At 36.4% G+C, this 72089-nt stretch overlaps 4 protein-coding genes and 1 long non-coding RNA gene across 7 annotated transcripts; 2 read left to right on the top strand and 3 right to left on the bottom strand.

The window, feature by feature from the left end:
• Positions 1-30147: 30147 nt before the first annotated feature.
• Positions 30148-33508, top strand: LOC113306774 (F-box/LRR-repeat protein At2g40920-like). Its single transcript, XM_026555691.1, has 2 exons — positions 30148-30280; positions 30498-33508. Exon 2 carries the CDS (start codon positions 30512-30514, stop codon positions 32090-32092), a length of 1581 nt encoding a protein of 526 aa, XP_026411476.1. The 5' UTR covers positions 30148-30280; positions 30498-30511; the 3' UTR covers positions 32093-33508.
• Positions 33509-34086: 578 nt separating this feature from the next.
• On the bottom strand, positions 34087-37160 carry LOC113301558. Its single transcript, XM_026550330.1, has 6 exons — positions 36858-37160; positions 35842-35968; positions 35513-35754; positions 35054-35137; positions 34860-34963; positions 34087-34650 (listed from the first exon to the last, which is right to left on the bottom strand). The coding sequence occupies exons 1-4, from the start codon at positions 36924-36926 to the stop codon at positions 35063-35065; spliced, it is 513 nt and encodes a 170-aa protein (XP_026406115.1). The 5' UTR covers positions 36927-37160; the 3' UTR covers positions 34087-34650; positions 34860-34963; positions 35054-35062.
• Positions 37161-39303: 2143 nt separating this feature from the next.
• On the top strand, positions 39304-43659 carry LOC113301424. Of its 3 annotated transcripts, XR_003336280.1 has the most exons (7): positions 39304-39618; positions 39881-40036; positions 40123-40308; positions 40810-41014; positions 41116-41227; positions 41890-42339; positions 43267-43659. It is a non-coding gene; the product is annotated as an uncharacterized LOC113301424 (long non-coding RNA). The 3 variants fall into 3 exon arrangements; XR_003336278.1 differs by having other exon boundaries at positions 39304-40036; XR_003336279.1 differs by having other exon boundaries at positions 39304-40036; positions 40123-40328.
• Positions 43660-49338: 5679 nt separating this feature from the next.
• Positions 49339-58246, bottom strand: LOC113306837 (probable sucrose-phosphatase 2). The gene is made up of 6 exons (XM_026555751.1): positions 58187-58246; positions 57804-58100; positions 57608-57712; positions 57303-57507; positions 56931-57217; positions 49339-49476 (listed from the first exon to the last, which is right to left on the bottom strand). The coding sequence occupies exons 1-6, from the start codon at positions 58244-58246 to the stop codon at positions 49339-49341; spliced, it is 1092 nt and encodes a 363-aa protein (XP_026411536.1).
• A 4673-nt stretch (positions 58247-62919) lies between these two features.
• On the bottom strand, positions 62920-66779 carry LOC113306772 (dihydrolipoyllysine-residue acetyltransferase component 5 of pyruvate dehydrogenase complex, chloroplastic-like). Its single transcript, XM_026555690.1, has 6 exons — positions 65657-66779; positions 65343-65534; positions 65142-65229; positions 63558-63628; positions 63341-63424; positions 62920-63217 (listed from the first exon to the last, which is right to left on the bottom strand). The coding sequence occupies exons 1-6, from the start codon at positions 66569-66571 to the stop codon at positions 63113-63115; spliced, it is 1455 nt and encodes a 484-aa protein (XP_026411475.1). The 5' UTR covers positions 66572-66779; the 3' UTR covers positions 62920-63112.
• Positions 66780-72089: the final 5310 nt, after the last annotated feature.

Here is a 72089-nt window from a genome sequence, read left to right as displayed (position 1 = left end):
TCACAGACTAAGGGGGAGTAACATATCATATTAAGTGGTATAATAAAGACGTGCGGATTGAATATCTACCTATCATGGGGAGTATTAGCTTTGTTATTATAATTTCAACAATGACATTTTTGAGGATTGAATGTATGCAGTTTACTGTGCTGTTGAATTCGGGAATCAAGCGTATGTGTAATGGATTCTTGTAAATTTTTTTATCTATATGATGTAAGAGTTTTGTCACTAAAATTGACAAAGGGGGAGATTGTTAGAGCATAGCTCGGTTGAACTCACCAAGCGTTGGTATGTCAAGTTTGGTTGTCATATTTTAGTGAATCAAAACTCATGTTAAGAGCGCTTGATTATGTAATAGAGTCAACTTCATATAGGTTAGCTTGAAAGTATTAGGATACGAGACATTACAAGTATTGCGAAAACTTGAAGATGTGAAGCAGCAAGGAGCTACAACGACAACAATCATCCTTCCACTTGAGGTTAGTGATATTTGACTTGAACTGTTTCATTCCCTCATGTATCTTTCAAGTCGTGCATATTGAAAACAAAACTTCGAAGCATGTTTGAAATCTAGATAGACATAGTATTAGGGAATACAATAGGAGGTTTATTGATTAACCATTAAACTTTGTAGATAATACATCTCCATAATCATTTGAATGCTATTGTGATTATGTATGGGTATGAGGTGAGGATTTCATCCTAGGGAACAATGTTTTCATGTGTTCTAAGGAAGTAAATTCATGAACTTTGTTTGTGATTGAAAAGGAAATCGCCAGGTTTTCTTGGTTTTGTTATTCATTGCTTATCTTATGAACAACCAATATGTGTGATTAGTAGAAACGCTCATGACTTATTTGTGTTCTTGGTAAAACTATTCACAAAGGCCTGACTTATGTATTGGTATGACTTTTATTAGTGAAACCGATCTTAAATAATCACCTAAGATGGTATGATCGGGTTTGTGATGTTATGTCTGAACAAAACTAGGAAAAGGGGAACTGATCCTAGTAAAAGGTGCAGTATATCACAAAGGGAAACCGATCCTTGTTTGAGGTACAACAGGTTTATAGCATAAAGGGTAACTCGATCCTATGGACATGTGCAACACGTTTTTAGGCAAATGGGAACCGATCCTATGGACATATGCGACACATATAAGTTAAATACCATATATATGTGGGGAACCGATCCTAGTACCTAGTCAACCGAATTTTGGAAAGCTAGTGTGACTATGCATAGTACTCACATGGAGGTAGAACCGAAACTTATTTTGGTAGAACCTTTAAACCCATGATTTGTGATTGAATGTTATTTGATCAATCGCATAGTTCTTGAAAGTCAGATAAACCAATTCTAAACTTTTTTGAAAGTGTGGAAAATCGGTTTCAAGGTTGTAAGTATGAAAGAGAACTTACAAAGTTAGGATGTCGACATACTTTGAATACGTGATGTGAATGTTTATTATTTAATTGTTCAAAGTTATTCCTTAATAGCTAAGGGAAGAGAATTCCAGGATCGAAACATAAATAAGTTAAGAATCTTTTAATAAAGGTTATTAATTTTATTTTTAGGAATAAGAATTAGTAATGTGCATTTACTAATTAAAGATTTTCTGAGAGATTTCGATCATTATTTTTGGACAGAGCATTTCCAGAAATTATGGAAACCGAAGTTGTGCTTTAATGAATATCTTGAGAATATTTTCGGTTTTGGAAATTCCTTGGTGTCCAAACTTCCTAGTCTATAAATACTTGAAGTTTGCATTTCTAGCAAACTAATCCTTCGTAACATCAAACTACCTCTTGTTCTGCTGCTATTGGTGAAGCCTCCTATTCGGAGAGGATAGTAACCTAATTTAGCGAAATATCTTACATTCGCTCAGTTTAAAGTCTTATTTGGGATTGAGAAGCTCTATTAGTAACGTTGGTGGGAAACTAGATAATTTCGGTTTATTTTTTGTTTTCATTGATTTTATTGACTAATGGTGGTTGAACTTTGATTGCACCTAGTTTGTTTATGCTTGGGGATATTCTCTTCTGACATCATATTCACTCAAACTAGTTCAGAGTTTCGACAGGGATCTCTAGACTGTTGTTAGTTCTAAACACGATCTTGTGATAATCCATTGCTAACAGACTCCGTTCTTTGCGTGATTCATCACAAGAGATTCAAGTGATTATGTGCAGGTGTTTATTGAATATCTAAGAAGATTTGAAGACGAAGAAGATATTGAAGATTTATGATTTGTGGGTTCATAATCTTTGGTGTGCACAATACTTGTTTCGGTAAAGAGGATCCAATTAATAATCAGTTTTATCCTTGTGATAGAATTGGATTGATTAATTGAGTAGATCGGAATCAACACAATTCTTTGGATTAAGAGTGTTGATTGCAAAATCTTAACGATTACTCTGGTAATTAAACATAAGATAGATCTAAGGACCCGACGAAGGAGTTTATGTTAAGATAAACATAAGAGCCTTTGTCCGACTCATATCACTTGGTTGAAGAGAGTTGATACCAAACAGATTTGTTGTTCCTTTACTGTTTCGAATACGAACCAAAGGAATTGTTCCAGGTACGTGACTTATTTTTAAGTTGGAGGCGTGGAAATACATACGGAACTAGGTGAACTATAGGTTTAGTTGCTTGGTTTCAACTATATGAAGATAGGTGTAATTTTGTGTAGCGGCTTAATCCTGAGAGTACTCAGTTCTGGAAAAGATCCAGGGGTTTTTCTGCATTTGCGCTTTTTCTCGTTAACAAAATCTTGCTGTGTCATTTACTTTTGTTTTCCGCAATTATAATTGTCTTTATTATAATTTAAAGTAAATTACACAAACGTTAATTCCTATTTACTTGGAATCTTATTGTGTTTGGTTGTGTCCGAGCCTTTTTATCAAGTAAACATACTTCATTGTTGTATTTTCTCGATCTCGTATGCAAAGACAATCACAGAAAGTGTGAACCGATTAGTTTTATTGTCTCGACTCAGTCCACAGATAATCACTTTCGGAGAAAGGACTTATAGGTAGGAAAAGTTTTAGATTTAGGTATATTTGGGTACTCTCGTCTTTTCAAAGAGAATCAACTAGATAGTCGGACTCAATCTTAAGAAAAGTATATCAAAGAGTTATATCTGTATTTTTCAATTCAATCTGCAATCAAACAAATAGGAATATTTGAGACTGATTGAATATAAAAAATAACCTGAACGGTACCACTATCCAAGTGTCAATCAATTTAATCAACAACAAAAGGTTGGATTCAAAATTGATTGAACTTACGCACAACCTGTGATATTTCAATTATATAGAAAATATAATGCGAAAAGAAATAACAGAGACACCAGAAATTTTATTAACGAGAAAACCACAAATGCATAAAAACCCCGGGACCTAGTCCATATTTGAACACCACACTGTATTAAGCCGTTACAGACACTAGCTTACTCCAAGTAAACTTCGGACTTGAATGTAGTTGAGCCCTAACCAATCTCACACTGATCAAGGTACAATCGCGTTCCTTACGTCTCTGAATCCCAGCATGACTCTACACACTTTATTCTCTTAGCTTATCTCACCCACAACTAATATTTGCTACGACCCAAAGTCGAATACTTGATGAACCAATCTGTCTCACACAGAAAAGTCTATTGAATAGATAAATCTGTCTCCCACAGATAGACCTATGAGTTTTGTTTCGTCTTTTGATAATCAAGGTGAACAGGAACCAATTGATAAACCGGTCTTATATTCCTGAAGAACATCCTAGAAATATCAATCACCTCACAATAATTATAATCGTATGGTAGCGAAACAAGATATTGTGAAATCACAAATGATAAGATGAAGAGGTTTATGACTACTTTTTTTATCTTTCCTATCGGAGATTAAATCTCGAGCCAATATTAATGAAGATAGTACTCAATCACGATAGAAAACATCAAGACCAGAACACGCAACTACAGAAAAAATAGTTGGGTCTGGCTTCACAATCCCAATGAAGTCTTCAAGTCGTTAACCTACAGGGTTTTTTGAAAAAACTTAAGGTTAAAGGAGAATCGACTCTAGTCGCCCCTAGTATCACACATGAGGTTTGGGGATTAGGTTTCCATGTTGCTAGAGTTCTCCCTTATATAGTCTTCAAATCAGGGTTTGCAATCAATGTTACCTTGGTAACAAAGCATTAAATAATCGCCGTTAGATGAAAACCTGATTAGAATCAAGCTAATATCTTTCAACCGTTAGATCGAAGTTAGCTTGTTACACACAAATGAAAAGTGACTTCATTTAGATATGAGTAACCGTACCTAAACGTGTACACCTTTGTTGGCTCAACAATAGTTAACCGAAGTTAGCCATGAAAACTTTCATATCAACCATATTCATCTTAACCATAACTACTTCAAATGACTCAAATGAAAGTACTTTTAGAGTTGTTCAATTATTTATATTCTCATAGAAGTATACGAGACACAATTAAAGCAAAATCGATTTTGATTCACTCGAATCAATTCATGAACATTATAGCCACGGCTTGCAAAAGATTGCATTCCTTGTTATATAAATGTATTAGTTCATGAACAAACCGATTTTAGAACATAACCTACTCAAGTATGCAAACGGGTACACATACCTAAGTGGCAGGACTAAGTTTGGGTTCGCCAGTACACGAACGGGTACGCATACCACCAAACTCAGTTAAGTCCCGGAACTTGAAACTCACGCCAGTACGTGGACCAGTATGCGTACTTATCTCCCGGACCTCTACTAAACCAATCAGTATGCATACGGGTATGCATACCATGGTTCCCGGACTCGGAATAACTTGCAACAGTTAGCATGCAAGTATGCATACTGTGTTATATCCAAATCATGGTTATTTGTTCTAAACTTCCAATTCAATCATTGAAACATTCTCGGAAGACGGGAATAGCTGTCTCACACAAACTATTAGCTTCGAAGCAATTTTCAAGTGATCGAATGATCAATACGAAACATTTCGAGTCTACATCAAATGACTGTCTCGCAGAAATCATGTAAGATGTTACCAGGCGATTTTCACATGATCATCTTTTGACTTTCGTCAAGAGTATAAGATGAACTTGGTTAAAGCGAAAGCTTACCAACATATATTTCTAGAAATATGTAAGCGAGTTAAACTCAGCTCGAAATATCAAATGTGTATAATCGAATTCTATATAGATATACGACTTTTGTATCAAATAGGAGATAGAGTAGATATACTTTTGAATGATAGATGAGTTCAAGTCTCCACATACCTTTTGTTGATGAAGTTCCACAATCTCCCCTTAGTAGTTCTTCGTCCTCAATCGATGAATGTCGTGAATTCTAATGCTCAACTACACTTATCATCCTAATCCGAGACTTAGCTATAAGTAGACTAGAAATCAATACTTATAGTTTTGGCAACTAAACTTGACAACAAGCTTGAGATAGCAGCTTGCGAGTTCGACCGAGCAGTGCTCTAACAATTAGTTTGGTAAAGATTGATTCAATTGTGACCCATTTTTTTCTTGAATTTTATGTCACATTGAATATCATCTTGGATTTTTTTAACATAAATAGAATTAGAAGAGTTTTTCATGTTGTCATTTACTGATGCCATCAAAAACTATCAAATGTCTTCATAGCTTCGATGATATCTTTACGTGAAGGTGGCTCTATAACTATAACTTCATCTTCGGGTTCCACATCATCACTTCATCGTCCATTCCAATGTGATGATTCAATCATTTGATTAAATTTTGCAATTCTCTAGTAACTTCATTATCTAACATTTCACTTGAATTCTCAGACATGGTGTCATCAATTGAACGAACATAATTTACCAAACTGAAATGACAAGGTTCATTGTGTCTAAAATATTAATCTTCTCGGGGTTTGGTTCCCATGTTTGATAACCTTTCAAACGACGATAATGAATCTTGCAAGCTCATATAATCCATACGCCACAAAGGTTGAATCTTTAATGTAATGTATGGTGACAAGAATTATATATTATTTTGATAAATTAATAATTATTATTTTACCGATAATTTGATATCGCGATAAATTGATAAATTTTGCCGGTGCCAACGCTGTTATTTTATAGGCGTTATATTATATCTGTTGAATGATTTTAAGAAGTTTTAAGTCAAGCTTGTCTTGTTAAAAATCTCGAAATATGATTCTAGGCAAAGATGTTCAACGATCCTTAACAATATTAGTACTAAACAATTTATTGTGTGAATTAATTTGTGGATCAATTGAAATTTGCCCACGTATTACGCCAGAATGATTCAAATACCATAAAAGAGAAAAGTTGAACTTACAAATATTTCTACTTAGGGTATGTTGTCGAACCAGTTCCCAAACCTCGCAAACCGCAAGTTTAATTGGGGACTATTCACGGACCGGTGTGAACTGAAATTTGAAAGTTGGTCTAAATTCATACTCTCTTATTCCATTCATCAACTACTAAACTTTTTTGGCATGATGATTTACTTACTGATACATACTTGATTAATAGAACTCCAATCCTATCTTATCCATGAAATCTCCTTATGAAGTTCTTTTTTCAAGTTGCTCCAGACTATTCTTCTTTGAGACTTTTTGGATCCATTTGTTTTCCTTTTCTTGGTCACTATAGATTGATAAAATACCACCCAAATATGTCAAATGTATCTTCATTGGTTATAGTCCACTGCATAAATGATATAAATACTTTGATCCTGTTTGTTATAAACGTCACATCTCAAGGCATGTCATTTTTGATAAATCAAATTTTTAATATAATGCTTCTCCTTTCCTATTGATATTTCTAATGCAGAATCTTCAAATTCCGACTTACCTCCATCAACTTCTGATACTCATACTTCTATTATTACTAGATCAATAAGAGGAATTTCAAAACTTAAACAATTTTCATATTTTATCTTGAATTATTCAGTTAAACACCCCGTTTCTACTGCTTTCACAAGTTTGTTAACTACGATCTCTAAGTCAAAATATTTAGAGAAGCATGTAAGGAAGAAAGTGGATGATTTTTATGAAAGTTCTATGAAACATGAGAATGGCGCTCTTATGTCGAATGAGACTTGGAATTGTTGACAAAGGTTAAAATCGTAAAATCATAACCTTGCATATTCCTGATCCAGTAATCAGACGAGCATGGAGACTCATGTCTCTCGTTTAAGCATGAAATCTCATGCCACGATGATATGTGACTGAGTGTATTGCCTCTCAGATCATCCATAAGAACCTCTGACTGAGTGTATTGCCTCTCAGAGCATACATGAATATGCATTCTCTCAATTGAGACCGCGACATATTTCATCAATACTGAACAATTTCAGTAATCACTTTTATGTAGAATCGAAAAACGATTGGACGGCTCTTAGACAGCTTGCCTGCTAGTATACAGCGATAACGTCTTCAGGGTGTAACAATGTTTTCCCTGATTATATAAAAGACATATGTATAGATTCTTAATGATTGGACGGCTCCTAGACAACTTGCCTTCTAATATAGAGCGATAACGTCTTCAGGATGTAACAATGTTTTCCCTAACTATACAGAATAAATATGACGCTTCAATTAGCTCATATCGCTTAATTCTTGAATAATCATAATGCTCTAGACAGATTTCCTGATAGTATAGAGCCATCATTAATTATTTCTAGTCACAAGATTCATCAATTTAGAATTCCTAGAAAGAATTCTACGTTAATCATAATATTTCGTTACTTCAATTCATGGCTTTTCCCAGCAGAATTTCATGGGTTAGTAATAAATATTCAACGTACAGGCATCTGGGCCACCACCAAGTAAGTCTCGAGAAAATGGTGCGAGTGTACTTAGCAATATGCACGAACGAGCACCCGAGCGCACGAACGAGCACTCAAAAATATGGACAAACGAGGAAACCTATGCAAAATAGGGAAAAAAATAATATAATAAAATAATAAAGAGTGCCTAAAGGGACCAGGCCCAGGGCCGGCCGGTCATGCCGCCGTGGCCGGTCCCACGACTATTCCTTTTATTTTACCTTATTTTATTATTTTTCCTAATCTCATGAAAACTCCTTCATTTGAGCAAAACTCTCAGTTTCTCCATATTTCCTTCACACGATGAAAAATAATTAAAAAATAGGGAAAGGTGTCACCGGGACGTGCTTACTAGCCGGACGACCATTCCCTAGCTGTGGCCGGTCCCACGCCTTATAATCCCGTATTTTATTATCATTATTATTTCCTTCGTCTCATAAAACTCCTTTGTTTGAGAAAAAACCCTAGTTTTTCCATATTTTCTCAAATATTTCTAAAACCATCAATTAGCCAAAAATTCAAATGGTCACATGACCGACTAGGCTACTCACGAAAAATACTAAAATATTATTATTTTAATATTCTCAAAATATTGGTCGCGCCAGCAAAGTTCTACTTGCTCATTCGAGCAAAATTGAGAGTTTCAGTCGAGATCAAACTCTTCTGGAAATCCAAAATATTGCTGAAACGCGCACCAAAAAATACCAAAATTCTCTGGACTGAGACACATACACTATGGTGACACGGGTATGTCACCTTGACCGACCAGGGTCGGCCGTTTGGCTTGCAAGGAGACGGACCCACACATCTTCATAATTTGGCCTAATTTTTTCATATTGGGTTAAAACCCTTTCCAAATAGTTTGGAATTTCATCAAACGACCGTCCATAGGGGGGGTCTTTCTTTTTACTGGTCACACGTCTATCTTCAAAAAAAAAAACACTTACCTGTCGGGATTCAGCCGAAAAATTCACCTACTGCTCGTACGAGGGAGGGTGAAAATACAAGGATTTCTTCTCTTGGGCTCGGGCCTGTAAATCCTAAACCGACCAAGAATAGACATTCCATCACCAAAATCACCAATTCATGCTCGTCAGACGATGCTCTATCATGCAACTGGGGTCTTCATTCAAGCAATATCTCCCTCGTATGTGACGTCATGGGAGAAAATCGAAAATCCGGTAACATTCTTTTAAGACTAAGTTCAATTACTTATTTCGTCTATTGCTAAAAAATCACCATCCAGTGCTGACTGAGGAAAATGATCGTCCCTCAATAAGTAACGGACTTAATGTTGACGGTGGATTTTTGACAAAGGCTAAAATCGTAAAATCATAACCTTGCATATTCCTGATCCAGTAGTCAGATGAATATGGAGACTCGTTTCTCTCGTTGAAGCATGAAATCTCATGCCATGATGATCTCTGACTGAATGTATTGCCTCTCAGATCATCTATAAGAACTTCTGACTGAGTGTATTATCTCTCATATCATACATGAATATGAAGTCTCTCAACTGAGACCGCGACATATTTCATCAATACTGAATAATTTTAGTAATCACTTTTATATAGAATTGAAAACGATTGGACGGCTCCTAGACAACTTGCATGTTAGTATAAAGCGATAACGTCTTCAGGTGTAACAATGTTTTCCCTGACTATATAAAAGACATATGTATAGAATGTTAATGATTGGACGTCTCTTAGACAGCTTTCCTACTAGTATAGAGCGACAACGTCTTCAGGATGTAGCAATGTTTTTCCTGACTATACAAAATAAATATGATGCTTCAATTAGCTCACGTCGCTCAATTCTCGAATAATCATAAAGCTCCCAGACAACTTCCTGCTAGTATAGAGACATCAATAGATCAATTAATTATTTCTAGTCACAAGATTCATCTATTGAATTCCTAAAAAGAATTATACGTTAATCATAATATTTCGTTACTTCATGGATTTTACCAGTAGAATTCCATGGGTTAGTAATAAATATTCAACGTACGGGCATCTGGACCACCAACGAGTAAGCCCCGAGAAAATGGTACAAGTGTACTTAGCAATATGCACCAACGAGCACCCGAGAGCACGAACAAGCACTCAAAAATATGGAAAACCCTATGAAACCTATGCAAAATATGGAAGAAAAATAATATAACAAAATAATAAAAAGCGCTTAAAGGGACCGGGCCCACCGGACGACTGGTTCAGCCGCCGTAGCCGGTCCCACGCCTCTTCCTTTTATTTTACCTTATTTTATTATTTTTCCTATTCTCATGAAAACTCTTTCATTTGAGTAAACTCCCTCGTTTGAGCAAAACTCTCAGTTTTTCCATATTTCCTTCACACGATGAAAAATAATTAAAAAATATGGAAAGGTGTCACGGGACCGAGACTGCTAGCCACCCAGCCATGCTCTAGACATGGACGGTCCCACGCCTTATGATCCCTTATTTTATTATCATTATTATTTCCTTCATCTCATGAAACTCCTTCGTTTGAGGAAAAACCCTGGTTTTTCCATATTTTCTCAAATATTGCTCAAACCATCAAAAAGGAAAAAATTCAAATGGTCACATGACCGACTAGGCTACTCATAGAAAATATTAAAATATTATTATTTTAATATTCTAAAAATATTGATCACGCGAGCAAAGTTCTACTTGCTCACTCGAGCAAAATTGAGAGTTTCAGTCGAGATCAAACTCTTCTGAAAATCTATTATATTGCTGAAACGCGCACAAGAAAATACCAAAATTCTCTGGACTGAGACACATACACTATGGTGACACAGGTATGTCACCTTGACCGACCAGGGTCGGCCGTTTGGCTTGCAAGGAGCCGGTCCCACACATCTTCATAATTTGACCTATTTTGTTCAAATTGGGTTCAAACTCTTGCCAAATAATTTGGAATTTCATCAAACGACCATCCATCGGTCCCACGAACACCAAGGGACGGTTCCATGCCATCTTGGTCGGTCCCTCATCTCCCCATAATTAGGTTTTATTTCCTAATGCTCAGACGAGCAATATTTCAATAAATGATTAAACCAGCATTTAATCATCCTTTCACCAACTGATCTTCAAAGGACTTTGGTGCATGCTCATTCGAGCACCTGGGCGCTACATTGTCGTATATCATTCCATGTTGTCGGTCCCTCTCTCGCTCAGTGATTGATTTTCACTAAATCATCAATTGATCAGCAATCGATCAAAATTACGGTTTTCAATCAAATGCTCTTCAAAGCATAATTCTGAACAGATTCAAACGCCAATATTTTTTATGTTGATCCATGTCAATATTCTAATTAATTTGGTCCAGCTACCAATATTTTAAATTAATATTTTATTTGGTCGCGCTACCAATAATTCATGAAACGAGCAATATTTTCTCGGGCTAGGAATATTAGTTCAACTATCAATATTTAATTATTCACGTGAGCAATACTTGCTCACAAGAGAAACATTTTCCCAAGTTAACAATATTTATTCAACTATCAATATTCAGTAATTCATCAAATGAGCAATATTCGCTTAGAATATCAATATTCATCATGTTGATTCAATCATCCACATTCATTCGATAATTATACATATGTCTCAACAGACATGCTCAATCCATGAATCATAGAGTATTCGTCAATCATGCTAGACTCGACAATATCAAGACTCATCGTTTGATCAAGTCAAAAACTAACTAACTAAATACACGTCTGCTTTGCAGACTGATGTAGTTTTTTAAGTGGTAAATAAAGTTCGTTCAACTCGGATTTGTGTAGACTCAATTTCAGACTTAATAATAGAAAACAATAAAAATAAAGAAAATATATACACAAAGTTTGTCACAAGGTCGAGAGATTACTGAGACTCCGGATTCCACCAAACCTCATACCATGTGGTTCAAAAATCAATTCTTAGACAATTATAGCTCTTGTTTATTGACTCTAATTCTTTGCCAGGGTAGATTTTAAAAAGATTAACTATAAATCACTAGCATGATGCATCAAAAGCACTTAGACCAAGCATACATCATCATACGACTTCACAACTAATTAATAAAAATAATAAAATGATTAAATTAATGCAAAAAGTCATAAAAAGAATTAAATATAATTACCACACGTATGAAATATCTTCCTCCGTCATCCCAGTGTTGGGGTTTAGCTCCTCATATTAATCATGATCTCAAAATATGTGTTTGTTGTTCAAAAGATGATTAAAATAGTGAAAAGTAATAACACAGACTGTTTGCAACAGTGTATTGGTGTTGCAAAACATCGGTTACAATGGAACTGTTACAGAAAAACTGTTGCTTTGTTGCTGATTTTAAAACCCTAGAATAAGACTGCCCTGAACAGCTTAATGTTCTTCAGCTTTTAAACAGCGACACTTTTCTGCGACTGTCTACCGAGGGTCAATGTTCTTCATCTGTTCTTCTTCTTCAACAGCAGCAGCAGCAGAAACAGAGTTTGGTAAAGCTCTGATTTCTTCTTCTCTGGCTCTCCTTAGGTTCCCAAACTCTCGACACCTCTTCTATATGACCCAAGACATCTATTTATATCAAAAATACCGATTAAATCTCTCCCAAATCTTCCAAAATCTCTTTCCTTCTCTTCACGACCAAGTTGCGACAATTTCTTGTTTTAGGATTTTTACGCGTTTCTGAGCTTTCCTTTTTATTCTAAGCTCTTCCTTAGATAGATACATATCTTTGGGAAGGTTTACAGCGTTTTAATCACTCTAAAATTCCCTAAAACAGGTCACACACGTGACTTTCCATATTTTCTTGTTATGAGAAAAATCCGTCGTTTGAGCCCATTCTAATCGATTTAAACACCCATATCAGATTCCTAGACCCATAAGGAGTCTATCCTATGAAAATCATAGGTTTAATCGACCTCAAAGTCCTTCAAATCACGATTGCCAAAACTGCTCTTTAACTGCATTTTTTTCCCCGCCAAAATCCTTTTTTTTTTAATGTTGAAGATGGTTTCCCCTTATCCAGAGAAGGGGTGCGATTAGAAGATGCCCCTTAGTAATTAGGTTACCCCTTATCCAAAGTGAGGGTCCGAATAGAAAATGTCCTCCCATGAATGCAAAAAACACTTTTCGAGCCAATTTCGCCGCAAAATCTTATTTTTCCAAAAACACCTACGAAGACATAAAAAGCCAAAATAAATACAAAATCGAGCACTAACAATATATACAATTGAGATTATATCAGACACAAAAATGTGTCTATCAAATACCCCCAAACCTATTATTTGCTAGTCTTCGAGCAAAAATAAAATATAAATAAAATCCTTACTCACTGTCGCAGGCATCGTCGATTGCATTCAGCGTATGCAATAAGCCTTTAAACCCCTAGGTGTCCCTAGTGACGGAGTGTTGTCTCCGGAGGGCTTACCAGAGGTATACCTACAAAACCTTTTTACTCCAGACCCTAGCTATCTACACAGAACCTTGGAAGGCACTAAAGAATCTCCTTGGTTGGCATACTTATTGAATACAGGAGGAAGTACCCTGATGCGAAATTCCAATTGTTGTACACGAGTTTGCACTCAAGCATACTAAAATTCATATGAAGTGACAGAGCTCTACTCAGATAGTCGCACTATGGACATCAATATCCGGAGTCAAAACTAATCACATGGATAGATCAAGAAGATGGATATAGAAAAACATAGATGGTTTTGATGTTTACTAGGTGAACGGTGTTTCTCATATCTGTCTGAAGCCCTCCGCCAAAATGAACCTATCCTAATGGACTGAGATACTAGTCTGACTAATATCAACACACTGGCATATACAAGGGTACCAGTGATTGATAATCCTAACTCTAGGTCAACACATTGGCATATACAAGGGTTCAGTGGTCGACTTTATTGAAAATATATACACAAGGTTTGTCACAATGTTGAGAGATTACTGAGACTCAGTATTCCACCAAACCTCATACCATGTGGTTCAAAAATCAATTCTTAGACAATTATAGCTCTTGTTTATTGACTCTAATTCTTTGCCAGGGTAGATTTTAAAAAGATTAACTGTAAATCACTAGCATGATTCATCAAAAGCACTTAGACCAAGCATACATCATCATACGACTTCACAACTAATTAAGAAAAATCATAAAACGATTAAATTAATGCAAAAAGTCATAAAAAGAATTAAATATAATTACCACACGTATGAAATATGGATTCCTCCGTCATCCCAGTGTTGGGATTTAGCTCCTCATATTAATCATGATCTCAAAATATGTTTTTGTTGCTCAAAAGATGATTAAAAGAGTGAAAAGTAATAACACAGACTATTTGCAACAGTGTATTGGTGTTGCAAAACAGCGGTTACAATGGAACTGTTACAAAAAAACTGTTGCTTTGTTGCTGATTTTAAAACCCTAGAATAAGACAGCCCTGAACAGCTTAATGTTCTTCAGCTGTTAAACAGCGACATTTTTCTGCGACTTTCTACCGAGGGTCAATGTTCTTCATCTGTTCTTCTTCTTCAACAGCAGCAGCAGCAGAAACAGAGTTTGGTAAAGCTATGATTTCTTCTTCTCTGGCTCTCCTTAGGTTCCCAAACTCTCGACACCTCTTCTATATGACCCAAGACATCTATTTATATCAAAAATACCGATTAAATCTCTCCCAAATCTTCCAAAATCTCTTTCCTTCTCTTCACGACCAAGTTGCGACAATTTCTTGTTTTAGGATTTCTACGTGTTTCTGAGGTTTCCTTTTTATTCTAAACTCTTCCTTAGATAGATACAAATCTTTGGGAAGGTTTACAACGTTTTAATCACTCTAAAATTCCCTAAAACAGGTCACACAAGTGACTTTCCATATTTTCTTGTTGTGAGAAAAATCCGTCGTTTGAGCCCATTCTAATCGATTTAAACACCCATATCAGATTCCTAGACCCATAAGGAGTCTATCCTATGAAAATCAGAGGTTTAATCGACCTCAAACTCCTTCAAATCACGATTGCCAAAACTGCTCTTTAACTGCATTTTTTTTCCCGCCAAAATCCTTTTTTTTTTGAATGTTGAAGATGGTTGCCCCTTATCCAGAGTAGGGGTGCGATTAGCAGATGCCTGGAAATGGGATGCCCCTTAGTAATTAGGTTACCCCTTATCCAAAGTGAGGGTCTGAATATCAAATGTCCTCCCATGAATGCAAAAAACACTTTTCGAGCCAATTTCGCCGCAAAATCTTATTTTTTCAAAAACACCTACAAAGACATAAAAAGCCAAAATAAATAAAATTTCGAGCACTAACAATGTGTGCAATTGAGATTATATCAGACACAAAAATGTGTCTATCACAGACTCCACAATAATGAGACATCAATCATGTCACATGGGGGGATATTAACTAGGGTTTTGGTCTGGAGGCCTACGGCATGTGTACTCATCCATGATGAGAGTGTGGTAAAGTTGTGCAAGCGGTTAGAGGAGTTAGAAAAGTAGTGGCTGGACAATCAACCAAGTCTTTGCACGATGAGTAACTGGTTTTAATACGATTTCCCACTTTCCCACTCTTTCACTCCAGCAACTGTCACACTTACTGGGATCAATGTGTCTACTATTCTTTCAATATAAATAAGTCTCTGGATCCATGATTGAAACAACAAGAATGCTCGTCTGAACAAATAATTCTCATCACACAAGAATTCTCATCCTTTGAGCAATCACTGTCAATAGAACAAACATTCAATCAATCAGAACTTACCTTATTTCTTCACGCAGAATACACAACACATCCACAATCTTTGATCATCATTGATCTCACACACTTCACAGCTTCCCTCTTACTGATCGACCCATCCTCTCTTGTGATAGAAATGACTCTGGAATTTGCTCGGTCGAGGAGTCTCCTTCGTACGGTCATCTATTCACTTTCCTATAAAACCAGCAAATCGTTTTCTCCCATCAACATGGATTATGTTTTGCCTGAATCTCACATGAATATTCTTGGATGTAATTGGGTGTATAAAGTAAAACTGAAATATGATGGCACAGTTGATAGACTTAAGTCTAGATTAGTAACATAAGGATATAACCAACAAGATGGAGTTGATTTTGGAGAAATATTTTGTCTAGTTGTTAAGTCAACTTCTGTAAGAGTTGTTTTAACTTTGGCATTGAATAATAACTGGTCAGTCAAGCAAACTGATGTGTCAAATGCTTTTCTGCATGGACACTTATCTGAGAATGTGTATATGAAACAACTTCCAAGGTTCACTCATCCATAATTTCCAAACCATATTTGTCATTTGAAGAAGTCTCTGTATGGATTAAAGAAAGCTCCAAGGTCTTGGTTTAACAGATTTAGTTCTTTTCTTCTTCAATATGTTTTTTTTAAGTCAAATAATGGTCATTCTATGTTCATCTATATAACTGAGTCACATATGATAATATTATTACTATATGTAGATGACATTATTTTAACATGAAGCTCTGATTCTCTTATTCACAATTTGGTATAAGATTAAGTAAGGAATTTGATATGAAAGTTTTAGGAGATTTGTATTTTTTTTCTTGGAATTGAATCTACAAGAACTTAAGATGTCATTTTCATTACTCAACAAAAATATACACTGGAACTACTTGTTAAAGCAACAAATGCTGGAATGCAATCCTTGTGATACTCTTGTTGCCAAAACTAGGAGATGTTTTATTCACGATGATGTGTTATTGTATGATCCATTAGAATATAGAACCATAGTTGGGGGACTTCAATACCCTACTCATACTAGGACTGATATATGCTTTGATATTAATTATGTTTCTCAATTCATGCATGCGCCCACTGATCATGATCTTTTTTTTGTGAAAAGAATATTAAGATATTTATAGGGTACTTTGGGTACTGATATTATTTTCAAGAAAGGTGATATTCATTCCTTAACTTCATATACTAATTCTGATTGGGATGGCTGCCCAAACACAAGAAGATCTACTTGTGGGTATGTAGTATTTATGGGATAGTGTTGTTTCTTGGCCCTCAAAGAAACAACCAATTGCTTCAAGGAGTTCAGCTGAAGCTGAATACAAATGTTTAACTGCTACTGACTTACAGTGGATTACATATGTCTTGACAGGAGTTAAATATTTCAGTTGCTTATCCTCTGCAGTTGCTAAGTAACAATCAAAGTGAAATCTGTTTAGCACATAATCCAGTCTTCCATGCCATGCCCAAACATATGGAGGCATTCTATCATACTGTCAGAAAATTGGTGGAAGATGGTTTCATTCATGTTAGTCATGTGGTGTCTGAAGAACAATTAGCTGATATGATGACTGAAGGTCTTTTTTATCCCAATTTCTACAGACTTCTGCAAAGGATAATTCGTTCTTCTTCAGATGTTGTTAGTGATGCTCCAGATTAGTCTTTAGTGTTAGAGCATTTCTCGGTTGAACCCACAAGTTTTTTTATCTCAAGCTTGTTGTCAATGTTAGATAATCAAAACTATTTCTTGATTTCTAGTCTAATAAGTCAAGTATCGGACTAGGTTAGAATTTGAGAGTTGAGTATTATACGTCACCCTTGAAGACTGAAGATTGACGAAGATGTTTGGAGAACTTCTGTATCAGGTATGTGAAAACTGAACCATTCTATCTTTTTGAGACGATATTGTATGACTTCTAGTAGATTTACAAAGAAGAAGTTTCGAGTCAAGCGTGTCTTTGTAGAAATATCGAAATATGATTCTAAGCAAAGATGTTCAACGATCCTTAACAATATTAGTACCAAAAAGTTTATTGTGTGAATTAATTTGTGGATCAATTGAAAATTGCCCATGTATTACGCTAGAATGATCCAAACACCATAAAAGAGAAATATTGAAATTACTGATATTTCTACTTAGGGTAGGTTGGCGAACCAGTTCCCAAACCATAGATATCCGAGTTTCAGAAATACAGAAGGTTTGGTGAACCAGTTCACAAACCGCAAGTTTAGTTGTGAACTATTCACGAACCCGATTTTAAAGGCTAGCGGTTGACGAACCCGGTTCACAAACCGTGGTCAATTGAGTTCAGTAGTCTAGTAGGTGTTAGAGCATAGCCCGGTTGAACTCACCAAGCATTGGTATGTCAAGTTTGGTTTTCATATTTTATTGACTGAAAACTCATCTAAAGTCGTTGTACTGTATACTAGAGTCAACTTCGTTTAGGTTAGACTAGAAAGTCTAGGAATGTTGAGACATACAACTATTACTCCGAAGACCTGAAAAAAGTGAAGAAGAAGCGAACTACAATGACAACATCATCCTTCCTCTTGAAATTAGTACTATTGAGTTGAACCACTTTCATTCCTAACGTATCTTTCAAGTCGTTCTATATTGAAAAACATAACTGCGAAGATGTATATACTGTACATATTGTATGATACTCTAGTGATGTGACATGGTCATATTTTTATGATCATAGTATTAGGGAATTAGACTACGAAGTATAACGCTTATCTTTGGAACTTCATAGATATGACATCGACATAATCTTGTATATATTGTTATGATCATGTGAATGGGTTATGGTGAATATTTAATCCTAGGAAATAATGTTTTACATTTGTTTAAAGAAAGTACATTCATGAACTTGTTTTATGAATCGAAAGGGAAATCTCCAGGCTTATTGGTACGGCTATTCGTTGCAAATCTTTGGATTACCAATATGTGTGAGATGGTAGAACCGATCATAACTTTGTTATGTATCTTGGTATAACTAATCACAATGCCTGACTTATGATTTTGTATGACTAGTTTTTTTTAATTAGTACAACCGATCCTAAGTAATCACCATGAGATGGTATGATCGATATTTGTAATTAGTATGACCAATCCTAGTAATTGGTGTGACTGATCACAGAGTGTTGTGTAATCGATCCTTGTAATTAGTGTAGCCGGTCCTGGTAATTGATGTAAACGATACTGGTAACTAGTATGATCGATCACAAGCAATACCATGAGTATATGGTAACCGGTCCTGGTAACTAATGTAACCAGTCCCGCTAACTTGTGTGACCGATCACAAGTGTTTCCATATTAAGGTATAACCGATCCTAATGATTGGTATAACCGATTGAACCCATGTATGTGTCCAAACATCCTTGGTCTATAAATACCTAAATTTGAATTTCTAGCAAACTATCCTAAGAGCCGCGCAAACTTCATCGTTTTGTTGTTTCTGGTGGAGCTGTCTATCCGGAGAGGAAAGTACCTTAATTAGGCGAAATCTCTTACAACCGCTCGTTTAAAGACTTCTGTGGGATCAAGAAGCTCTACAAGTACCATTGGTGGGAAATTAGATAATTGTTGTGTTATTAGTTTTCGATTGATTTGATTGACTAACGATTGTTGAGACTTTGATTGCACCTAGTTTTTTTATTCTTGAGAATCTTCTCTTCTGATATAAGATTCACTCAAACTAGATCGAAGTATCAACGAGATCTTTAGAACTATTTGTAGATCTAAAGACATCTTGTGATAATCCACTGTTAACAGACTCCTTTTTGTGTGTGATTGATCATAAGAGATTCAAGTGGTGTTGTGTAGGTGTTTATTGAAGATTAAAGAAGATTTGAAAACGAAGAAGATTTCTTATTTGGTTCTCATATATTTGGGTGTGCACAAACCTTGATCAGATGAGATCCAACTAGAATCGTATTTATTCGATTGATTAGTTGTGTGAGATCGACATCACTTTATAGTTTCTTGTTGGATCTATATCGATTGATTGCGAATCTAAACTTGACTACTTTGGTAGTTATTGGATAGATTTATCTAACCAGGCAAAGGAGTTTATTAGATTAAACGGAAGAGCCTTTGCGTATGACTTGAGATATATCAAAAGAGTTGTTACCAAACAGATTTGTTGTTCCTTTACTGTTTGGAATACGATCCAAAGGAATTGTTCTAGTGCGTGCACTCATCGAAGTTGGAAGCGCAGGGATATTGAGGAAACTAAGTGAACTAGGGGTAGGTTATTGGTCTCAACTATACGAAGTTGATTTAGATTTTGTATAGCGTCTTAATTCTGAGAGTATTCAATTATGGGTTAGGTCATGGGGTTTTTCTTCATTTGCAGTTTTCCTCCTTAACAAAATCTTGCTGCGTGATTTACTTTTCTTTTCCGTAATTATATTTGTTTATATAATTTAAATTAAATTACACAAATGTTAACTCCGTATATAGTTGATAGTGATCCTATAGAGTTTGGTTAAGTCCGAACATATTATCAAGTATCACACTTTGATAGTCGTATTGTCTCGATCTCGTATTCATAGAGAATTACACAAAGTGTGAATACATTGTCTCGACTTTGTCCATAGACGATCACTTTCGGTAAGAGGACTTATAGGTGAATAAATAAAAAATTGTGGTGTATTTGGATACCCTCGTCTTTTCAGTAGGTTGGAGAATCCGGTTCACGAACCATTTTTAACAACCCCACTTTCCATATAACCTGACCGATGATTAAATGGAAAATATGCAATTAATTTCTTGCAACAAGGTACATAACCCATAGAAAACTTGGAACACCGCTCCATTAAAATTGTATATGCAGAAGGGAATTTTATTTCTTTCTACAAATGAAGATGTCGAGTAATAAATATGGTGTACTAAACAACCTTTAAATGATCCACAAATAAAAATGTTGATTCGAATAAAAAATATTAGAATTACCAAGGTTCATTATCCTCACTGCCTCACAACTGCATAACGAAAAAATAAAATAAAAGAAGAAATGTACATGTCCACCCTCAGTTAGATATCTGTTGAATATCCACCGATACTGGATTAATCAAACTCCTTCACAATTCCTAACAACACATAAAAAACATAATCAACGGAAGTTAAACTCCAAACAAGTTCACTCGATCCCCGAGTCGCGAAAAAATATAAAAAAGGTTATACAAATAAATCCCAAGGCACACATAAAATAAAATTAGAAGCGACCGATTACAAATTAGGACAACCACCGTACTAAGAATTTGGGGACTTTCCTAATTCAAACAGTCACTAGCAATACACACCTAGTCTCCTTCTATATCAAACATCTACCATAATATTATGCCGGGATATATCCACAATAATAAATATATTGTGTTCAAAACATATCCGCAACAAATATTCCGAAAAGTATGCATATATGCATACAACCGTATCCGGGAATGCACTCCCTATCTCAATCATCTTTTTCTGGAGTGACAGACAAGAACACTGGTTGAGAGACCTACATATAGTCTCTTGGCGCATACGAAATACCAACCCAGTTTCAGAGGATTTTTATCATCTTAACGGCTGGAACTACATAATACAATGGCACACCCAGTCGTCAATGTATAGACAGTAAAAGAACAAGTCACGTCAGCGGTCAGCCTATAAGATAAAAGAAATTCTCATAGAAAATATCCATTTGTAGGGAACATGGCCAAAAGGAAAATTGTGTGTTGTACTTTAAGCTCGTTAGGTCCCTACATATGCTATATATCCATATATATACTTTCATGAACTACTTTGGTGCTTGAGAGCCGATACCCCCATTTGATTAATAAATCAATTCACGGACTCTTATGAATAACGTGGCCTCTTCTTCTGTTCGAATCACCAGTCCAAGGCCTGAACTACTAATTAATTCATGAACAGTGAGTATTGAGTTTGTGATAGGCTAACTAATTAATGCCTGTAGTAAACAAGTTATTATTAACTTATACTAAAGAAGAAGAAGAAAGAGGGATGGAAGATTACGGGAATTCATATCCCTTGTCATTACTCTCTTAGTTTCTTCCAATTACAACCAAAAAGTATCACGGCTATTTATAGCCTCCACTAAACATAATAAGTCGGTTTATGAAATGTATATGTGACCAACACTTGGGTGCCCACTTGGCAGTACATGACTAATTTGAGTATAATGTTTATCTATCTATAAGATAAACATGTTTAGCCTCGTCATTGGGGTAAATACTTATCCGTTTTGATCCTTGGACAGAGTTTAGTCTGGATTGTTCTCGACCGGTAATGGTGGGCCATCCACTACTATCATGCTCACGTAACACGGACCATAATATGATTGCACGACCCCACTTAAGCCATTAATGCACCGATACGGCGATACCTATTGTAGGCAGCTTAGTAACAAATTTAGAGTGACTTATTTTGCATCTAGATTAACTAATCATTAGTGGAAGAATTATTAAATTTCTAGACTAAAGAGCCAAACCGTCAACGACAAATTACTCACTTAGGACAGTCAAATTAGCGGATCTACCATGAAGTAAGGGTGTGCAGTGGCGACCCCTTGCTTCAAAAATTGTGAAAACTACTACTAATTCATTTTTGAGTTTTTCCCCACACTCAAATTTACGGGTGTGAAACTTCACGCGCGCCCATTTTTTAGGTAAAAATTTCTCGTACACCCTTAATTCTAGAAATTAGGTTCTAGCGCATTTTTTTCCTTTAAATCACATTTTCCTTCGGCCAGAGGAAAAGAGGCGGGATATTCAGAGAGTTAAAGAGGGGATCAACAAATTACAAGAGGGTGCACAGCAAGAGCAGCAGCAAATCTATAACGATGGAGTTATTGTAAAAATTAGATTGTGTTTTTTCCCGATGCCGATTCAATTAATGGATTGTGGTGGTTGTTGTCAAATTTGTTAGAGTGAATTCAAGGACGGGAAGGATATGTATTTGCTGGACATGGAACTGAAGACGAGATGGAATTAGAAATTGGATATCGATCCATTTTGGATTTGGTAGAAAATTGATGTATTTCCATTGATTTTGAGATTAAACACGGGGATGCTGAGATGTAGAGGTGTTCCTGAATCTATTATTATTAGATATCTAATTTGAAGAGATGAATGGTGGTGTGTAGTCCATCTTTCCCCTTTTTGTTCACTCGCTGCTTCTCTTTAATATTATTAGATATTTTAGATTTTAGATCTCAATCATGATTGGAGAAAGTATGAACAAGCAACAACGAATGAATTAAGTCAATTGACCATATACTCTTGTGGTTCATAGAATTTTTAATTTGTCAGTTGTTTTTGGTTACAAGTAAAATTTTCATTCTAGGCTTCGAATATTGTGGGTCATATGATTGTTAATTTTTCAGTTGTTTTATTTTGCAGCTCTGGGTGCTTTATGATTTCCAAAGGATTAAGATCTCAATGCTTTCAGCTGGTAATGGCAGTTACTTGGAAGATCTCCGCTAGGGAAAGATAATGCTTTATTGAAGACAGTTGAATGGAGCTGATACAACAATCGTATGGTTGTTGATTACAGAGAGGGATGGAGCTATTTTGAAATTGAGAATTGGTTGATTACTGCCACTGCTGCTCGGTGTTGGAAGACAAGGCTGCTTGGAGTTAAATTCAAGAATGGAAGGTGCAAGAATAGTATGATCTGATGATGCTCTTTTGGGAGGAGCTGGTGAATTTAAGATGTTGCTTCTTCACTCTTTCAACTCTAAACTATAATGGTAACAATCTTCGTATTTTTGTCATTCTTGTTTATGGGAAGGAATATCTCGGAGATTTTTGATTAGTTTTCTTCGGATACACACATTTTAAGGATGCAACATACTTGGTTGTTTAGCTCACTGGAAAAATAGACCGTTCACATTCCAGCAAGAACATGAACCGGACTCGCTGTGTGTTTGTATCTGAATATAATGAATACTTCCCTTTTACATACAGATTCTACGAAGCCAGAGGTGAATGGTGAGACTCAACAGTATATTCCAGTAATGTCAAATCTTTCGACGACTAATTTTCGTTGGAGATCCACTCTTCAACTAGGGACCAGAATGCGTATAATTCTGAAATACATACAGTCTATTTTTTATTTTTTGTTGTAGTGGTAATCAATCAAATCATGGATTTATACAAGAGATCATAATCTGTTATGCACATACAAAATGACTATATAACCTATTATGCAGCTATGAAAATGCATCTACAAAATTTGTTGCATAACTTGTTATGCATTTTCGAAATTGGTTGCATAACACGTTCTGCATTTTTTTTTTTTGCATAACTTATTATGCAGTCCAGAAAACGGTTGCATAACATGTTATGCAACTACTTTTTTCTTAGTATTGAAACAAACAAAAAATAAGGTTACATAACTTGTCATACACCTACAATAATATCTACATAACATGTTATGCAGTCGTGAAAATGGATGCATAACCTGTTATGCATTCGAAAATATGACTGCATAATGCATTATGCATCGAGAAAATTGTTGCACAATCTTTTATGCATCGAGAAAATAGATGCACAACCTGATATGCATCCGTAAATATGGATGCATACTGCATTATGCATCAATTTTTTATGTACGCACTAAAATCAACCAAAACAATGGTTACATAGCTTGTTATAGATGCATAATTTGTTATGCAGTCGAGAAAATGGTGTATAATTCGTTATGCGTCTGCAGAATGTGTTATGCATCTTTTTTGGTGGCTGCATAATGGTTATGTGGTCAGTTTTCGAAAGTTTTGCTTAAAATGATGATCACCTCCGATTTCTTTCGTGAAAAACAAAAAATTTAATATTCTTGTTTGTACTCGTTGCACAGCTCTCTTTAAAATATTTCCAACGATATAAAATTTATAAAGTTCCAAGGCGCGGTTTTTTAGATATGTTATATCCAAGTTTGCTTTACAATTATACCCCTGAAAAATTAGGCCGCATAACGAGTTATGCCTGAAAAATAGTATGCATAACGAGTTACGTATTGATTCTTAATAATTTCGGATAATTTTGGGTGTCAGGGTATCTAAAATTAATTGTGGGCCTGACAATAAGAATATTATTTTTTTTGGGCCTGTGCCTAATTCTCCCTCAAAAATCCTCCACTAACAGCCTTAGTTGTCCAGCGAACCTAAAAGCCAAGTTACCTTTCTTCCCAAACCTCATGACTCCTTTCATATGATACATCTTGAGTAATACCTCATCTCAACTTCAAGAGGTAATGATCGACGCTTCCTATCTGCATAACTTTTCTGCCTACTCTGAGCTTTGCGAAGAAAATCCCTACCACTAGAATCTTCGCCGTAGTGAGTTGAACCAAATAAGGTCCCAAAAATCTCTTTTCACCCACTTTTACCCAGCACACCGGTGAATGACAAGGTCTGCCATAAAGAGATTCAAAATGAGCTATACCAATGCTCGACTGATAACTATTATTGTAGGGAAATTCTACCCATAATAAGTATTCATCCCAATTTCCTTGAAATCTAGCACACACGCTAGATGTATATCCTCAAATATTTGATTAACCCTCTTTGTCTGACCATCAGTATGAGGATGAAATAAAGTACTGAGATCCAACTTTGAAACCATAGCTTGTTGAAATCCTCTCCAAAACTTAGAATTAAATTAAGCGCCCCTATCAAAAACAAATGAGACCAGCACTCCATGCAACGCCACAATCTTCTCTACATAGATCTTGCACAATCTATCCACACCATAACTAGTATGTACTGATAAGAATTGTGCCAACTTAGTCAGCCGATCTACTATTACCAAAATATAGTTATGTCCTATCTTTGATCTACGTAGTCCAACTATATAGAACCCATGGATATAATATCCCATTTCCATTATGGTATTGGGAATGGTTATAATTCTCCAGCTGGATTTTGGTGTTCAATCTTAACTTGCTGACAAGTTCGGCATTTAGAAACGTATTTTGCAATCTCGCGCTTCATATTTTTCCACCAAAACTTCCTACGCAAATCCTTATACATTTTTGTAGCTCCAAGATGGATAGTGTAGCGACTACGATGAGCTTCATATAGCACCTCACGACTCAACTGGGCGTCCACGGGTACGCATAATCGACCTCGAAGTCGAATCCCACCATCCATCCCTACATCAAAATCTTCACTTAACTCTCCAGCTCCAAGTAGTTTCATATACCAATCATCCTTGGATTGATCCTGAATAATACGACTAATAAGTGCAGATTATACCACAATATTACCTAAAAATGTCTAAGATATAGAAAAATTCTTGATGTTTAAGTCAAACTCAACAACTATCTCTAACATCTTCTAGTCTTCCACCATCATGGAAGTTAACAAACCCTTTGGCTTTCGCCTCAAGGCATCAACTACAATATTCGCCTTACCATGGTGATATTGTAAGCCAAAAGTGTAATCCTTGATGAGCTCCATCCATCGACGTTGTCTCATATTCATCTCCTTCCGGGAAAAGAGATACTTGAGACTCTTATGATCGATGATAAGCTCAAATTTCTAGCCATACAAGTAATGACGCTACAACTTCATAGCAAAACTACCGCTGCCAATTTCAAGTCATGGGTTGGATAATTCTTCTCATGGACATGTAATTGCCTAGAAGCATATGAAATAGCCTTACCTTTCTGCATCAAAACACATCCCAATCCAAATCCTTAATAAAACGACGGTAATAACCAGCTAAACCAAGAAAACTTCGAATTTTCGAAACCGTTGTAGGTTGTTTCCAAATCAACCTCAATCTTGGAAGGGTCTACAGAAACTTTGGATTCTGATATCACATGCCCCAAAAACTTAACTGATTATTGCCAAAGTTCACATTTCGAAAACTTTGCAAACAACTGATGCTCTCTCAAAGTCTGCAATAGTAAACTTAAGTGTTCCTCGTGTTCTTCCTGGGTCTTAGAGTACACAAGAATATCATCAATAAAAACAATAACAAACCGGTCAAGAAAATCTCTAAACACTCGATTCATCAAGTCCATAAACTTTGCTGGTGGTGTATTCGCGCAAAAGCCCAAAAGGCATCACCACAAACTCATAAGAACCATAACGAGTCAGAAATGCAGTCTTGGAAATATCTTGCTCTCTAACAAGAAGCTGATGATATCCTGATCGCAAGTCGATCTTCGAAAACCATATAGCTCTTTTTAACTGGTCAAATAGATCATTAGTCCTAGGTAACGATACTTGTTTCTTATCGTGACCTTGTTTAGTTCACGATGATAAAGAACCATCTTTGCTTTTTAGAAATAAAAAAGGAGCACCCCATGGTGAAGAACTACGTCGAATAAATCCTTGACTTAAAAGTTGGTCATTCTGAGACTTTAATTCCTGCATTTCCTTTGAAGTCATTCGATAAGGATCACGGGAAATAGGCGTCGTACCTGGTTGGAGTCTGATGCAGAACTCTACTTTCCTACTTGGAGGTAACCCAGGAACCTCTTGGAACAAATCCGCAAAATCAGACACCACAGGTATACTCGCAACCTGCAGAGACTCAGTATCTACTACTTCACCCTCGATATGGCTAAGGAAAGCTTCTATAAGTAGACTTCGAAATGTAGTCTACACCACTACCTTAGATTGACCCGGATTTGAAAAATTGGTTGTGTTGTCAGCACAATCCAATTGTACAAAATTAGAAGATAACCAGTCAATTCCTAATATTACATCGTAAGGAACCATCTCTATCACATAAATATCCTCCAAATGCTCAACATATTCAATCATAATAGGACAAGGATCAACCCTGTTACTCAACTCTACCATACTACTCATAGAAGTAGCAAGACATAAAGGAAAATCACACACTTTCATAGAAAGATTTACCATGCGAACTAACTTAGCAGAAATGAAAGAATGAGTATCTTCAGTATCAAATAAAATACTAATAGGCTCTCCTAAAATAAAGAAAGTACCTCCTAAAGTAGCATTCTCTGTCTTAGGAGGTTGCATAACAAAGAGTTGACCCTGGCCATGAGGCTGCACATTACGGTTTGCAACCCCAGTGTTTGGTTGCTCACGTCTATATGTTGTCTGAACTTTCTCTTTGGTACATTCTGATTCCTTATGCCACCTTTCACGACGGTTATACAAAAATCCCATATAAGTTAATTGGTTTGGTAGCAAGAGCCTCGCCCTCAGCTGGCACTACTGCCCGTTCATTACCACTAATTTTCTGACCACGGTTCCCTTGATTCTAATACCCCTTTCTTTTCTTCCCCGACTGACCACTTTGTTGAGTTTCGTTCTGCGTATGCTTGTTTTTACCACCTCTATGTTGACCCGAAGAAATCTTTGATGCACGGTCAATCTTACTGTCCTTCTTCAAGTACTCCCCATCCCTCTTATGAGCCAAGAAATCTTGCTCAAGCTCTCTGGCACATTCAACAGCCCTAACATAAGTTTCAATCATTGGATTTCCAAAAATATGCCTCCCGACACAAGGCTTTCAAACCATATACGAACCGACGTCTATTTTCTCTTCAGTATCTGCTAGGTGGGGTACAAGCATGGACAATCTTGAGTGTTCAATCTCATACTCTGTAACAGATAAGTTATCCCGCTGAAATGAAAGAAACTATCTCTCCTTAGCATTTCAAACACTCTGAGGGAAATATTTCTCATCAAACATATGAAGAAAGTCTGTCCAAGTCACTTTGGAATAATCTAAACCACGTGAAGCTGAAGTCCACCAGGTATGAGCATATCCAGTGAGATGAAAAGTAGTTAATCTCTTCTTAAAGTATTCAGTGCAAGAAGGTCCTATGGCCCTAAAAATCTTGACCATCTCATCTTTCCATTCATGGGCTATCATTGGGTCATCATATTTTACAGAAAACTCCTTCGGGTTCAACCTTTTGAACTCAAACTGAACTTTTCTATACCTACATATCTTCCTCAGTTTCAGCAGGCAGTCCTTGGTTCTGAAGATTGTTGACTTGTCCAACATTTTGATTCATAGAAGTAGCGACTGCTGGAGCAATTAGTTGGGTCAACTGCTCCATATTTACATTCACAATATGATTTCCAAATTGTGGTTCCTCCCCATCAGTAGTACCACCAGTTCTGGTACCTCTTCCAGTACATTACGTCTCTCAGTACCACGCCTTGACATTCCTATATAAGTCAACGATAATCTTAGAAAAGAATATGAATACTTATTGTATTCTAAAATATATAGCTAATACTAATAAAGCATACCCAAACCATGGATATACATAACGAAACGTCCTAGGCTCACTCCCCCCAAGCCTTAAAGTTACTCTAACCTAAGCCGTCTTCTCTTAAGTGATGATTGTATGATTTCATGCAAAGCTAACATGGAAGAATGTGAGAATATGGTTTAGGTTTTCAGTGACAGTTCAGGCCAAATGATAAACTGCTTTAAATCAGGGATCTTCTTCAGCAAAATACAACCCCAGATACTGCTAACAGCGTCAGTAATTTCATGAAGGTGCAAAAAATTGACATCAAGGATTAATATTTAGGCTCAGTTCTCTTCAACAAAAAAAAGTAAAATCCAAGCCTCTAAGCCCTGCATAGACAAGCTAAATTTCAGATTGGCTGAGTGGACAAACACCCTATCAACTGCTGGAAACGTTACTATGATGTAATTTTTCACCTCTTCTTCTAGCACCTAGCAAATGAACTGTTTCAAACCCCGCGTTTTGATACAAATCTTCTTATGATTTCTGTTTCTCTAGAAGTCGAAGTCAGGAGCAGAAGTCAGAAGCAAAACTATTTTGCTTCACAAAAAGTTAACTTTTCGACTTTTAGAAGTCGTTTTGAAATTTGATAGTCATACTGACTTCTGACTTTTCGAGAAAAGATGCTCGTATATTGCTAGAACCATTTAAAAGAATTATACAAATAATATGAAATTGAATTATAAAACAAATGATTAGTCGAGAACAACTAAATGATTTAGAGGACACTCGTAGAAGGGAGCCAAATTCGTAAAGATCAATTTGCATTTTGTAGAGAAAAAAATGAGCTGCATTAACTCAAAGTAAATTAATACCGAGAGTTTTAGATCCATGAAACAAGGACAACAAATAATTTATTTTACCAAATTTAAGTTCGTTTTATTATCCAAATATGTTGTAAATAATATCCGTGTTTCCGTGAAATATTTTGTGAAAGAATTAATCCAAAAACTTATCCCAAAATCTTTTCTGATGCCCCGTTAAATTATTGCCCGAAGTCCAACATCGCCCACTTTACCTCAGGGTCCGCACTGAATCCGGGTTTTAATAATATGTACTTCTTTGATTGTACTATGATAACTAGAATAACTTGGAGACTTATTCCTGAACCAGACTCCCTTTGATCCCTAGTTTTACTTTTGCGGTAAGCGTGTTGTTTTCTGTTTAGCCGATTCAACTCCGGGTCAACTCAAAATTTCTGTTTAGCCGATTTAACTCAGGGTCAACTCAATAACATCTGGTCAGGGGTATAACTAGTCTTTTTGGGCTTTTATAAAGGAAGGAGACATAAGAACCGACTTGATTGATTGATCAATTGAACGCCTCACAGAAGTTATATGAAAGATGCATGTGTAATTCAGCCTACAACTTCCCCGTATACAACAGATATTTAGTCGATCTAGCAAAATTAAGGATCTCTGCATCTTCTTGTTCGTCGTCGACGGGTATGTGTTGCAAATCTCTAGTTTTTCCATTCAAACCCAAACTTTGATATCTATGGTGTAATTCCTTTACTTCTTACGAAAATTTATTAATATTCGATTTTTTCTGGGTTTTATTCGAAAGTTTAACTATGAATTTTGAATTACCTTAATTTGATTTTAGCTTGATTGAGCTTGTTAAAAATTCAATCTTTTTTTTTTTTGGTATGTGTGTTTATAGGGAGCTGAAGGAAAATGTCCATGAAGCGAAAGGAGGTTCCCACTAACAATTGGGATGTATACATAAACCTACCAAAACTATTGAAAGGCCTCCTCTACCGTTCACGTAATGGTAATGTGAATTATCCTACTAAGTTTATTGCAAGTCCTGTTGCTAGTTCTGAAATTATTAATAGTGATGATGGTATATTGATTGAGATTTTAAGCAGACTTCCAGTGAAATCACTATTAAGGTTCAAATCAGTATGCAAACGTTGGTTGTCTTTGATTAAGAATGACACCTACTTGATTCAATTACACAGTACCGGAGCAAAATCACGTCCGAATCTCCTTGTCATTGTTCCGTTGAAGCAACAACGAAAGACAGATGATGGTCATTGGGTTACGCGAACCAAAACGCCTCGTCAATGTATTTTGTCTGCAGAGTTATTATTGGGTGAAGGCAGTGGTTGTGAGGAAAGAGAGCCAGAAGCCATTATTCATAATGTTAGGATGACTGATAATAACTGGTTTGTTTATGATCAAGTTTTGGGACCTGTAAATGGTCTGGTTTGTTTTGTCGATTGGGGCGCATTTGCTGTTAGATTGTACAATGTCAGTACTCGAGAAGTAACACCATGGATCCAATCAACATTATGGAAAGAAGAAAGAGATCTGTTTCAAAAAGATGGCACTTTTATAAAGAACATTCGAGGACCATTTTTTCAATTTGGATTTGATCCTTTGGCCACGGAGCATAAACTTTTCTGCTTCTGGACACTATCAAGAATCCAAACTTTACTTGGGCGCGTTATTGAATCCCATAATTATATAAGTTGGGAGGCCTTGACCATAGGTCGTGACACCAAGTGGAGAAGGATTGATGTGGTGCCTCATGAGGACAACCAAGAGAAGCTTAATGTGGTGATTCCTCCATTCTTGAATAGAAAATCTTTTGTGTATGCAAACGGTTCCATATATTGGATAAATAAGCGTATGAGCACCTCGGATGATTCTGTTCATTGTACCAAGGACAAACACTCCAAGGATGGTAGTAATGGCGATCCTGATGTCATCATAGCGTTTGATGTTGGAAGTGAGAAGTTTAGAGTTATTCCAATTCCCAAGTTCATTCTTGACGAGCCTCGTGAACCAACCTTCTTGCAGCCTATTGCTATTCTGGAAATGGATGGACGTGTAGTTCTAGTATACAGAAAGAGGCCATGCACTGTGAAATTGTGGATATTGAATGATGACATTGACAAAAAAATGGAGAATTGTAAAGGTAACATAAGAAATTGGAGTGAAGAGACTATTGCATTACCCTTTCTTTGTGACACGCGGATTCTCGGTTTTCATGGAATTCCTGGGACTACCCAGATTGTCTTTGAAAACTATGGAGATTTTCATAAACATATTAAGCTAGTCGGTTTGTATTCATATGATCTCAAAAAAAAGACTTTCAATGAGATTGACATCAATGGAATCTCCTCCATTCCCCTTCATTACACTAGGTTTCTACTAGCAACTTTCACCGAAAGCCTTTTTTCCTGTTCAGCCTCAACAACACAACACAGTCAAAAATTAGTGCATCTTAATGGTGGGCACTTGTGCTAGTAGTTTTACTCATGTTTCTGGTTCTGTTTGATTGGTCTGCATCAGTCTAAGCGCCAGTAGTGGTAATAGTTTCTGGTTTTTATCTAATACAAAGCTGAGAATCTGACAAAGACTCACAAAGCCAGTTATTGTGAAGTTAATTTATTGAATAAAGTTCTCTTTATATTGTTTCTGTGTTTGTGTGATCTGAAACCTCGTCAGGTGTTACGGTGGGTTTGATTGTTGAAGAGATTGGTGTTTGAGTTTCTAATAATCCTTTTGATTAAATCGAGAAGTCTGGATTTTGTTTCTTGATTATGAAAATGGATGGTGAAAATTCTGTGTTTCAAGTGTGTGGATATGAAAATGGATGGTGAAAATTCTGTGTTTCAAGTGTGTGGAGACTGAAGAAGTTCGTATGTAACAGTTACAAGTATTTAATGTTTTTTTGTGGAAGCAAATCCACAAGGTCAAGGCGACACTCAAGAGCGTGTGGATTCTCTAAGAAGGTGGAGTTTAAAAATGCGGAAGAGCTCTGTTTGTTCGAGTTAGATGTGGAGAAGACGATTTACTCAACCAGCCACCATTGAATTAGATAATGTTCTTTCAGACCAAGAAGCCTTACTAAGCAAGTATCAAGCTAGAGTTCAGAAGATGTACACAAAGTTGCCTCAAGTTCAGGTGCAGAGGTGTTGTTTGGAGAAAAGTTGTAAATGCGGATGCAGCAAGGGTGGTCACAAAAAAAGAAACTGGCATGCGAAATACGATAATTGTATAGAATGTCATAGGTGGTCATGGCAAACAGGGCCATCCTATGAAGCTCGTGCATGATCATTATTCATGAGAACAGGGACGAATGTTTGTCGTAGAAATCTCTGATATACAAGAGAGTAAGAAACCTCGTGATTCCAGTGTTTCCATGGGATCACGCCCATCAACAGTGTCAAGGCTAGGAAGGAATTCCTCCGGATCAGCAGGGAGTGATGTTCACAGGAAAGCAACTTGGGAGGAATTCCTCCAGATCAGCAGAGAGTGATTTTCGCAGGAAAGCAACTTGAAGATGATTACAACATCCAAAAGGAATCTACTCTTCATTTGGTTTTGACGCTTCAGGGAGGGAGGGGTTACTGAGCATTCTTTGATGACTTTGTCTGATTTTCAAAGTCAGATGAGCTGATTTTCAGGAAATGATGTGCTTGTCTGCATCCAAGAAAAAGCACTAGTCTAGCCGTTGTTGTGGCAGCTGGTAGAAGTGATTTCTGTCTCAAATCTCTTAGTACATAACAATGTTTAGTTTCCGGAACTGATTCTATGATCATCTTCTTTCTCTCAACATCATGTTCAGCTATAAAATTTTGTTTGAATTAAAGTTGAATGTTACAGTTAACAACACAAATGGAGACAGCGTGGCTTTAGAAGACATGAAACTTTTATTTATCTCTCAGATAATCAAATCAGGAATGTGTGTTCTGTTTGGTCCAAATAATGTCAAAAGTTATGGACAATATACAAACATCAACAGCTAGTCATTGTGTGTTTTTCTTCTTTGAATTCAGTTTTCTCTCACTATATATTAGATATAAACACATCAATGGAACAGCTCTTGATTCCCATTCCTTACATAAATGCCAAGTAACTGCTTAAAATCTTATGTGAAGAAATTCAAAATTTCTTTAGTTACTCCCTTGATTTCCATTCCTCGTATAAATGGTAAGCTGTGTAAGTTAAGCCTGGATTTATCTTTTGATTTCTTTCCTAATAAAAATGAATACATTCGTACATTAGCATGATAGAACACCTAAAAAGGAATTTTTCTTAGCCATTATTTGGCGCCTCAAATTCTTCAAGGCGCCATTTACCTGTGAATCGAGCGCTTTGGTCCTTTGACAACATAGGTGACATTCAGATTTTTCTTTCTCTTTAGTCTACTTGGAAAAGCAAAGAACAAAAGACCAACAGAAACAAAGTACCTAGCCAGGTGACATTAACTATCAGCTGTTGCAACAAATCTCTGTTTCGATAGATACCCATAAGAAAAATTATATCCACTATTATGCTCATACAATTCATTGGTCAAATATAGATCATCATAGCAAAGTTAAAACCTGAAGGCAAGAGATAATACGTTGTTAACTTGTTATGCACTTGCAGGATGATAAGAAGCCAGTAGGAAGCCTCCAGCCACATCCCAAGACATGCTAACTGTATCACCAACTTTCAACTGGAGCTTTCGAACCAACTTCTTGTACTGCTTCCTTCTGCCTCCTGCAGTGATATCCCCGAGAAGGTAGAAATCCTTCCTCTTACTGATACTGGAAGATTGTCACGGTCATCTCCACATGCAAATCGAACATGGATGTTACGCTGATACTTATGTTGCGACTCAAATTTTTCTACTATATCTCTTGACCAACTTGGGAACACAATACTCTCCAACTCTGCGCTCGGAAGACTGATTCCTTTATTCAGATCAGACTCTGTGAGCTTTACATGAAATTTGTTCCTAAATGCAGCATGATCCCACATCTCTATATTTAACTTTAGTTCACTGGGATCTCCACTGACGGAGGCGAAACAAACTGCATTCAAAAGCAAGCAAAACTTTAGTTCATTGACTGTATAATATGCTATATTGTAACTGAAGCTTATTTCCTCCTTGATCGTAAGAGTCTGTTGTACTTATTTCCTCCTTGAATGAATTGTCTTCTGTTTGCTCAAAAAAAAAAAATCAAAAAAAAAGAAGGAGTAACTGAAGCTAGCATTGGTGTTGAAAGGTCAGAGATTGTACCTTTAACTTTACCACCAACACTTGCACACTTTTTAGAAGCCTCATGGATAATGGTACAGATGGTATCACTGGCTTCTTTAGGACTTTCATTCTGGTTATGTGACCTGCATAAGGAAATTGAGTCCAAGTCATGAATTACTTCCAATTCTTCAAAAAATTAACGAAGATAGATTATTAAAAACAGCGGACAGTACCTTTCAAGGTTAATTCTTTCCTTGGCATCTAATGGACCAACAACCTTGATTGACTCGACAGTTGTTACTCCCTTGTGTTAAAGTCTGCGGGCATTCAACTCAAAACCAATTGGCAATGAGTGGAGAGGTCTTACGAGATTATAAACCGCAGGATCTTAGATTGCCCAACAATGTGGGACTAATAATCTCAACACGCCCCCTCACGTGTAGCCTCGTTGGGTCTAACACGTGGACAATTAAATCGGGTGACGCGGAGTAAAGACGCGGTCAAAGACTCGTCGCAAATAGCCTGCTCTAATACCATGTTAAAGTCTACGGGCATCCAACTCAAAACCAATTGGCAATGAGTGGAGAGGCCCTACGAGATTATAAACCGCAGGATCTTAAATTGTCCAACAATGTGGGACTAATAATCTCAAACACCTTGCAACCAATGAGTGTCATGGAGAGCTTAGGTACCTCTCTGTCGTCCCAACCCACTAGAAGAAACTCCATCTTATCATCCATGCCTTTTAGAACAGCATCCTTCAATTGCTCCTCAACTTTCGAAGCAAGTGCAAACACATTGACCAGGTTATCGCCATCACCACTGACGGACATTCTTTCCAAAGTACCAGCCACTTCCCTTACGAAGTCAACTGTCCCCGAACCAGCCAATACAAACTGGTCAGAGGTATAAATCCTTTTAGCTTCTAGTGCAGCTGTATCAGACAAGAACATGATTAGTTATCAAACTGATTTAGATCTAGGAGTATATACTAATTTAAAACTTGAGGAAGGATACGAACCGTCAACAGATTGCTCTTCCTTATCAGTAACGATTGTGCCATCCTTAAGGACTGCTAGGCTGTCCGCGCCAATGATCATCCCTAGTGCTTGAACCAACCCGACCAGCAAACCACCTTTTGCCTCACCCTGAGTAGAAGAAAAAAAACCAGCCATGATCAATAGAAAGAAGTCTCTCTATGATACACATGGGGACTTTCAAGTTGCCCAATAATCTCATCAGTCAGCTTACTTCAATTGAAAGAAGGTTTTTTTTTGGGTTATAACTCTAATAGAGGTATGAATCCTATTGGATGGAACAAGGTCTATAAACCTAAGGATATGGGAGGACTTGGTTCTAGGGGTCTAGAGAAATTGAACCTTGCACTTCTTACTAAACTTGCTTGGAGAATCTGCATAGAGTCAAGTCATCTAATGGTTCAAGTTTTGGGAGGAAAGTACTTCAGGTATGGTAATCTTCTTCATCAAAAATTGGAAGCTAAAAACTGCTCTTACACATGGAATGGAATCACAAAAGGCTTACTGGTAGTGCAGCAAAACTACTTCATGGAAATCAACAATGGTAGGAAAACCAAAATTTGGAGAGATAGATGGATTTGAGGTATGATTACTCATCCTGTCCTCCATCACCAATAAATGACCTTCACAGATTTATGAAGATGTTGCTGAATTATTTTTCCCTGAGTCCAATCAATGGAATGAACAACTACTTCACCAACTTTTTGATGTGCCATATCCAGTAAGATACAATCACTCTTTATTGATTTATCTAAAGAAGATACCATATTATGGATGCCTGCCAAAGATGGTAAATTCTCTGTAAAGAGTACTTACAATATGCTTACTAAGTGCAGTGGGGAGGTACAGGGAATCACGAGAACAACTTGTGAAGCCATTACCCAACAAGTAAAACAGAAATCTAATAAACAAATTACAGAGATGATGATTTTTTTTTTGATTCAATGAAAGATTTATTAGTTTATTAAACTAGATCATGATATTAGTGTTGTTGATATACCTGTGTATGATCCGCTGAAGCTGAAGTAGTCGCCATTAAAGAAATTGCATCTGAACTAGACGTCGCCATTGAAGAACTTAAGAGCTTTTGAGAGATTAGGGTTTCAAGCTTTATAATGCAAGAGGAGAACTTGGTTGAGCTTTATAGAGAGTTGTAATAAATGCAAGTGCATATAGTAAATGCAAGAGGAACGGGTCCAATTACTTTCTACACACAGATTAGGGATGTTAGTAGAAACATGGTAAATATACTAGTAGAGAAATCCTAAGATTCCAACAGTCCTCCGTCCCACGGCAAACTGGTAACCCTCTTTCTTTCTCAGCGATATAGTTTTTTTTTTTCCTTCTAACATTGCATTCTGATATTTTGTGTGTTGTTTGTGGTTCTGAATTCTCAAATAAGAGTGTGCGGGGAAAAAGATAGGGAAAAACAAAGATTTTATCCCTTCTCCCGAGCTTTTACCGGATATACCAGTCTATGTCTCACATGAGGATGTAAATTTCGTCCTTGAAGTTCTGAGGCCTATTTCTATGCACATGTCAAAAAAAATGGTGTTTGGCATATCAGGTGGCATGGCAAACCATATGCTCAACTATGGGAAAACCAATAAGCGACGGACTTTCTATCGAGCGATATTGTCTATAACGCTAGCGATGATGACTATATCGCTAGAGATTATGATTATATCGCCAACGTTATTGACTCTAACGCCAACGACTAGTTCTTTATCGCTATATATAAATATGTAACTTTCAAACTCAAAACTTACCCCAAATTTTTTACACAAAAAAATTCTCTTTTTCTCAATTTATTCTCTATTTCTCAATCTAATTTATTTCTTCTATTTCTCCAAATGGCACAATTAACCCAACTTGATTCGGCAACGCAACTTGATTTATCTGGAGTAGTGCTTGAAGGTGCCGTTGAGAAGATATGTGATAGGTTTAAAGAAATAAGTAAGAAGCAAAGAAGTCTCCAAGTTTTGGATATCAACCAAGTCAAAACCGCAACTAAGAAAAAGCAAAGAAATAGGAAAGGAAAATCAAGGCAAAACAAATTTGAAGCCAAAGAAGAAGATAAACAAAGGAGACTCCGTTCATGAGCGCATTGATTGGAAATTTGGTGAATGAAGAAGATTAACAAGACGAAGAACATTGTCCCAAATTTTTATTTTTAAAGTCTAGTTATATTTATTTTGAAACTTATTATTGTCTAGTTTTTATGTCTTGTAAAAATTACTATTAATGATTAATTTGAAGCTTGAATTTGAAAATTTGATTATTGTTGAAAATTAAGCTTAATTTTATTCGTAATCCAATCTTGAATTTTAATTAGAGTTACATTTAAACAAATATTAAAACTTTTAGGACTTGACAAATAAGTGGACAATTAAGAAATTACAACATATATATTGGACAATATTTGGGCAAGCAACTTAAAATCTCGAAATAACTTCCATATTCGAAGTCTTGTTCGTAGATGCGACGATGTTCCGCACGACACCCTTGTTTAAGTTCCAAATAGGTTTCACCACTCCTTAGATTTGGACCTTCTTGCTGAAGTAAAACAACATACTTTGTAACATCACGACTGATTATAGTGAAGCGATTACTCAACCCTGTAACATCACGATGGTTGGGGTTCATTGTTTGTTCTTTAAATCTCCTCAAAACCCTATCCCAAAAAATTTGGAGACGTGATTCTTCTGCGAATAAAGTCTCAATACAATAAACATAATTTCTGCAAATACATTCATCTTCCGCAATTGTAAATTTTGGTACTCTCCTCCTAATTCGAACTCTTTGATTTTCCACAGCATGTTGGTTTGCTATGAACTCAGCCATGTTCGCATTATCAGCCATGCTCTATGAGGAATTAGAAGATCAGAAAAGAATTGGAGATTGAGAAATTCTAGAGAGATTTAGAAATTCTGGTATGAGTTAAAATGGGATTGAAATCAGGTATTTATAGGGGGAAAATGGTAGCCGTTGGATAAAGATCTGATAAGCGATTATCATAGAAGCGAGCAATATCTTGACTATCGCTGGCGTTTTAAAGACCATCGAGCGACCGAGACTCTATCGCTCGATTGAAACTCTCTCGTGTATGCCCATATGCCAGGAATAACATATTGGCATATGAGTTTGGCATACCCATAATGGGTACATATATGCCAAATATCATGTTTTGTCATGTGCATGGAAATAGGCCTGATCAGGTACATACCCTGAACTTCCTTTGTTTCGTTTACTGTTTACAAGTGGAGTGCACGTGCTTGCACGTAGCCAAACCATAGGCTTTTCTTTCAAAACCAACAGATGAAATCTTACCTATAATCGCACGATTGCATCTTCGTAACTGTGAATATTAATTTTGTAACCCTATAAATTGGACTTGTGAATAAGGTGTTTGGAATTTTATTAATAAAATCTTCATACATCATGAATTGGTTGAAACCAAGCTCAAATAAATGTAGTTTCTTCTCGGAAAAATGTTAATGGAGGGTTTGATATTTCTGGTAATCATTGAATAGGAGACCCTTCAAAACCATGGATAAACGTAAATCAAACGTAACCACCAAAATTAACAGAACCGTAAAACTACAGAATAGATTAGAAAACGATTTTGGTTTTAGGAATTTAGCTGTGGAGAAGAGAGAGAGGGTTGAGGGAGAAGAAGAAGAAAGAAAAGAAGTAGCAGCTGGAGCCTGGAGATGGACTTAATCCAACGGATAACTATAAAAATACGCGTTGGACGAATAGTACGTGCGGGAACGAAAAATAATTAGCGGTTTTTCAAAAGGGTTGTTGGCATTAAAGGGGGAGAGATTTTGAACAATTTCATTTACTTATAACGATTTAGTTGCATATCTGGAACTTAATCGGCAGCAATGTTTTCTCAAAAATCACCAATTATGGTTTTGTTGATTAATTGTCATTTAAATAAGATTTTAATTATCTTGGTTTTCCCCTGTTAAAATTTGATCTGATCGTAGTATTTTATATTTATTTGTTTTGTCGAAGCTGTAAAGAGAAAGGGGATGATATTGAGGTTCGCTACGAGAGGACTAATAAATGAAGAATGTTGGAGAAACAGATACCAAAAAGATAAGCTGGAAGTGGATCCTGTATTCTATCTTACTATTAAATCCTTGGATGGAAAATTAATATACAAAACTGGTGAGTATTAGTTTGTTCTATTATCTGTCTCGCTTCAAAGGTAATAATGAACTGCGATGTATTTTCTGACATGGGTAATAATGCAGCTTCAAAGGAAGCTAAGAGACCTGCAAATGATGATGATGGAGCGAATGCAATTGTTGTAAAGCTTACAAAGCCAGAAAGGAGAGCAAAGATGAAGAAGACTAGGAAAGAGGCAAAGAAGCAGCAAAAAGGAGATAGTTAGTGCAGATGAGGTGGAATTGGAAGCAGATCCTCAACCTCAAGCATTGGTATTTTCTTTTTATTACAGGTTTTTTTTTCTTTTTGCTGAATCTCTTTAGATTTATTTGAGTTTTTTTCATTACTATATGCTCATGATTGACAAGAAGTCACTGACTAATGACAAAGGAAGCATATCCATTGTTTTGTGGAGCTAAAATCACAAAGTTGGAAAACATTGGGTCTTAGTTTTCAGTCCTATTTTGGTTCCCTGGATGGTTTATACACTGGGCATAAACTGGCATTAGCTTATAAGCTAGGTCCTATACTTCCTGTGTTGAACTGATTCCTTAAGGTTTCGAACCTTCAACTGTATTACATTTTTTCTCTTTTTACTATTGATGAACTTATCGAGGACGTTTATAGTGGGATCCAAATTTTTAGAATCTCTTCTTCTTTTACATTATCATTATCATTCTCCTATTTTCATGTACAATTATTGTTTAGTTAATATGTTATGACTATACCTTTAGCAGCTCTTTATTCTCTTAATGATATTTTTCTGCCTCTAGGCTGAGGTGAAAGAAGAACATTCAGCTGAAGAATTTCTTTTGAGTAAGAAGAGTAAACTAGCAGAGTTGGGATTGGCGCTGTTTACTGATCAGTTGTCGAATATTAAATTCTTAAAAGAGATGGTGTAGCTTTCCAAAGATGAAAATCAAGCAACTAGCTTGGGCTTCTCTCCTTATTGGCTATTTTCATAGATATCATTCCTGGGTATTTTTCATGCTTCGCCACATTATATCAGTTCACTACTCTTGATGTGGGTTTGCTTGTCATGTTTTCCAATTTGACTCTTCTTTCACTGTGTGCAACAGTTATCAGATCAGACTTCCCCACCGACAAGGAGCTGTCGAGCAGGAGATGAATGTTTAGAAGGAAGTAATAAAAATGTGATTCTTTGAATTCACATTGTTGACCTCTTATAAGGTATGAGTTTTTATTATGGCAAGACTTGTTTCCAGTAAGAAAATTAAGTCATGACATCAACTACAGGTATACGTTGTTACATTAGTGAGTGAAAGATTCTTACATCTCATTCATCCCCAAAAATATAGTTTGGTTTTGTAGTAAGTTATTCCTTCCACTTATTCACTATTTCCAAGTGATGTCGAAAACCTGGTGATACACTTTCTGTGATTGCTGTAACCCCATGTCAACATGCACGATTAGTATTTTAGCGGTCTAATAATTATGGGCTAATTGTAAAAGCATTTTTAATAGCTGTTTAATTTAAATCTCGACTACTTTCAGTTGAAGGTAGTGTACGGGTCCTGCGATTTCAGTTTTGGTCTGAGGCAGGTTGGCTGAGATGTTTGCTCCTCTGCTGAGTCTGGAGAAACAGCAAAATTTAACACCTACAGGGCTTTAGAATCATGTTACATGGATTTTAACCTTAACCATACTTTCCATTGCATTGAAATTCTTAACATGTAGTCAGTTATAGTTGGTTCCAACCGTATGTTCTTTCTGATTTGCGATTCCATATATATTGCTCACCATGTTCAGGGTCCTTCCTACTGGATTTTTACGATGTATCATATCTTAATAGGCTAGCCTTCTAACTAATATTTCTTACTTATGTGCGCTAGGTTTACCTTCAAGAGTCTAATAGCCTTACTGAAGCAAGCATCCTTCCAACATGTTGCTGTGCGTTTCATGTGTTTTTTGCTGGATGCTGTTCCTCATTTCAATTTCTGTGAGAATTTGCTAGCTGCTGTCATCAATAACATGAGCTCCCAGATGATGTCATAAGGTTGTGTTAGATGTGAGCCTTATGCTTTACTCTTTTAGGCTTGGCTTGAGAGTTTATGTTTCTCTCTTTAGTTATTGTTGCTTAGTAGTCCTGTACAGTTTAAGAGGTACTCGTCCTGTACAGTTTAAGAGATACTCGTCCTGAGTAGGGTTTATCTTTATGAAGATGCTTCGGTAAAGTAAAGGAAACTTTGCTGTCACAATTTGTAGCAACTATGGAGGCTGTTCATTTGATTGAAAATCATGTAAAGTTATGCGATCGTCGGCTGCATCCTGATACCATTGAGGTATAATATAAACTTCTTCCTACCAACTTTAAGAATTTCTTACTTTGAATATATCCTTCTGCTCGTCCTTTTGACTTGATTGGTGTTTTCTTTAACATACTACTGGCGCAATAACAATTTGGATTACTCATAAAAACCACGTGTTTAAAACTGTCAATTAAAGCCTCATAAACTTTTGATATAGCCATAGGCATGTAACACGATAATGTCCCCAGAAGATATGTGCTTTATCGAATCAAGGATGATCTAAGTTCTGCTAAATGAACCCATACACCAGCATTTTTTGGCTTGATATCTTTACCTAAAAGAGGACCATAGTTTCATAGAAAAAAATGCTTGATGCATTCATTTCTGAAGTAAGGTCTTAAAGATTTCTTTCTAGCACATGTTAATTTTGGTGGAATAAGTTTTATCATCTTTATTGATTTCACTGACCCAGTGCTAGATTAAAATGTTATATTAACTGGAAATTGGATTGTGGCCATTGGGCTACTCGTTTGGTAAAAACTTGGTACTGACTGGTGCGCCCTTAGCCAATTAAGGGTGTTGTTTCTCAGTGCCATTAGTTGAGTATAAATATAAAAAAATGATCTGATCTTTTTCTGACTTGACTGGTTACAAGTGAATACTTTTGAGAGAAAATGAGGCAGAAACAGCTTCATTACAAGTTTCGTTTCTGTTTTTGCCTACAAGTTCTGCCTGCGTTATGCTGCAAATACTGTGGCAAATACACTGGCCTAGCAGAACTACACCAATGCCTGGAACTGAAAACTGTTCGTCTAAACTTTGTAGCTAAACCCGGAAACATAGGAGGTTTGTGAGAGTTCTGAGGAAGTAGCTAGATATTTTGATTTCATGACGAGTACCAAGTGTTTTTTCAGTTTCCAATTAAATAATTCTTACTATTAAAATGTTTTACGTGCAAAGGTTGCGAAGTGTGATGGGTTTGCATATTTGGAGAAGAGGTGTCCCTCGATATTAATTTGTTGAAGACTAGTGCAGTGGTAAAGGAAAAATGAAACCTAATACTTTGCTGGAAAGGAATCTCAAAAACAACAACACCAACACCTGCCGCAGCAGCAACACCGGCCTCAGGGGGATAATTTCTGCGTGTTCCGACTCTGTGATTAATGAGTCGTGGCCTGTGAGAGTGACCACGTCAAGCAGGTCAGCTTTTGGTAAATAGTAAATTTTTCTGGTAAATATAACAAGGGTTAAAAGTGGATGTATTTGATTTTTAACGTGTAAATTTCTTTGGTAAATAGTAACTTTCTCTTGTTCCGACTTTCATACTTGTTAGGAACATTACAATGTGCAGGAACAGTGATTTACATAGTGTTTATCAAGTTTTCTTTTTAAAGCGAAAGAGGGTCTTAGAAACTTGAAGTCTGAGTACGAGCTTTTATTACGCTTCTTGCTGTAATTGTTTTAACTAGTTAAAGTATGTAGTTAATCAATAGAGGATTACCAAAGGACTATTTAATACCTTTCAGAATCGTCTTCGAATGAAAACAACCCGAATAAAAAGTGGGAATCCTATATTGTTCTGCGCATACAAGGTTACACTTAAATTAAGAATACATAAGACTAGAATCACAATGTCACAAAGAAAACACAGCTATGCCAAGCTCAATTAGTTTCATAATTGTTGAAGAATAAACAGAATGGATAAACAAGTGTTGGTGATCCATAGTATGGATCAACTATGAGAGTTGACAGAATGTCGTTGGATAAACATTTACAGTTGATACAATGTGAATGGATCAACAAGAGTTGTTGATCCATGGTACGGTTTTTAGAAGTTTACTTGGATTACAAGTATAACCTGTTTTAAGAATTTGTTTACGTGAGAATTGTCTAGAAATTTCTTGTTAGAGTTTGTTTTTGATTATGAAAGTCTTTTTACTTGAGAGTCAAGTTTGTGAGTCATATAAATAGGCTGTTGAGCCATGAGTCGAAATACATCAATTGAAGAGAGTTTGTTTGAGTTATTCTTGTGTTAAGTTTTTATTAAGTCTTTGATATCAGATTTTCTACATTTGGTATCAGATTCTAGGGCTGTGGGTATGAGTTGTTGAGTTTAAGAAGATGACGAGTTTAAGTTCAATTAAGGTACATGTGTTTGAAGGGAAAAACTTTGAACACTGGAGGTTGCAGATGGAGAATATTTTTATATATCAAGAAGTATGGGATATCGTGAAAGATGGTTATGCAGAACCAGCAGAAGGAGAAGGAGTTGAAGGAGTTGCGCTAACTCTGTTAACTGAAAACAGAAAGAAGAATTCTAAAGCTACATGTATTCTTCATCAGGGTATTCATGAATCACTTATGGATAGAGTTATCTATATCAAAGATGTTAAAAGAGCATGGGATGGATTGGTAAGTTACTATACAGGATCTGACAAGGTCAAGAAGGTTAGGTTACAAACTTTGAAAAGAAAATATGAACTGTTGCAGATGGAGACAACCGAAACAATTTCAGATTTCTTCTCAAAGACATTGAATCTTGTCAATGAGATGAATGCCAATGGTGATACTATAGAAGATTCAGCCATTGTAGAGAAGATTTTAAGAAGCTTGCCTGAGAAATTTGAATCAAAGATTACTGCCATAGAAGAATGCAACACATTTTCAACTATGACTCTTAATGAGTTGTTGGGTTCATTACAAGCTTATGAACAAAGATTACAAGAGAAAATAGTTGCTGCAAAACAAGTTGAAGAGGCACTTCAGAGTCAAGTTAGCTGGAAAAACAATCAAGGAAAACCTAATGCTGGAGGTTTTCAAGGAGGATACAACAATGGAGGGAGATCAAATAATGGGAGTTATAGGAAGCCATTTGATAGATCAAAAATACAGTGTTATAATTGTGGAGATTTTGGACATATTGCTACTGAGTGTCCAAAACCAAGAAAGACAGTTGCTAATAATTACAAAGCAAATTTCAAAGTTAATATTGCAGAGAGTCAAGAAGAAGAAAAGAAGGATGAAAACATGCTACTTGCATGTCACACAGCAGAAGAACAACCACAACTTAAGTGGTATTTAGATACTGGTTGTAGCAATCATATGTGTGGAAGAAAAGATTTATTTGATAAGCTTGATGAGTCTGTTAGATCAACAGTAAAGTTTGGTAACAATTCTACAATTCCAGTTATGGGAAAAGGAAGAATTGGAATTGTTCTTAAGAATGGTTCAAAAGCATACATCATGGATGTATTTTATGTTCCAGGTTTACATCAAAATTTGCCGAGTATGGGTCAGTTGTCTGAAAGAGGATATTCTATGAATATTTATAATGGTTTATGCTTCATCAGAGATAGAAGAAGAAGGTTGATAGCTAAAGTTCAGATAACAAAGAACAGGTTATTTCCTTTGAATATTCAACATCAAAAGGAAAGTTGTTACAGTAGCAGTGTTCATGATGATTCTTGGTTATGGCATAAGAGGATGGGACATGTGAAATTTAGTAGTTTGTAAACTTTAGCAAAGAAGGAGATGGTGTCAGGCTTACCCTTTATTGAGGTACCAGAATCAAGATGTGAAAATTGCATCTTTGGCAAGCAGCACAGAGATCCATTCACAGTCAACAAAGCTAGAAGAGCTGATCAACAATTGGAGATTGTTCATAGTGATTTGTGTGGTCCTATTAAAGTAACTTCACATGGAGGTAATAATTATTTTATAACTTTCATTGATTATTTTAATAGAAAGGAATGGGTTTATTTGCTTAAACAAAAGAGTGATGCATTTCAAGCTTTTAGAAGTTTCAAAGCTTATGCTGAGAAACAAATTGGTAAAAGTATCAAGATCTTGAGAACTGATAGAGGCAAAGAATATATTGTTGTTGACAAGTTTATGGAAGAACATGGCATTCAACCTCGACTAATTGCAAGATATACACCACAACAGAATGGAGTTGCAGAGCGGAAGAATAGAACCATAATGGAGATGGAAAGAACTATAAGAAGAACAAAAGATTTAACAAAAAAATTTGGAGGTTATGCAGTTGACACAGCTGTGTATTTACTCAACAGATGTCCTACAAATAGTTTGAACAACATAACACCAGAAGAAGCTTGGAGAGGTGTAAGACCAAGTGTAAGACATCTGAGAGTTTTTGGGTGTATTTCATATGCATATGTACCCAAAGAACTAAGAAATAAATTGGATGACAAGAGTGAGAAGTGTATCCTTGTTGGTTATAGTTCAGTAACCAAAGGATATAAATTATACAACTCAGAAGCAGGAAAAGTGTTTATAAGTAGAGATGTGATCTTTTATGAAGATTCAAAATAGAACTGGAATAATAGATCAACAACGAATGTTGATCCTCATAACACTGGATCAACAATGAATGTTGATCCAAATAATAATGGATCAACAAGGAATGTTGATCCACCTACTGCTGTCAGAACAGTTCCAATTGTAGTTGAAGAAGAAGTACAAGCTCAAGACAATATTTAAGAACAACATGAGGAAGCAAGAAGTGAAACAATAACACAACAAGAAAATACAAGACCAAGAAGAAAATATATCATATTTTAACAAGAGATTATGAAGATGATGCTGATGCAGTGAACTTTGCATTGTTTGGATATTGTGATCCTGTAGATTATGAAGAAGCTGCTAAAGAACAAGGTTGGATTCAAGCCATGAATGAAGAATTAGAGTCAATTGAGAAGAATAACACTTGGGAACTGACAACACTTCCACCAGGAAAGAAACCTATTGGTGTCAAGTGGGTTTACAAAACAAAATATAAGTCAAAATGGTGAAAAAGAAAGAATGAAAGCAAGATTAGCTGCTAAGGGATATAGACAGAAACAAGGAGTTGATTACTCAGAAGTGTTTGCACCAGTTGCAAGACTTGATACTGTAAGAATGATTATTTCTTTAGTTTCACAAAAGAATTGGAAGATTTTTCAGATGGATGTGAAGTCATCATTCTTGAATGGAGTATTGGAAGAAGAAGTTTATGTTGAGCAATCAGCTGGCTACATTATGGAGTGGAAGGATAATAAAGTATACAAGCTAAACAAATCTTTGCATGGTCTGAAACAAGCACCAAGAGCTTGGTATACACGAATAGATTTTTATTTTCTCAAGAAAGGTTTTACAAGATGTCCACATGAGCATACTTTGTATTTGAAATATGATGGTCTTGGCAGTCATATTATAGTGTGTTTGTATGTGGATGATCTCATATTTACTGGAAATAGTTCAGAGATGATCAAAGAATTCAGGGAGGATATGGTGGAGTTTGAGATGACAAATCTTGGTTTGATGTCATATTTTCTTGGTATTGAAGTTCAACAAACTGAAAGAGGAATTTTTATTAATCAACAAAGGTATGCTGAAGGAATTTTGAAGCGTTTCAAGATGGATAATTGTAATCTATTTTAACACCAGTAAAAGAAACACTGGAATTCACAAAAGATGGATCAGGAGAGCTTGTGAATTCAACAGATTTTAAAGGTCTTGTTGGATGTTTAAGATATTTGACTGCTACAAGACCTGATATCATGTATGCAGTTGGGTTGGTTAGTAGGTTTATGGAAGCTCCTAGACAATCACATTTACAAGCTGAAAAACCTATTCTGAAGTATGTAAAAGGAACAACAAGCATGGGAATCTTCTATAATGTTTTAGAAGATCCAAAACTGATTGGTTTTACTGATAGTGATTGGTCTGGAGATACAGAAGGAAGAAGAAGTACATCAGGTTATGGATTTCAGTTGGGAACTGGTTTTTTCTCTTGGTCATCTAAGAAGCAACAAGTTGTTGCACTATCTACAACAAAAGCTGAGTATATAACTGCTAGCAACTGTGCAACACAGGATGTATGGTTAAGAATGATGTTGAATTCATTGTTTCAATAACAAACAACACCAACAACAATAGTTTGTGATAATAAGTCGACAATTTCACTAACTAAGAATCCAGTACTTCATGGAAGAAGTAAGCATATTGATATCAAATATCATTACATCAGAGAACTTGTAAGAAATAAGGAGATAGATGTTGAATTTGTTGAAAGTGGAGAGCAAGTGGCTGATATTTTCACCAAGTATTTGAAGTCTAACACTTTCATTTACTTACGTGAAAAGCTTGGAAGGATTAGCAAAGAGTATCTTGTTTTAAGGGAGGATGTTGAAGAATAAACCAAGATACTATGAAGAAAAAAGAATGGGTAAACAAGTGTTGTTGATCCATAGTATGGATCAACTATGAGAGTTGACAGAATGTCGTTGGATAAACAGTTACAGTTGATACAATGTGAATGGATCAACAAGAGTTGTTGATCCATGGTACGGTTTTTAGAAGTTTTACTTGGGTTACAAGTATAACCTTTTTTAAGAATTTGTTTACGTGAGAATTGTCTAGAAGTTTCTTGTTAGAGTTTTTTTTTGTTTAGGAAAGTCTTTTTACTTGAGAGTCAAGTTTGTGAGTCATATAAATAGACTGTTGAGCCATGAGTCGAAATACATCAATTGAAGAGAAATTGTTTGAGTTATTCTTGTGTTAAGTTTTCATTAATTCTTTGTTATCACATTTTCTACGATAATGAATCCAACAATGGAAGAAAATTAATGTATGCCTTTATCTAGAACAACCAGCTGTTATTTTCCTCTGTAGCTCCAAATCCAGTCAACCATGTCTGCCGCGTATGCATCCAGACAAACCCATCTGATGCAGAATCCTATAAAAAGAAGACCACGATCAACACCAACGAGTTTTAACTTCCACAGATGTGGTAAAAATAAAATATCTTCTTACCTTTGTGCATAATACAACTGTACAACTACAACCTTTTGGTCCTTCATCTTCATCTACAAAAACATGGCGAAATAAAAAATGGCGAGTAAGTCTTGCAATGTCATTACATAGTCATAAGATACAACAAGAATTCTATTGTAAAATTCATAAAAACAATGTATGGGTCTTACTAGAAAACTCCCACTTATCAAACTTTACTGACCATTTGTCTGTTCCAATTTATGCAGAGGTAACTCGGTCCACCCATATCCGGAACTTTTTTCCTTGCTTGTCTCCATAAAACTTAGGAAGTTGATCAATAGACTCATGAAGCGGCTGCTCTTGTCCAGACGGATGGACAAAGACTCCCGACGAGTTCTGGATCAAAGTACATATAGAAGTTAATAGTAAACGAATGATTCACTTCTCTTGTTTTCATAAACCGGGGGTTTCTAAACCCAAAGAGAAGACACTACGGGAAAAATATACATCTACAACTGGAGATTTACAACTCTTCGCTAAACATCGTAGAAAGTCATATGTTTTACAACTGGTTTCAAAGGAAGAGTTGTCGTATATCATCACTGCCAACCCTTAGAAACAAGGGGTTGCGCTAAGAAAAAAAACGACAACTCCTTAAGCAAAAACGTTGTGACGACATTTAGCTATAATAACTCTGTTCCATAAAGGTAGTGACTAAGCCTATCACAATTTTCATAAGAGTTGTTGAAGAACACCAAAATATGATGATGAAAAATAGTGTTGGAGGGGAGATTCGAACATGAACCTACTGCATGGAAGTCTGGCTCATCAACCATCCTTACAGTTCACAAGTTTTGTTTTGTTTTTTCTTTTTCTTTTTTAATAAAATCGTATAACAACACTTATAAGTGTTGTTGAAGTAAAACTATAGAATGTTGGAAAAAATGAGATTAGAAGGGAGATTCGAACATGAATCTATTGCATGGAAGTCTAGCTCATCAACCATCCTTACCGTTCACAAGTTTTGGTTGTTTTTTTTTCTTAATAAAAATGCATAACAACACTTATAAGTGTTGTTGAAGTAAAAATATAGAACGTTGGCAGAAATGAGGATGGGGGGATTTGATCCTCAGCCTCCTGCATGAAAGTCTACACCACTAACCATTCCTACACTATCACAAGTTCTGTCAAGTTTGTGGTTCTTTAATATACTAATTTTAAGACAACCCTTTATAAGAGTTGTGAAACAAAATATAATGTCCAAAAAAAATGCATAGATAACGGAGCCGCAAAATATTCTGAAGAAATCTTACTTGTAAATGGATGTATTCGTCGTTCTTTCCAAGTTTCCGACTTAGAATAGTCCACTCACGGCCAAGTTTCGATCTCGGAGCCTGGTTTGCATACAATATGGAGAAATAGGGTTTGTTTAAGGTTTCGTAGAATATTCCGAAGGAATCTTACCTGTAAATTGATGGATTCGTCGTTCTTACCAAGTTTCTGACTTAGAGTAGTCAACTCGCAGCCAGGTTTCGATCTCCGAGCCTGGTTTGCATGCAATATTCATAAATATGGTTTTTTTAAAGGTTTCGTAGAATATTCCAAAAGAATATTACCTGTAAATGAATTGGTCGTTCGTAACAAGTTTCTGACGTAGAGTAGTCCACTCCCGGCCAGGTTTCGATCTCGGAGCCTGGTATGCATACAATATGCAGAAATATGGTTTGTTTAAGGTTTCGTAGAATATTCCGAAGGAATATTATCTGTAAATGGATGAATTCGTCGTTCTTACCAAGTTTCTGACTTATAGTAGTCCACTCCCGGCCAGGTTTCGATCTCGGAGTCTGGTTTGCATATAATATGCAGAAATACGGTTTGTTTAAGGTTTCGTAGAATATACCGAATGAATCTTACCTGTAAATAGATGGATTCGTCGTTCTTACCAAGTTTCTGACTTATAGTAGTCAACTAGCGGCCAGATTTCTATCTTGGAGCCTGGTTTGCGTCCAATATGCATAAATAGGGTTTTTTTAAAGGTTTCGTAGAATATTCCAAAAGAATATTACCTTTAAATGAATTGGTCGTTCTTACCAAGTTTCTGACTTATAGTAGTCCACTCGCGGCCAGATTTCGATCTCGGAGCCTGGTTTGCATACAATATGGAGAAATAGGGTTTGTTTAAGGTTTCTTAGAATATTCCAAAGGAATCTTACCTGTAAATGGATGGATTCGTCGTTCTTACCAGGTTTCTGACTTAGAGTAGTCAACTCACTGTCAGGTTTCGATCTCGGAGCCTTGTATGCATACAATATGTAGAAATAGGTTTGTTTAAGGTTTCGTAGAATATTCCAAAGGAATCTTACCTGTAAACGGATGGATTCGTCGTTCTTACCAAGTTTCTGACTTAGAGTAGTCCACTCGCTGCCAGGTTTCGATCTCGGAGTCTGGTTTGCATCCAATGTGCAGAAATATGGTTTCTTTAAGGTTTCGTAGAATATTCCGAAGGAATCTTACCTGTAAATGGATGGATTCGTCGTTCTTACCAAGTTTCTGACTTAGAGTAGTCAACTCACTGTCAGGTTTCGATCTCGGAGCCTTGTATGCATACAATATGTAGAAATAGGTTTGTTTAAGGTTTCGTAGAATATTCCGAAGGAATCTTACCTGTAAACGGATGGATTCGTCGTTCTTACCAAGTTTCTGACTTAGAGTAGTCCACTCGCTGCCAGGTTTCGATCTCGGAGTTTGGTTTGCATCCAATGTGCAGAAATATGGTTTGTTTAAGGTTTCGTAGAATATTCCGAAGGAATCTTACCTGTAAATGGATGGATTCGTCGTTCTTACCAAGTTTCTGACTTAGAGAAGTCAACTCACGGCCAGGTTTCGATCTCGGAGCCTTGTATGCATACAATATGTAGAAATAGGTTTGTTTAAGGTTTCGTAGAATATTTCGAAGGAATCTTACCTGTAAATTGATGGATTCGTCGTTCTTACCAAGTTTCTGACTTAGAGTAGTCCACTCGCTGCCAGGTTTCGATCTCGGAGTCTGGTTTGCATCCAATGTGCAGAAATATGGTTTGTTTAAGGTTTCGTAGAATATTCTGAAGGAATCTTAACTGTAAATGGATGGATTCATCGTTCTTACCAAGTTTTGTGTGTGTTTAAGGTTTCGTAGAATATTTCCATGGAATCTTACCAGTAAATGGTTGGATTCATCGTTTTTGTGGACTTTCAGACTTCTTGTTCATAGTTTGTAAGTCGTTATACCGAACTTGAAGTTTGGATCGACACTGAGCTTCATATTCATCAATTTTGATGATGTATCATGCTAATTTTGAAGTCAGAACCCTCTCAGAGCTTCGTGGTTCATAGATTATAGGCCATTATACTAAGTTTGAAGTTCGAATTGACATTGAGGTTCATATTTATCAATTTTGATGATGTATCATGCTAAGTTTGAAGTCAGAACCCTATCAGAGCTTCTTGGTTCATAGTTTGTATGTCGTTATACCACATTTGAAGTTTGAATCGACATTGAGCTTCATATTTATCGATTTCGATGATATATCATGCTATTAATGTGAACTAAAGCTACTTCATGACATGTATGACTAGTCAAAATTACTTCATGACCTATGTAACTAGTCGAAATTCAAACCGGAAGCACAAAGATAAAGCACAAAAGCACAAAGGAACACACCAATTATCGGATTGATTTCTAATTTTTCAACTTTATTCTTATACATTTTTTGGATTTTTTTATATCAAAATGTCGATAAGAATGTGCTACATTTATTCATATTTTTTTTGGATTTTTTTCGTGTCGAAGGTTGATAATCAAACCGAATACATGAGCTCGTATTAGCACAAAATGAAACACATACTTCTCAATCCGCATGGGCATCCTAAATACAATCTCAACCGTCAAGATCTTTTCTTAATCCGTATGAGCATCTCAAATACAATCTCAACCGTCCATCATTTTCATTCGGATTCACTCTTTTCTTCTTTCTTTTTTTTCCGAAGCATAACCCTCCTTCAACCACTAGAACCCAATTCCTATCTGTTTTTCTCTCAATCACCACCGCTGAAGAACACCTCTACTCCACAGATAACGGAGGCGCTCCATCACCACCGCTGCTCTTCTCTCGACCCCTCTTCTTCATCATCTTCTCTCAATATCTCTCTTTAACCCCCCCTTTCTCTCATCCGCAACAGTCAATAGTAGCAGCTCATCAAATCCAGATGTGAACCAAATTCTAATCAACCCCATCACTGATTCAAGTTACACAAAACCCCTTATTTCTTCTCGGTAACAATCAACAACAACAACTTCTCCATCTCTGATTAAGAATATCGGTACCTATTAGCTCACCGTCTCTAACCATAGAGAAATTCAGCCCTAACCCAAGTTGCACCTTAAATCTATCGGATTTCAAAACTACGGATTGATATCAAGACGAGATGTAAATCGTTGCTGCAGTTGCTGTTAAGAAGATGAGATGGATTCGAATTCAGAGAAGGAGATTTGGGATATGAGGTATCGAGAATGAATGGGTTTGTAATGAATTGGAAGGTGGGTTTGTGTTGGTGGTGATATAGATGGATTTTGTCAAAGAAATGAAGTTGAAATGAAGAGAAAAGAGAGGTGGCGTTGTTTCTGTTAATTGCAGATGAAGAAGATGATTAGGTAGACGAAATGGAAGAGAAACAGTGGATTAAGATGCTTATTTCTGTTGACTAAAGAATTCACGATTTGAGGTAGTTAGGGTTTCGATTAGGGTTTGAATTGATTCTGAAATCAGCAGTCAGGGACCGAAAGTGGTTGGATTTTATGATGTTTTGGGGCTTATTGAATCTCAGAAGAGATGAAGAACTGAAATAGATCTGGTATCAGTTGGGTTCGATATTTACCATGGGTTTGAATAGATAAGATGGGGTATCAGTGGTTTGATGATCATCAGAAGCATACACTGATACCCCATCTTCTCATGATTCAATTGCAATGCTAGGGTTCAACATAATAGTAATTGTGCTCTCAGTTATCCCTTGATGTAAGTTTGATTTTTTTTTTCTTTTCTTTTTAAAGTTTATTATTGATTTTAGATGAACTGATTGATAATTGGATTTCTACTACTTCAATTTTCACAGGGGTTTCTACCTTCTGAGGCAACAATTTTCACAAGGGATTTATAAATAAGACCAAATCAAATAAGCTGAAGATGTGAAGTATGTGCTTGTGTGTTTTTAGAAGTGCTGACCAAGGGTGTTTGATATCCAGCCTATAATTGCGCGACTTTAACGCAGGAACTGAGAAGGTTATGGTGAGTATCTCATCCATATGAATGAGATAAAACTGTTTGAATTTGGTAGATGGTAAACGATACCAGTTATAAATATAATGTCACTTCAGATTTTACATTGTCGAATGAATTGAATTGTGAAATTTTCCATTCCCTGAATTTTCCTTAATAGGGCCAAGTGTGAAAGTGTGGGAACAATAGGAAGTATGCTTACAGTACTTCCAAATATATGTTGGAAATCTTGAGATTATTACAAGTTGTCTCATGTTTTAGTCAAGTTACTGTGCTTTGTTGAAGATTTTATCCAGCATTTAGAAGGGATTTACTTACCATCTTGTTCTGCGGCCATTTGTGAATCATGTTAAACTTGTATTTTGTATGGATATGCGTGGTTTCAACAATAATGGAGAGAGTAGGAACTGCCTGTTTTTTAATTGAATCGCAGTTGCTCTTTTCTACCCTGTCGTTTGTTGCTCCTCTCATATTGCTAGCCTGACTCTCTGAAATTGTCGCGTTTCGTTCCATATTATCATGGTTGGTCTTAAAGCTGAACATGATCTTAATCGTATGGTTATGATCTGCAAGAAACATGTGCAATAACCTGTGGTGGGAGATTTTTGCTAGCATAGTATTTTTGTCCATCAGTTAATTTGGTAATCACGTACTACTTGACTGTTATCAAGACCAGTAGAAGTCCTCCGTTTGCCAAATGCTTCTTTGATTGATGATCATTGTATGAATTTGCAGAAAATAATTCCTCGTTGATGCACTTATCTTTCTTGCATGTTTTGTATCGTAGGTTATAGTTAACATCTACAACAAAGTATATGTTGCTGCTGGTTTTTATATGTTTTGATTGTTATCCAACTGTTGCATGTTCACTTGCAGGATGAAGAAACAACAAACTTTCAAGGGCAGGAAACTGGTGTTGATCAGTCCTCTCCTATCGAGGAGGGGCCAATTGAGGTGATTTATTTCTCCCATGAAACTAGCTCTTTTATGCACTCACTAAACACACTTACTCATGGCGGAAATGCAATATCTTCTACTCCACAGGAAGAGTCAGAAATGTCGAACCCTGCATGTGTCGTTTCAGTCCAACAGCATGACCAAACTAAACTTGATGCTAGAGCATAGGGGAAGAGTCAGAGAGATGTAGAGTCAAATGAAGAACACAACAATCAGAGGAAGTCTTACCCAAACCATAGAGGAGGTGGCTATGGTGGTAGGAGGGGTGGTTATCCCAATGGCCGAGGAGGTCGAAACGGCAGAGGCGGAGGTGGTGGAGGTTACCAGAACGAGCGCAGCCAGTATTACGAACAACCTGGAAACTATTATCCAAGAAACTACAACACAAGAGGTGGTAGGGGCAGTAGAGGTGGTAACGGTGGATACACTTCAAACAGTCACGGTTCAACTGCTTATGGAAGCCATGCTCAGGCTGATTCACCAAGTTCGTAATCAGTGGGTAGTGCCAGTGGGTCTTCTTTTGGGTGGTAAAATTAATCAGACTAAAAGAGGAGGGGAGAAAGATTTACTTTTAACTTGATGATTATCTCAAAGATTTACTTTGAGATTTATTATGGAAAGTGGTGCCTAACTTTGAGGAGGGGAGAAAGATTTACTTATAGAAAGATTTACTTGGAGTGTGTTTAGAAAATTTAACTTTTGTATCACTGCCATTTTCTTGAATGTACGAGGTTAACACTAGTAGGTTAACTTGAATGAATGTAAGTGTATTGCACTGGCAGGTTAATGTGAATGTGAAATACTTTCGGCAATCCAGTTTCAGTTATAATTTTTTTTTTTCAAAATAGTTTTATGCACACAACTTCTAATAAAAGTTGTAGTTACACATCCATTTACAGAAAACAGAAGTTGTTACTTCAAATATTACAACTGTTAAGGGTATTGTAAAAACAAATCTTGCAACATAAGTAGGAGTTGTTCAGTATAGTTGTACAACTCTAGGAAGTGTAATGATAGTAGTATTCACAATACTAATCGATGTTGTCTTCCAGTTTTCGACTACGAAACAGTTACTTTACAACATAAGTTTGTGTTGTCCAAGATAGTTCGACAATTCATACAAGTGTTGTGCAAATATTATTCATAATACTGGTAATTGTTGTTGCATATGTTTCTACGATATGCTACTTATGTTGTCCACGATTGTTTTACAATACAAGCAAGAGTTGTGTTAGGTTATCAAAAAAAATCGAAAGAGAATCACAACATTGACAAACTATTGTCGAACCATGAATCACATCACCCTTTACAACACTTGTCAACCATTGTAGAAAAACTTGGACTTTCTACAATACCCCCGTTCCACAATGCATGAAATGGAGTTGTCGTAGGGATACTGCAACTCTTATCTTGTGTCGTCAATGATGATTTTTCCCGTAGTGAGATCAACTCCAGACAATGAAACAGTTTCAGACTTTTATCAACTGCCAACAAACATTATATGACAACGGAAAGCCTTAACCATTATATAAAAAATCAAAAAGATGGATACAAAAGCACTTATAGTAGTAGACTCACACAGATTGCTTTCAAGTTTAGAATATGTTGTTCGGAGCTAGCAAAGTCTGCACGTCTCCATTGCTCGTAGAACAAGTAGAATTCTACCATTTCGTGACCAGGATTTGTGTGGGAAAGGTTTGTTTCTGGGAATTCCATAACATCTCTGGGTGAAAGGTTTGGTCCCAAGTTGAAATGACCAATGGCCTGAATGATTCCAGAAGCACACCTCTCAGTTGCATGGATTATCTTAGGGTTGTTCTTCACGTTTTCAGTGTGCCACTGCAGAAGCTCCTCCTTGGCGTTAACTAACCTGTATAACGCAGACAAAATTGATACTCTGCAGTTTTTAACTGTTTTAATGCATTTCGGACGGAGTTATATATAGGATACAAACCATGACACCATATACATCTGGAACGGCGAAGAGCTCAGCATCATTGCCAGAATTACCACAAACAAGAGTATTACGGGGTTGTTTTCCATCACCAAATTTCTTCAGCAAATAGACAAGCGCATGTCCTTTATCTCCACGTTTTGGTAAAACATCTAAAGAATGGCCTCGACGGCCTCCACTAAAAATTATCTTTATGTCTAACTGCTCAATGCAAATAAATCCGCACAACAAATTAAGACATACTTGTAACAAAAAATAGAATCTTGTAGCAGATTAAAACATGCCACTCCAAGAATCTTACCCCACGTTTTGCAAGACACTCTGAGAGAGCCTTTGTCACCTCCTCGACTTTCTCCTTATTATCTACATAAAAGCTAACCTTGTATCGTGTTTGACGTGTCTCTTTCTGCATTAAACACGTACAACCAATACAACTATTCAGAATCCGAACACAAGTATCGCGAGACCACAACGGGATAGTCACAAACCATACATACCTTATATTTGAGTTGAGGAAATTTACGTGTTTCCTCCTTGACAATGTCTTTGTCCCAGTTTTGATTAAGAAATTTCTCCCAGTAAATATCTGGTACCATTGATTCGCCATATGCCATCTCAGTTCCTACAGACGTTATAATTATATCCGGAGTTAACATTGGTGTGGTTTTCTTCAAATCCTTGTAAGCTTCAAGTGCACGCCCCGTCGAGAAAACTAACAAAGAATTGTGACGGTAGTTCCACAATGCATTGAACCTTAACTGCGAAATGTGGTCATCATGAGTATCATGGTCAACCTGGCAAGTAAAAGAACAAAGACATTGTCATGAATTACAACGAAATAAATGAAGAAAATTATGAAGTTACAGTTAAATTCTCCTACCATTGTCATGTCAAGATCTGAAACTACCATAAGATTCACAGAACCATCAAGTCTTTCCATGAGCACTCCGAGAAAGACGAGAGAAAAACTGAGAAATCTCTAAAAGCTCATATATAATATAATTAAAAAGGCGATTCTGTTGGCTTAGTTTTAAGGCTGGAACATTGTTATCTCGTCTTCTAAAGAAAGAGGCAAATGGTGGTGATGGGAAGTGTTTAAAACTAAAATCAAACATATCATCATCACAAAAATTAAGAAATGTATTGCCCTGTAATCAAACACACTTCTTTCCAGAAAAGGCAAGTATATATATAAACTAACAGAGAATGTAGGAGGGAAATATCGCACTCGCACATATAGAAGTCAAGTTTCAACAGTGTGCAATTATTTCTCATAGAGAATGATGCACAGATGGTCAAAGATTGGAAAGAGAAAGCTACAGATCTCGAGTTCGAATCTTACCTCCAGCTAATATTTTTGCTCAAAGATCACCCAACAGAATCACACGAAACATATTACAAAGAAAAGAAACAACATAGATATCAAGGGCGATATCAACGCACCAAGAGAAATAGAGAGCTACAACAAGAAATAAAATCAGAGAAAAAAAGGCAAAAAGTAAGACCTTAGGCGATATCAACGCACCAAGAGAAATAGAGAGCTACAACAAGAAATAAAATCAGAGAAGAAAAGGCAAAAAGTAAGACCTTATAATAAGACCTTAATAAAAGGCACTAGAAATGATATTTATTATCAGATAGATTAGGAATCTGAATGTGGCGTGCAACCTAGTTCGCATACATGCAAGAGGCAAAAAGTAAGACCTATCGCACGTCATAGTCGGAGAAACCTAGAAGGCATGACTCAAAAAAAGGCTACACCGACCCCGGAACTTGAGTCATGGAGATTTGGGGTGAGAAAAACGATGATACCCATCCGGGAGAGGTACCTTAAATTTTCAGTCTAAGATAATAATCTTAGATTGAGAGACTAAGGTGAGAAAGTCTCTCCCAAGGAGTGCAGAAACTCGATCAGGGTGCCGAGGTACACGGTTGAGTCAAGCGTGTCGGGTACGTCTGGAGCGTATTCCGCCATTCTTGACAAGTCCTGACTATGATGCACTCGGTCCGAAGATACCCCACTTAGGGTGCAGTCTCGTTACCATAAACCCTACAGGTAAAGGGAAAAGAGACTGCGAAATCAACTGGTTGTTGAAATGCCGGATGGGAAGAGCGATAATCTTAACCCGATAGAGGTAAGCTTTCTTGAAGGGGCAACCAGAGGGGAATATAAGGACGGCACCCTCCATTAGGGAGCTGAATTGTGTCAAAAGACGTAAATGTCATGAGGCTTTTTATTCGCAAGAATATTAAGACTTGTCATATATATGCACGAGAAAACCTGAAGAGGCAATAGTACTAAGAAAAAGATAAGACGAGATCAATGGGTCGATATATTTCGGTATAAAGACGTCCTGCGATTTCGTCGGGCAGAGAATTAAAGAGAGGCAAAATAAGACCTTTACTTAGGAAGGCGCAATAAGACCTCAAGAGAAAAAGAAAAATATGCTTGTTTTGCAGGATGTCCGACAAGCAGTAGACAAGAAACAAGTCTGGGATTCAGGCAAAATAAGACCTCATAAGAAAATATAACACAAGTTAATATTGTTTTGCAGCAATCGATAAAGAGCAGATAGTCTACGAAGAAGATCGCATAGTAAATGTGATTGAGGCAAACCCAAAGAAATAAAGAAGATGAGAAATAATAAGTGCGCGAAGATGAACGCTTATGCTAAAGGCAAAGCCAAAGAAATGAAGATTGGAAGCAATTTGAAGTGATACAACATTAATGCCGCAAAATAAGCTAAGTAACACAAACATTGTCTATACATTACATTTAATCAAAAATAGATAAGCATTCTCATCATATAAGCATAACATTCTCATCATGAAAGCATTGCATCAGCATTTCATGGCATAAGCATTGCATGGCATAAGCATTTCATCGCATAAATATTTCGCTCAGTTATTTCGCATAAGCAATTTAAAGACATTATACTCAAAGAAGAAACATGTGAAGATTAATTCGCTCATCCAACACTTTCTCAAGAATTCTTCCCTCATAGATAAATAACAGAGGCAACTATGGATTATCAAGAAAATATTTTTTGTTCTTTATCTTCTCGGTCAAAATCATTTCCAAAGAAGACGCTCATTCATTAATAACAAGAATTCTCACCAACAATGGAGTAAGAGAAATAGAAGACATGTAATAGAAATCACACACAACAGTTTCACATGATTGACAACAACATCAAATCACATGAAAGCTAGCATAGCATGAGGCAAAGAACATGGAGCAATAATTTCGCATGATTAGTTCGCAATACTTCTTATATTTCGAGGATTAATACTTCTATACTTCTTCAAGGATACTTCATACTTCGCATACTTCAAGGAATGATACTTCATATATACTTCTCAAAGATTCAGAACTTCACAAAAGAATAGAGGCAAGTACGTACTTTTCAAGAAAAGTATTCTTTCGCGTAGTTCCTTCATCAACAAAGATTAAAGACTACTCCAACATCACGCACCCCGCTCCAACAACTACAACAAAGTGGATTTTTCCTTGAAGATCGCACTTCAAGCAATATTCAAGAAAAAAGAGGCAAAATGTAGGAGTGAAATATCGCACATGTTAGTAAGCATGCGAAGTGAAGACTATATAACTTAAACGAGGGAGATCGCACACAGCAATGTTGAGATGATGCACCGGATGATGTCAGCAAAGTCACGAATAAAGTATGAAGATTTGTGTGAAGTATAGTCTGTGCGAGAACGAGTGAGTGTACATGAGCGAGTGTATCGCATATAGATTCCGAAAATAAAGGATCTCTTAGCTGTCATCCACTATGTAAACACCTATATAAAGAGAAAGGAAGGAGATAGAAATGGGACACACACTTTTTAGACACAATTGTAGAGAGAGAAAACGGTATTTGGTATTATTATTATCTCTTTCTTCTTCTTTCATCAACCTAGAGCTCCAAACACTCATTAATGGAGTCTCCATGTAATCCATATGTAATTTTAATAATCATAGTGAACCCTAACCCCGTGGATGTAGATCACATTGATCGAACCACGTAAATCTCGTGTCTATTTATGTTTCTTGCACTTATATTGATAATTAGAAGACTTATATGATTAGATCTAGAAATTAGTATTGGGGTGTTAGTTATGAGATTTCCTGCAACTACATGGAACAAGTAAGATAGCAGATGCATTTACAGTGAACATAAACAGAAGAAGAAAAACTAAAATTTAACAGAAACAACTACTACTATGGTCCTAGAGGTTGATCACCGAATGTAATTATCTTATCCAATCAAGATACACCGGGTTGTAGTACATGATTCAGAAGATGTGCATGTAATTATGGTCCTAGAGGTTGATCACCGAATGTAAGTCCATTATAAGCATAAGCATAACTACAATCAAATGTGCATTTATGCTTTGGGCTGCAAAAGTGTGAAAATGGGTGAACTGTTGCTGTTTTTGCTTGTTAATTGCATCCTATTTGTGAGTTGATCCGAGCAAAACATAAATGTAAACCAGACGCAGTTAATTTCCATCTGTTCTGAATTTCTCATCACCCAATAAGAATAACTTGGTACTGACCAATCAACACAGCCGTCAAGATCGTGGGCCCCATGGTGGTTAATTATAGTTTCCGTTTCTGGTGTAAATTGGACATCGGTGTTGATACTTCTTGAGTTGAGACCCATACTGATGTGATTGGAGGTTTTTACTTTTTTACCACGCCATGCCTGGGGTCGATTGGACTGCAACTCCAACTTCATGTTAACGCTGTAGATTGCTGATCCAGACCTTCAACATGAAGAAGTGCAGCTACTAATAAATATCATTCTATGGAATGGATCAAAGAATTACACCGTGAGATACTAAAAATATCAAGAAATTGAGGTAAGAAGTGGTTTGTCACTTTACAACAGCCCTTCAACAATCTAAGGTGGTCAACCAACAAAAGTTTCACTTGTCTTGATCATCTAATGATCCAGCTTAAAATAATCACGCGGGCGTGGCATTGTAAAGAGGAAATTAAAAATGCGTTTGGGGCTTGGGCCTTGGGGTTCATACATACAACTCCAAGGCAAATCTGTAAAACCAAAAACAAACATATTTAAGCGAAACAGTAGTACATTCCATGGTAGTAAACAACCACATTAGAAGAGTCGTCTAAACAAAAAGTGATCGCGATGCTTGCAAAAGACTGACCAAGTCGTGCTTAATTTCGTCTGTCCTTAAAACGTTGAAAATACTGATTGACCGAAAAACTCATGCTTTACTTTGTCGAGCTCTCTGTTAGTGTTCGTCACTATAATAGTTACCGCGGCACTACAATATCAAGCATAGACCAATTAGGGTTCTCCATTGCTACCAAAACATAACATACTTTAATACTATCATTTGTCCATCAGTCAAATGAAAGTGCCATCTTTCCCCCAGTCTCTATTAAAGGAATTCGTTGCCTTATTGTGATTCTTGGTTATAACAGTAAGCAAGTTGATAAAAACTTAATCTGACTACTACTACTGCTAACAAAGAGAGAATAAAAGAAAACCCAAAAAGTCTGGTAAATTTGGGGTATTTCTATGCTATAACCAAGTGTATCATTGCAACATTTGAAGGTAAAGCTGAAGCAAAACCTGAAGAGCAAAAAGTGCTTGTTATATCGAGACAAGATAATCTGATCGAAGCAAGAAAATTCCAATAGCTACATTATAGATAATGTGCAAATAATTGACAATAAAGATGACATAGTTAATTACCATCTGTACTTCAAAATTCTCTCCTCGATAGAAAAAAGAAAAAAGAAAAAAAACTCCAAAAAGTGCCCGACTTAGAAGGTAAGATCTTTGGGATCCTCGATGATATTTGCTAGGGTTTGCAAAAATGAAGCCAAGTCAGCACCGTATATAACTCGATGGTCCGCTGTAACATTTACCTGCAAAATTCATATACAAGATTCACGAGGTGAGAAAAAGGAATTCTAGCTTTTTTTCCAAGTACGCAACAGTTTTTATCTTTTTTTCTTTGGCCAGTCATGTGACTGATGCTAGATAATTACCTGCATTTGGCTTTTCACACCAATGCGTCCATCCTTGGTGCCAACTAGTTTAGGTTCGGATGCTCCGACAGCCATGATTGCTCCCTGCATCATCAATCCAACCCGAAACGAATGAAGGTGGTCAGATATATATATATATCCAATAAAATGTTTTTCTTAAGGAGAGAACTTGGTTATGTTTTGTTCAAAAACAAGAGCTCTAAGATTGATAACTTACAGTTCCAGGAGGTAGAATTGCATCAAATCGGTCAACACCAAACATGCCGAGATTTGAAAGCGTGAATGTACCTAAAAGAGAAGAGAAAAGGAAACAAAATGCATAAGAGAGACTTGATGTCAAAGACAGGAGGACATTATGGTACTCGAATGGTAAGTAAACTGGTCCGATAAACAAGTTTAAGGATGAAAGAACTGGCAATCGTCAATGTGCTGTGACGTGTCTCTTTTTACTATATAATATACCGAGGACAAGTAGGCACCACAAGGGCAAAGAGTACAGTGTCTTGATAAATAAATTATTGTTAGGTTCAGAAGAGATAATGTAACGCTCTCACATGCACAACAAAGTGATAGATGGCTAAGCTAACTGATAAACACTAGCGCTACAGAGATTAATATGAGTGTCGACTAGGCCAACAATATCTGGCGCAAGTATTCAACTAAGGTAAGGCTTTAACAAAGTCACCATTGTTGGAAGAAGAATATAATTAATATAGAAGAAATCATTTCGAACAAAGCTACACAATATGAAATGGTACAAGCAACTGTAAAAAGAGACTCTTCTCCTCCCCATGTGCATACTAGTAAACTACTTGAAACTCGAAAAAGATCAATCCTGAGAAATGGCATTCAAACCCATGTATGATGTATATTCGTCGATAATCTGTTTATGGTGAAGAACTAACGCTAAGCAACTATTATCAATATTTGAAACTGATTGGTCAAGCATTACCTGTCCACCCATGTAAGCTGAAATAAAGTGATTTAGCATTCAAGTACACTCTTTCTCTTTTATAAGTATTGACGTCGACAATGATAAGCCGATGTTTCACAGGAAATGTAGCACAGAAAGTACATTAGTTTAAATTACTAATTCTAGCTCATGCTTTGTCATCCATAAAACAGTTTCAAAAAATACTCTGACGCGACCACTATTGATAAGAAAATTAGAGCTTAACTACATTCTATTGGTTCAGACCGTAATTGAAAACAGCATATGGGTCAACATTTTTCAACAATGGGATAATAGAGCCTAGCTGATGTCCATGTTGAGAACATTTGCAAGTTAATGACAAATTTTCTTTAAGTTTACCAGTTAGAGACCGGCGAAAAATACATGTCAACATTTTTCAACGATGAGATGATATAACCTAGTTAATGTCCATGTTGAGAACATTTGCATGTTAATGACAAATTCACATTAAGTTTACCAGTTAGAGACAGGCGAAAAACACATGTCCTAGTAAACTCAATGATTGGCAACTCACTAAATTCCTGACTTTGTTAAACTCTTATTCCTAACCAGGCACTAATTGCTTAATAATCGCAACCTCAGATGCATAAATGAATGCTCACCGCCTTCAACATAATTCAGCATATCCAAACTTATTAACTTGCAAGGTACAAAATCAATTCAGATGTAAAATATGATTATGAGTGTTTGAAATATGACTTTTGTTCAACCAAACATGCCAAATTCCAAACAGAGTGTAAATGTCATGAAACAAATTCTTCAAAGGCATAAATGATAGCAAAATAGCTAGTAAAACAAAAGCAGATCCCAGGTTCTGAAGTAGAGTACCTGTAGTGTATTCATGAGGTTGTAGCTGCTTTGCCCGAGCCTTGTCAACTAACTCTTTCCATTTCCTTGATAATGAGTAAATGTCAAGCTACAATGACCATAAGACTCTCAGTAAACAAGCAAAAGTAAAACCAATCCAGCAATCGACTATTAGTAAATATAAACATTTAGGACATAATATAAGATACAGGAAACAATAACCTTATCAGCATCCTGAAGAACGGGAGTAATCAAACCACCATCAATGGCAACAGCAACCGCAACATTGATGCTACTGTTATATGTGAAGCTCTTACCATCTCTACAGCTAGAATTCACAACAGGGTGTTTAGCCAAAGCAAGTGCAGTTGCCTTTGCAAGTAAAGCAGTCATAGTAACACCCTTTGACTTGATCTGATTTTTTTAACAAACAACATTTCATCAAAATGATTTCCGATAACCAACCATTTCGTAATAAACACATTGAAATAGCCAATGATACTGAAACAAAATTCTGCCAGAAAAAAAGAACAAACCTTTTTGTATAAAGCATCAAGTGCATCAGTAGTAATTGTATAACCAACTCTAAAAGTTGGTACCTTGAGACTCTCAAGCATATTTCTACTAACAGCACCCTGCATTGCAGTAAAAGGAACAACACTACCCAATTCGACCCCTGTAGAGGCCGCAGAACTAGATTTCTGACCCTGTACTCCACTACCAGATGAAACATCAGCAGAGGCAACAGCAGCAGCAGCTTCCACATCTTTAGCAACAATTCTCCCCATTGGACCACTTCCCACAACTGAACTCAAATTAACACTCAATTCCTTGGCCAACTTCTTTGCATAGGGAGATGCAACAATCCGTTTCCCTCCTTCCGAAGCCGGATGAACCGAAGAAGCTGCAATCACAGCAGGTGCTGCCGCCAATGGTGGTGGTTGAATAGCAATTGGGGCTTCTACAGTTTTCTCCGCCGCAACCGTTTCAGATGCAGGCGAAGCAGAAGAAGACGAAGAAGATGAATTGGCTTTGGATCTAGCAGCTTCAATTTCATCTTCAGTCTCAGCAAGATAAGCAATGGCTGATCCAACAGCAGCAACACCACCTTCTTCAACCATAATAGCAGCTAAATAACCATCATAAAATGTTTCAACATCCATATCAGCTTTATCAGATTCAACAACAACAACACTTTCTCCTTTAGATAATTTATCACCTTCAGATTTTGTCCATGATACAATTTTACCTTCTGTCATTGTTGAACTCAATGCAGGCATGAATATTTCTCGGATCTTAGCTTGGATTTGAGTTTTTTTATTGTTCCTGCGAACAGATGTATAAGATGGTAATGAAGATGATGATGATGAAGATTGATTTGATGATTTAGGGTTTATTACTGAAGATGATGAAGGAATGAAGGATGTTCCAATGTGGAGTAATCCTGCCATTGTATTCGTGGGGATTCAATTTTGGATTAAAATTGAGATTCGGAGGAAAATAAAAATGAAGGAGGATTTGTTGGGTTTGGTTAAGAAGATGGAGAAATGGGAGATTATATTTTTGTGTTTCTCGTGTGTATCGAAGGTAGGCGGAGATCTCAACTGCTTATTTTTACTCACACTTGTACACTCTCTCTTACATCTTCTCTTTTTCTTTGGTTCCTGCGGGACAGCCAAAACCCCATGGATTCGTTATTTATAAAGGGGATACCATTATTAACGGGATGATGATACCCTTTGAACGATCCAATGGTCAGAACTTGTCTCGTATGCAATGACACGGCCATAAACGCCCATTTTGCAGCACAGTGAATAAATTTTATTATGAGCCTCCCCGAATAAGCAGTTAGAAGTTATTTTTCGGTTGGTTTCTGTACCAAGATTTTTAGAAGTAAAACAATTAGTTTTCTGTGAAACAAAATGATACTTTTTTTATTCTAATTTTGATATTCAAACACGGTAAAGTTCTTTGTTTTTTATTTAGAAAATTGGGTTATTTTGTGTTTCCTCCCCTCCCAAGATCGCTAATTAGTGTTTCCTCCCCAAATAGATTGAAATTAGTGTTTCCTCATATCGTTAGCAATTCCATCCATTGCTCGGTTAGATGAGTCAACATCTGTGCACGCGTGGCAGAAACTGTACACGTATTTCGTCACCTTCCGAAAATACACTCGACTAAAAAAACAAAATAGAAACACGTGTACTACATCTGAGTAGCTAGATCTGACGGTTCTGCATATGTCAGAAAATGAGCTGTGATTAACATCTCACCTTTCCGTACGCCTATTGGAGGAGAAGACGCGTCTTATCTCTTCAACTAGCACCTATATCAAGCGGGAAAAGACATGAAAGAGTAAAAAACCCTAAAACTAGTTGCAGAGAAGAGGAAAAATCCCCAAATCATGTTTTGCTCAACTTTAGGTTTTGATCCCAGAGAAGAAGATATTGTTGCAATAGAAAGACGATAAGTGTTTGGGTATGTTCAATTTTTGCTGATGTGCGATGAAGAACCCTAGATTGTGAGTATTTTGTTTTTAGGGTTTTTTCTTAATTTTCAATTTCTTTATTGTTTTGATCTAATAATCTGAAGAATTGGGTATGATATGAACAACGTTGTTGTTGCGATTCATACAGATTAGGTTTTTAGGGTTTGGTATGGATTAGGTTTTTTGTGTTTCATTTATATGCATGATTTAGACAAAGATTCAGTCTGCATGATTAGGGTTTGTTTGCTTCTTTTTTTTCTTTGATTATTATACTGGGGGTATTTGATTCATGATGTGATTGTTAGAAGTTTGGTGTTTGATTCATGTTGTAGTTGAATTTATTTTTGTTGCCATGTTTGTTTTTTTTCCTTTCTTTGATTTAAAGGAATCTGGGTGTTTCATTAATGTGATTGTTTATAAACTGGGTGTTTATGCTATGGGTTATGGGATACATGAATCATATGTTGTGGGTTATGCTATGTTCTGATTGTTTTTGTATCAATTTCTCTTTGTATGGTATCTGTTTTGTTTTGTTATAGTTCTAGGGTTTGTTATGGTATCAAAACTCTATATATACACTATGATGGAAAATGGCCTAATGTACAGCCAAAAGCTAGATTTACTTACATGGATTGTATGAATGGGAAGGAGTTGTGCTGGCCTAAATTTGATGGAGACTATTTGAACCTAAAGGACTTGTTGGATAGTGTCCATGGGTGCGTTGAGGAATTGGATGGTGCACAATGCTTATTTCACTACTTGGAAGATTGGTTTTTATATGATATTAATGAAGAGAGTGACGTGCTGAAGTTTTGGGAAGAATCAGACCAAGATGTACCAAATCAAGTTCATTTGTTCATTATTTATGATAAAGCTATGAAAGTTCTGAAACCTGGTGAACCATTAGTTCCTCCAGTTTTTATGACTGATGAAGTTGGTGAAGAATTAGGTCATGCTCCTGCTGTTGTGGATGATGAAGTTGTTGAGCCACAAATACAATCTCAACAAGAGGCACAAGTTATCAGAGATTGGGAGATTCTTGATGATGAATTTTGGCAAACAACTTTTGGCAAAGAAGAATATATAGTGGCAAATGATCCAAGTCAGCACACATCACAAGTGGACATGCCTAGTCAACATACACCTCAGCATACAACAGAGCATACACCTGAGCATACACCTAAGCATACATCACAAGTGGACATGCCTAGTCAACATACACCCTCAAAATTTTCATCACCTGGAAAGGTACCTGTATCAAAGAGAGTTGTTTTAAAATCACCTGCAACAAAGAAGAAACAGATGAACTAACCAACAATTGAACTTGATGAGGAGCATGATACATTGGAAGCATTGTTAGCTGATGAAGAACTTCATGTATTGTTTGAGAGTACAAATCTAGGGTACCAAACCATTGATGAATTGCCTATTGAATATGATTATCACAATGACAACTCATCAATCTCTGGGGATGATGAAGAAGGAGGTGAAACTGACACTGACTTGGATGAAGAAGAACCTGACAGATATGAAGAAGGTAAAAGTGATCGTAAGATGATGATGCATAAGGTGAGAAAGTTGAAGAATGAACTTGTGAAAAAAGTGAGGAAGAACTTGAAGTAGGTATGACATGGACCACTATGGCTGAATACAAGAAATTGGTTACAAAGTTTTGCATTGAAAACTGTATTGAAGTGAGGAAGATAAAGGATGGCCCAAGAGATTGAGATGCCAATATAAAGTTACTACTTTCCCAATCAGGCTTTTTAATCACAAGTAAGCCCACTTCCCATGTTATTATTATTTGAAAGGCTTATTTGAATCTTAATAGGATTTTTGATAACAACTAACACTTTCTTAATGGGCTTTCATGACATGCAATCAACAAATGATGGGAACACTGTCAAAGTAACCAAGTATATTAAGGATGGATCTCAACAGGTTTGTGAAAGACCTTAAACTATTAGTTTTAATTGTTTGTTTCCCCATCACTTCAACTAAATTACTTTGTGTGTCTACCACTTCTAGCTTGGTTACATAATACCATAAAGTTTCTGCATATAAAAAGGCATATGCTGGAAGGGTGGAACCATGTGCTAGTCAAGATAGATGAGCTGAGGTGAGTTCTGCAATTTAAGTTTCATTGAAGTAGCACTGCAATATCATAACTTCAATGTCATATGTTTTTATGATGTATTGAAGTTGTACTTATTATATTGTTGTGTTGCATTTAAGCCTGGAATGAAGTTCAAAAGACCTAAGTTCAAGTCAAAGGTTGGCATACCAAGAACTAAGAGAATAAGGTCTGATGTTGAAGGATAAGAGTCATATAATAATGCAAAGAGGTGTTGTACCAATTGTGGTTCTAAATTCCATAATATCAGAAGATGCACAACAAAAAACAATGGTAGTGCACCAAGGGGCAGGGGCAGGTAATTATGTGCTTAATATTTGTTGATTTTTTGAATTATATGGTTTAAACGGTTTGATGACCTATAAGTAATCAGTGAATTTCAGGGGCACTGCAGCACTAGCACAAGGGAGAGGCAGAGGAGTTGTTGCACCACCACCAGCATAAGGCAAAGGACGAGGAGTTATTGCACCACCACCCTCACAAACAGAGGAACATGGGCTTCTGTACCACTACCAGCACAAGGCATAGGAAGAGGATTTGTTGCACCACAAGGCAGAGGAAGAGGAGATGTTGCACCACAAGGCAAAGGAAGAGGGGCTTCTGCATCATCACCAGCACAAGGCAGAGGAAAGGGCAAAGGATTTGAGTATCTGTTGTTTGGTACAACTACAATTGTATCAACACAAGGCAGAGGCAGGTATGCACCAACACAAAGAAGAGGTAGGTATGCTCCTCTTTCATCCACTAGGTATGCAACAATTGGGAATTATCGTAATTTGTATGGATCTCAGCCAGATGGAATGATAGAACCAAGTAGGCCACAATCCCCGGTGTTCAATCCACCAACATGCGGGATTTCTTTCAGTAAGCTTGTTAGTTTTTTGTTGTTTTAGAGAAAACTATAACGTTCTGTTTTTGTTTAGGCATTCCTTTTGTTTTGGGTGGATACCAGTTAATGCCTTGTTTTTAATTTTATTACTAGATATTATTACACAACACTTTAAGACTTGAAATCTGAAATCTAAGCAATGAATACATTTTATTAAGCATTCTCATTGTTCAGCTTTTTCCACACTCACTCCTCTGAATCTCTGACAAATTTCTGCAAATAGATCTTCACTGACTTCTGTATCAAGTATCATTTTCATCTCATATTTTTTTCGGTTTCAGTTTCAGTTGAAGCAGTTGAACATTTCCCTTTAAGAAAACATCCATCACACCCATAAATAGGTTTGACTTTTTCTTAGATGCAGGTGAAGCTTCTGTACAGCTTCAAACCTAATGAGAACTACTATCCCACTTAAAACATCCATCTACAGATTGTTGTATGGATCTTGTTGGTGATTGCACGGCCTGATCTGACCATTGAAATTCATTGCAGATTGGTTGATTTAGGCACGTTAGGAATCTCCTTCCTTTGTTAGCATCGGTTTTGCTTTCCATACCCGACGCATACCATCACATTTTATGCATTTTGAATACAAGTATGGGCACTTCATGGCTGAATGTGAAGGTGATTTGCAAATTTGACAGCTGCATCTACACTGGAAATGTATAATTTTATGAGTGTTTCTTGCTCACTGTAAATATACTAATTAGCATTACCTCCCCAAATGGCGGAATTACTTACATTACAGGTGGATCTGGATGATGAATCCCCCATTGATTCGTGTTTCCTTCTTCACTTAAGCTAGTTTCTTTCTTCAGATTGTGCACTTTCATAGAACTAAATGGTAGTGTGTTTAATAAACCGTTCTTCTTCTTTATATATAGATGGGAAGAGGAGATGAAAAGAAGGTGACCGTTATTTAACCAACGACACAATTTTGGAAGATTTTCCACCGTCCAGATGCTTCACCTCCAACCTTACACGTGTATGTTTCTGTTTTGTTTTTTAGTCGAGGGTATTTCGAGAAGGTGGCGAAACACTGTACAGTTTCTGCCACGCGTGAACAGATGCTGACTCAGCTAACCGAGTAATGAAAGGAATTCCTAACGACAGGTGGAAACACTAATTCCAATCTATTTGGGGAGGAAACGTTAATTAGCGATCTTGGGAGGGGAAGAAACACAAAATTGCCCTAGAAAATTTCACTGATAGTGGCTAGTAAATCACCAAAATCTTCACAGTGCCCACAAATTCAAGGTATTTTCCTTTTCTAGTCTATAATTACTCGATATTTTCCAAGGAACAAATTATACTTTTCATGGGTCTGAAAATTCTTTCACAAGCAATGCAATTTTTGCGCCTCGTTAAACAAATCGTGAATCATAAGGTAACTCACTATTATTTTTCTAATAATTGAATTATATAGTGAATCGTGGATCTTATATTCGTAGTCAATCT

This window comes from Papaver somniferum, chromosome 8, assembly GCF_003573695.1.
Source record: "Papaver somniferum cultivar HN1 chromosome 8, ASM357369v1, whole genome shotgun sequence".
Taxonomy (NCBI): Eukaryota; Viridiplantae; Streptophyta; class Magnoliopsida; order Ranunculales; family Papaveraceae; genus Papaver; species Papaver somniferum.
Note: the sequence above shows the minus strand (reverse complement) of the source record. Positions and strands in the feature narration are given on the sequence as shown.

What these genes read in the sequence shown, in the direction of transcription:
- LOC113306774 (XM_026555691.1), top strand. Translation starts at nt 30,512, where the DNA reads ATGTCCATGAAGCGAAAGGAGGTTCCCACTAACAATTGGGATGTATAC.
- LOC113301558 (XM_026550330.1), bottom strand. Translation starts at nt 36,926, where the DNA reads ATGGCGACGTCTAGTTCAGATGCAATTTCTTTAATGGCGACTACTTCA. An exon ending in GGAAGAGCAATCTGTTGACG is followed by an intron (nt 35,755 to 35,841) that starts GTTCGTATCCTT and finishes TGTCTGATACAG; the next exon opens with CTGCACTAGAAGCTAAAAGG. An exon ending in TGGGTTGGGACGACAGAGAG is followed by an intron (nt 35,138 to 35,512) that starts GTACCTAAGCTC and finishes GAATGCCCGCAG; the next exon opens with ACTTTAACACAAGGGAGTAA.
- LOC113306837 (XM_026555751.1), bottom strand. Translation starts at nt 58,246, where the DNA reads ATGGAAAGACTTGATGGTTCTGTGAATCTTATGGTAGTTTCAGATCTT. An exon ending in CAGATCTTGACATGACAATG is followed by an intron (nt 58,101 to 58,186) that starts GTAGGAGAATTT and finishes TTTACTTGCCAG; the next exon opens with GTTGACCATGATACTCATGA. An exon ending in TGTATATGGTGTCATGGTTT is followed by an intron (nt 57,218 to 57,302) that starts GTATCCTATATA and finishes TATACAGGTTAG; the next exon opens with TTAACGCCAAGGAGGAGCTT.
- LOC113306772 (XM_026555690.1), bottom strand. Translation starts at nt 66,571, where the DNA reads ATGGCAGGATTACTCCACATTGGAACATCCTTCATTCCTTCATCATCT. An exon ending in CAATTCTACCTCCTGGAACT is followed by an intron (nt 63,425 to 63,557) that starts GTAAGTTATCAA and finishes TTGATGATGCAG; the next exon opens with GGAGCAATCATGGCTGTCGG. An exon ending in GTGTGAAAAGCCAAATGCAG is followed by an intron (nt 63,218 to 63,340) that starts GTAATTATCTAG and finishes TGAATTTTGCAG; the next exon opens with GTAAATGTTACAGCGGACCA.